This window comes from Vicia villosa, linkage group LG7, assembly GCF_029867415.1.
Source record: "Vicia villosa cultivar HV-30 ecotype Madison, WI linkage group LG7, Vvil1.0, whole genome shotgun sequence".
Lineage (NCBI taxonomy): Eukaryota > Viridiplantae > Streptophyta > Magnoliopsida > Fabales > Fabaceae > Vicia > Vicia villosa.
The window spans coordinates 70,229,419-70,301,507 of NC_081186.1; the positions used below are offsets into that span (position 1 = coordinate 70,229,419).

General features: G+C 38.2%; 2 pseudogenes; one reads left to right on the forward strand and one right to left on the reverse strand.

Annotated features, from left to right (window-relative positions):
* The first annotated feature begins 25,285 nt into the window (after nucleotides 1–25,285).
* Nucleotides 25,286–35,341, forward strand: LOC131619290 (uncharacterized; annotated as a pseudogene).
* A 1,593-nt stretch (nucleotides 35,342–36,934) lies between these two features.
* On the reverse strand, nucleotides 36,935–51,304 carry LOC131617391 (cis-prenyltransferase 4, chloroplastic-like; annotated as a pseudogene).
* Nucleotides 51,305–72,089: the final 20,785 nt, after the last annotated feature.

Below are 72,089 nucleotides of genomic sequence, written 5' to 3' on the forward strand. Positions count from 1 at the left end.
ACAAACCCCCCTAATATTACAGGGGGGCTTTGTATGTTTAACCCAATATTTATTATATGAAAAAAATTAGGTTGGTAGAATCGAACATAGGACTTTTTAATTCTTATTTCATTCGTTCCCTTTCCAAAACCTCTTGAGCGCTAAAACCAAATTTCACCGCCCCGTTCCAAAAGTTGAGCGCTAAAACAAAAATCTTCCCTCCAAGCTAAACAATTCGCATGACTCTTCTTCTTCAGAACAAAATTTTACAAGTTTTCTCCTTCAAGCTAAACAATCAGAACAATGCCTCACAAACCCTAACCCTTTCTTTCTTCAAGAATCAATTAGAACCATAACCCTTTCTTCTCATTGTACACACAATTCCCTCCCATGAGTACGATTTCTCCTTATCAATTGGAACTCCCGTGTAAGATTCATCACCGTGTATGATTTGTGTTTACTAACTGGTCACTCGAGAACAAAGGTTAACAAATAACGCGACGGTCACTTGCGAACGAGGGTTAACAAAGCTCACACTAGCACTCACTCTTGGTCCCTCTTACGTCATATTCCCTCATGACGGTCACTCTTGGTCTTTCTCAAGTTGGTCTCATCACTTCTTAGTTCAACTTGTTTATCTTTTTTATCTAGGTAATCTTTAATTTGTACCCCTTTCTATATATATGATGCTAATCTTTCACACTAATGGCTGAACTGAAATATGATTTTAATCTTCTCTAAGCGCCTAGTAGACCATGAGTTGTGAGTTTATTGTGAAACCCCTACTAAACTGTATTCATTGAAAAAACCTAAACCATTTTTTAAATGGGAAATTGTATTTAGTTTTGGGAGTTGGCAAATTGTTAGAAAAGAAGAAAATCTATTTTCCCCTGCGAGTCTATTAATGGGTTGCTTTGGATACTTGTTTGTGATTAATTGTTAAACTGTGGCTTTTGAGAGTTTATAGTTTGTTTTTATTATATCTCTTGTTTTGTTCCAGTTTTTGGTTGGTTTGATTAATGATAGAAGGTACTGTTCTTGCAAAGCCAACTAAACTTTTGACGCTTTGTTCAATTTTTGAGTTTTTTTCTCTAGTCTTATGTATTAGTTATATGTAGTGAAAAATGGTGGAGTTGACTAGTGAGTGGTTAAAACTTTAAGTGGAGAATAACATAGCCGAGATATCGTATTATTTGTGTTGTTGATTAGTATAATTACTGTTTAGATTTGGAATCTCAGTTCACTTTGAAGGTGACAAAAACACAAGAAGGGGTGTTGAATTGTGTTAACTTTTTCTTCCTTTTCTCTTAAAAAGCTCTTATCAGATTCTGATCACAAGGATAAAATCTGAGTCAGAGTCTGATGATTAGCCGCAGAATAAAGTTGATCAGAAATAAAGAAGAGAACAAGAAAACACACAAGCAATTATCTTGGTTCCTCTTATAAATCAAGAGTAGTCATGTCCCCTTGCACTTCTAAGAGATTTCCATTATGACCAAATCTGATTACAAATCTCTCAAGCATACAAGCAAGAGACTTCCGATTGCCCAAATACACAAGTAAGGAACTTCAATGTGTCATACCCCAATTTTTGACCTAAGATACCACCTCATATCATTGCATATGCATCATTTGCATCTCTAACAAATTGCATAGCTTGTGTTTGTTACTTGTGCTCAGCAGGATTTAATCAAGAAATCACTCATCAGTACAAGTAACAATCAATTAGGGTTTTGTTCTCCCTTCATCTCAAATGAATCATCTTCATCAACAATCAACATTTGGTCCTCAAAGTTTCATTTCAACAAGCTCAAAAGCTCTGAATCAACCAGATTAGGGTTTTGACTGAAGATAGCATACTCTTGACTTTTGCTCAGGATTTGACCTAATGACTTGAGACATGACCTCAAGACCCCAAGTACATCATTTTGACCTAATCTATTGACTCAAGACATCTCCTACACAAAGATTGATCAGACAAATCCTCAGATCAGGGTTTTGAACTATCAGGGACTGAAATCAGGGATCACATTTGGGAAACCCTAAAAATCCCCAGGAAGTCAATCAAAGGTTTCAATCATCCTCAAATAATCCCTATGACAACATACAATGGAAATTGTATCTCAATTCAAGATCCACAGTCATCAATTTCATCAGGTCGACAATTAGGGTTTTTGACCTAATGCACTGAACAACTGACTTTTTAATCAGGACATGGTGCCACAACTCAAACCATGGCTCAATATCCTCTAATGCTTCAATGTGATCCATTCATACCATTCATATGGTGAGGATAGCCTGTTTCATTTGAAATCTCCAGAAACGCGATTCGACTGAAAAAAGTCAACTGTACAAGAACACCATTGACTTTTGAGGAATTTTGGTCAACCATGACTTTTGAAGTTTTAAATCATCAATATATGAAGTATGAAGTCATTTGATCAAGAAAAATCAAGAAAATCAATCAAGAATCAAAAAGTCAAAAGTTTGACTTTCCATACTTAGAAAAATTTCTAAGTGTTTTTCATGGTTTTTTTCAAACTTTGGAGAGGAATAACTCAAAATTTCACCTACAAACTGAAAAAAACTTCCAACATGAAAGTTGTAGATTTTGATCCAATAAACAACTTTGACACATATAAATTTTTTCCATAAGATCAACCATTTAAGAGATATGGAGCTTCAAAGTTGGCATCTTTTGAAAATTTCACTTGAAATCTCATTTTCTTCAAAGTTCATGGATCTTTTTCACCCATTTCCTTAAAGATGTTGAAGAAACTTTCAACTAGGGTTTTGAAGTGTGTAATATGAGCTTTCCAAAATGTCCAAGAGCATGAAAAAATTTGAAGTGTAGCTATGGTTTTGAATTTTGCCATTAGTGAGCTTTTCACTTGAAATTTCAAGTCATTTTGCCAAAGTTATGAGCCAAATTGCCAAATGGACCAAGTAATGATGCATAGAAGCAATGATTGAATGATATTTTCTGATTTGAGATCAGAATGGAAAGAGATAAGAAGCTTGGCCAAAATAACCATGGTTTAGTTACTTTAACCATTTGCATTAAATGTAAAGATTCCACTTTATCTCCAAATGCCAAATCACCAATTCTTGAGCAAGTTGCAAAGCTCTGCATTCAGAACTCATGGCCTATAAATAGAGGTCATTTCCACTCTTCAATTCACACCAAAACCTCACAATTATAGGTTTTCTCTCTTCTTTCTTGAATTACAAGTCATGTGTTTCAAAGTGAGGTAGAAAACTCAACCTCCAAACCTTGCAAGTTCTGAACAAAGTGATGCTTCCCACAACTTCTAAATGTCATATATGATGTGTCTGAATCACTCATACACCCCAAAACACCTGAAAACTCAAAATCATCATCTCACCTCCAAATATGCATAACATGAGACTTATCATGCCAATTTTTGTTCAGGCTCAATTCTGTCCAAACTACCACTTCTAACATCATCCATATATCACATATGAACTATCCAATCCATCACATATAGCCAATAACCTCAGAATCATCAAATTCGATTCACTCTTGAAGCTTATGCAGATCGGGTACCATGGCCATGCCCAGATGAATTCAGATGGTTCCAAGCATCCAGACACCTTCCATAAGGTCCATTGAAGCTATCCAGATCATCAAACAACTTCTGTAACACCTCCAAGCAAGAATTCGATTCTCAGTTGTGCCGTTTTTAAGGTAAGTGCTCATGAACTTCAAACTCATACTTGCACGCATCATAAATGAAATGTGAGCATACCATCTTGTTTCTGCACCTATGAGGATCATTAACCCTCAATCAATTGCATCATAACTTGCACATACACGATTTCACATTGAATTTCAGTTCTAGGGTTCTTCATGTTCATGCGAAAATTGACCCCCTTAGAGTAAAAATAAATGAATTATGAGGGCACCATCATGTTCCTCGTGAAAAACCGAGTGAGATAGACCCTTTACTTGATCAAAACAACACAGTTTTGGAGATTTTCAAAATTCAGTTAGGGTTGTGTTCTTGGCGCCAGATTTGGTTTGGGAAATTCAAACATTGGTTTTAAAATATAATAAACTGAAGGCGTATGTATTACAAGCCAGAAGCGTGGCTCAGTTGGTAAGTGTTTTGGCTGGTGAGAGAGAGGGCGCGAGTTCAAGTCCTTGTGGAGACAAAACCATTTTTTTAAACACTATTTTTCTTTCATTTTTTTAACAAACTTCATTAATTAATTTAACTAATCAAATCAACTTATTTTTTTCTTCATTTTTTGAACACTTCTTATTTAATATACATATTTTATGAATACCAAAAAAAATCACCAAAAAATATTTATTTGATACATTTTTAAATAGGTTTAAAATGACATGTTTTTAAATGTTTTTAATACTTTAAAATATTATTTTTCATTTGATTTTCAAACTTAATCATTTGTAATTATTTTGTGATCAAACCCTAATCACTTAGGTCTTAATTAAGCATTAAAATTTGATTTTAACTTAATTAAGTTGACTTTTGTCAAATTCAAATCATGTTAAAGCGAACGATCGCGATTCTTTTCAAAAACGATAAACCATTTCTTTTTGATTCTCAAAGGAAACTATTGGTTAAATCTTTTTAATTGATCAATTGATTTTCAAAACGATGTGGGGCCTCTCGAATATTAGAGAGTATAAGTCCCTTTCGTCTTTCTTTGTACAGAAAACTTTTTTTTCCAAAACTTCAAAACAGTTTTTTAACAACAAATCACACATCTTTTTCAAACCATCCACCCTGTTTTATGAAAATAAAACAGGGGCCTCTCGAATATTAGAGAGTATAAGACCCACTCTTTTTTCTTTTATACAGTTTTTCTTTATACAGAAAACTCTTTCAAAACAAACTTTCAAACGGTTTTTTAAACCTCGCGTCTGTAAATAAAACGATCAACCATGTTTTGTAAATATACCACGGGCCTCCACGTAGGTATAAGTCCCAAGCCCCTTTTGTACATACCCATTCCAGTACATGAAATTAGGTATTTCATTGTACGCCTTTTGTACATATCTCAATCAATCTGTTTTTTTACTTTGAATAACAAACCAAAAATGAAGGTTTCTTTAAATCTTCCCAAAAATATCATGGGCCTCCATGTAGGTATAAGTCCCAAGCCCTTTTGTGAATACCTGTTTACATAGCTTTGAATAAATTCAAATGGGCCTCTCCCCGAGTATGAGTCCCGAGCCCCCGTGTATGCAAATGGATCATGCTTACAGGTATATTTCCTTCATAAACTCCATTATATACACACACTTTGTCATATATAACTGTTCATATAACTGTTCATATTTGTTCATGTACTTGTGCATATTTGTTTGTACTTGTTCATATGTGTGATTGTGATGTATATACTTGTTCAACTTAGTACAACACTAGGTTCCCCATAGCCTCCTATTGGGCTTCGTGCAAAGAATCTCTCTAGTTTAGGTTAGGACATAGAGTATGGTTTCCCGGTGAAATCGCTCTAAGAGCTCAAACCAACTATACCATGCCTCCCCTTGGGCTTTGTACAAACGAGTGACCCTCCCATAGCCTCCTCTTGGGCTTACAATGCAAGGACCCTGGATTGTCCCTCCCATAGCCTCCTCTTGGGCTTACAATGCAAGGACCCTCGGATAGCCTCCTCTTGGGCTTCGTACAAGGACCCACGGGCTTCTTATAAGCATCCCCAATATCCAAAACAAATACCCTAGGAGATTAGACATTTTTCATCTCTATGCTAGGAGTATCTCTTCTATATCATCACAAACAATCAATCAATCAAAATCAATCTTTTTTTGCCACAAGGCTGGCTAATCAATCAAACCGTTTTTCCACCATACTGGCTGATTAATTAAAGTTTTTGTCACAAGGCTGACTTCATTGAAACTTTTGCCACGAGGCTGGCTGATTAATCAAAACTTTTTGTCACAAGGCTGACTTCATTGAAAGTTTTTGCCACAAGGCTGGTTAAACAAACAAAAATCAAACAGATGTATGTGATGATATAGATTAGATACATCTAGCATTTAGACGACATTTGTCTATTTTCCTTTGCTTCCACTAGCATAAGTGGGAACTACGATTGCTCTGACTTTCTCAACATCCCTTTGAGAATACGTAGGCACAAGGTCGATCCTTGGCGAGCAAAACAAAACAAAAAAAACCATTCAAACCTTAGCACCCGTAGACCCCGAGCTACAGATGCTCTGATTCCCTCTAAGGGATATGTATGCAGAGGATCGCGATGATCTTTGCGAGCATAATCAAACACCTTAGGTCCCACCTATTTCACAAGAACCTTTCAATAACATGGAATGAAAAACAAAGCAAAGAAACCTATAGAGTACTATAGATACGTTGGGTGCTAATACCTTCCCTTCGTATAACCAACCCTCTTACCCAAGATCTCTCCCCCCACTTTTTAGGTTATTGCAGCTTTTTTCCTTTTCCTCCTTTGGAAATAATAAAAAGTTTGGTCGATACAAAAGAAAAATCATTTTTTTTATGAGCACTCGAGCCCAAAGAAGGCATCAGGTGTCTCATCCACAAAAAAGAGGAACAAAACGATTTTTCGCCCGCGACAGAAAAATGGCGACTTCACTGGGGATCATCTTTTTATTGTTTCCAAAGGAAGGGTTAATTCTATTTGCTTTATTTTTCATTTCATTTTTTGTTATATGTGTGGTTCTGGTTCTGTTACTTGTGTGGTTCTGTTGCAAGTGATACATTATGGACAAATCCTAACCCGGATTAAGTACACATAAGAAATTAGGTGGAGGGTATAGTCATGTGCAGGCGCACGTGAGAATCCTTCCGCTCAGTGGAGGTTCCTTGTTGGTAATATATGTTTAGCATGTTTCGTAGCGAAGACATTATTACTTTCATTGAACTGTAGAAGCTGAGAGACCGTAGAACCCCAACCCATCCTGGCCTTATTAGGTTGTGGTGCAGAAACTATTCAGGTGAAGACTTGGATTAGTTGTCATGCGGAGAACCACACTCAGACGAGTTTTTCTTGAGAATATTACTGGCTCATGAGTTTAATTGTGGAAGGCCGGTAATATCCGAAAGAAAAATGTAGACTCTGACGTATCAGTAGAACATGTCATGCAGGTGATTAACTAGATCTATCCCATTTTTGGTTCTCTGACCTCATGCTCGTGACTTTGGACCTTTGAACCTATGCGTTACCATGTTTGTGTTACCATGTTTGTGTTACCATGTATGCGTTACCATGTTCGCGTTACCCTGTTTGCGTTACCATGTTTGTTTCACCATGTTTGAATATGTGGCATCCACGCATCCATGCATTCATACATTCATTAAAAAACCCATCTTTTTCCATAAAAAACATGATTTTTCCAAAAAATTTAGAGAATTTTCTTTGCAAACATTATAGGATTAAGTTATGGAAAAAAGGTATACCAAAAAGTATGGTTTCAAAGCGCCTGATGTAGAAAGACTGATAGAGTTAGCATCTTCTGTACAAGATCCTTCTAATTTTAGGAAAAGTTATGGAAAGCTTTTGCCTATTCTGAACACTCATGTTGATGAAGGACTTCTCAAAACTCTGGTTCAGTTCTATGATCCCGTCTACCGGTGTTTCACCTTTCCGGACTACCAGTTGGTACCGACCTTGGAAGAATATGCCAATCTCTTGGGTATCCCCGTGTCTGACAAAATACCTTTCAATGGTTTGGAAGCCATTCCTAAGTCACATGTCATTGCAGCAAGTACCCATTTGAAAAAGTCTGAAGTAGAGAGTAATTGGACTACCAAAGGAAACCTCCCGGGTTTAACTTCACACTTCCTAATAAAGAAAGCCTTTGATTTCATCGAAACTGGTAGCATGATAGCCTTTGAAGCTGTACTAGCCTTGCTCATCTATGGGTTGGTTCTGTTTCCCAATGTCGACAACTTTGTTGATATCAATGCCATAAAGATTTTTCTGATTGGAAATCCTGTTCCGACTTTTCTTGGTGACATGTATTTCTCTGTTCATCATAGGAATCGCCAAGGCGGTGGAATCATTGTATGTTGTGCACCTTTGTTGTTCAAATGGATTGTTTCACACTTACCTGAGTCTCCTATTTTCACAGAAAACCGAGAAGGTTTGCGTTGGCCTCGAAGACTTATGTCTCTTACTAATAATGATATTCGTTGGTATACCTTGGCTCGCTGTGGTACAGAAACCATCGATAGTTGTGGAGAGTTCGCCAACGTACCCCTCATTGGTACACAAGGAGGAATTAACTATAATCCGGTCCTAGCCCGACGACAACTCGGGTATGCAAATTCAGTTAAACCTGTTGGTCCCTCAGTGGAAGGATACTTCTACCGAGAAGGGGATAATCCTAAAAAGTTGAAAGCAAGAATGATGAGAGCTTGGTACGACGTCCGATGGAAAGAAAAAGGTGAGGAAAGAAATTGCATTGCTATGGACGCCTACACCTGCTGGGTAAAGAAAAGAGCCAAGGAGTTCCAAATGCCTTATGCTTATGAAAAACCCATGTTTCCTGCAGTGTCTCAACGACCCAACATTCCAGCTATGGAGGAATACCAAGACACTTTAGCCAAGATGAGGACAGAAAAAGATGCTTGGGAAGAAAAGTTTCGTAGCACTGAAGTGGAAAATAGAAAGTTGAAGAAAAGAGTGAAAGATCATGAAGAAACACTCTACTGTCAAGATGGATGGCTCATGAGCAAAGATGAGAAGATTCGCCAGAAAGACGCTGCAATCAAGAGGTACATCAAAGAAAGCAAGAAAAATCTGGAAGGCTCGACAAGCAACGCTCCGACTCCTGATGATTGGAAGAATGTTGTTAACAAGCTGAGAGCTGAAAAGGCCGAATTGAAAAGCTCACTATGGGAAAGAAATCATGAAGCTCAAGCTGCACAATGCATTTGGTTCTTCGTCTGATGAAGATGCTTAGGATTTGTTTAGCTTTTTTATTTATCATTTGCTTTTGTAAGGAGCTATGCTCCAATGTTGTAACATTTCCCATTATTGCAATAAAAAATGAATGAATAAAAGATTTGTTTGTGTTCAAATGTTTGCAAGGAAATAATCTTTAAAATATTTGGAAAAATCATAAATTTCTTTTTGCATACATCATTCTGCATATCGAGTCTGTTGTATAGAGTCTCATCTTTTGGATCTTTCTCCAATAGATCGTCAAGCTGTCGCGTCTCAAAGTTTCTCGACCACGCTCGCAATCCGATCACAGATACAATACTCGTTCAAGCAGAAGAAGAGTAATGGAACACTCTGAACAAGAGAATGTTGAGCTCCGTGGTACAGTGACCACCCTTCAGGAAAAGTTGGAAAGTCTCACTACTCTGGTTGACTCCTTAATGGCTGCACAGAATCAGCCTCCGCCACCCAACAGTCAAGCAACAGTGACATCTGAGGTCACTACTCCAGTTTCTACAGCTGCATTCGGTATTCCATCTTTCTCCATGCCAGAAGGTTGGGGCCCGCCTTTCAGCTTTGGTACAGGTTTCCGCCATAATGTCTCTGGGGTTCAAACAACTACAACAGAAGCACCTGCTGCACAGGGTTCGGCGTTTATTCCACAATCAGGGGTAACTTTTTCCCAAATCACTATGGCACTTTCTCAACCCACTATGACAGTTCCGACCCCTACGGTTCACACTGTTCCTTATGATGGAAATGAGATTTATCATGATCAAGGTGATAGCACGAATCAGCGTAATCTTGTGGAAGATCTCCAAGAGCAGTTTAACAAGATGCAGCTGGAAGTTAAGGCTATTCGTGGAAAAGACTTGTTTGGAAAGAATGCTCAGGAACTATGTTTGGTTCCCAGTGTACAAATACCTGCTAAATTCAAGGTCCCTGACTTTGAGAAGTACAAAGGTAGTTCTTGTCCACAAAGCCATCTTGTGATGTATGCCAGGAAGATGTCTACTTATGCAGATAATCATCAGTTGCTTATCCATTACTTTCAAGACAGTTTAACTGGTGCCGCACTGAAGTGGTACACAGGCTTGGATAGCACTAATATTCGGACTTTCAATGACCTAGGTGAGGCCTTTGTCCGACAATACAAGTATAACTCGGATATGGCTCCGGACAGAGATCAGCTCCGATCCATGGCTCAGAAAGACCATGAAGCTTTCAAAGAGTATGCCCAACGATGGAGAGAAACTGCTGCTCAGATTAATCCACCGTTAAAAGAGAAAGAGATGACAAAGATCTTCTTGAATACTCTCAGTCCGTTTTATTATGAACGCATGATTGCTAGTGCTCCAAGTGATTTCACCGAAATGGTAAACATGGGTATGCGTTTAGAAGAAGGAGTCCGAACTGGACGTCTAACTAAAGAAGGTGGATCTTCAAGCGGAACCAAAAAGTTCGGAAGTGGTTTCCCAAAGAAGAAGGAACAAAGTGTTGACATGGTATCCCAAGGGAGGCCAAGAGGAAATGTCAATCGTCAACGACAGGTTGCTGCTATTGCGCCAGTTGTTAATACATCACCTAATCCGGGATTTACTCCTCAGTTTCAGCAACAACAGCCTCGACAACAGGCTCAGCAGCTTAACAATAATCAGAATCGTGTACAAAGAGCTCCACAGTTTGATCCGATTCCAATGACCTACACAGAATTGTACCCTGCTTTAATTGAAAGAGGTCTTGTTCAAACTAAAGCACCACCACCAGTACCTGAGAGACTCCCATGGTGGTACAAAGCTGAGGTCTCATGCCCTTATCATCAAGGAGCACCTGGCCATGATCTTGAGCATTGCATAGCTTTGAAATACGAAGTTCAGAGGTTGGTTAGGTCAAATCTCCTCTCTTTCAGAAATTTGAATCCAAATGTGCAAGCAAATCCGCTGCCCAATCATGGAGGGCATGTTGTAAGCATGGTATATGGATGTCCTGGCCAATACCGAGTCTATAATATCAACTTCTCAAGAGCAGATTTGGTACAAATGCACGCTACTCTTTGTCGGGGGCCGAGTTTTCGCCAGCATCAATACGGTTCCTGTAGAATATGTTGTGTGGATCCTCACGGGTGTTCGATTGTGAGAAGAGATCTCCAAGTTTTGCTAGATAATGGTACTATTGAGATCTACAGAAATAGGGATGAAAATGAAGTTAACATGATAGGATGTTATCCGCATGAGCTTTTAGTCTCAGATATCAACTCGGAAATGCCTACAATTAACGTCATCGTTCCTCATTTCAACATGCCTGAGCGCATGGAAGTTACTTACAATGAGCCGAAGGTTCCTATTGCTCCTTTAATCATTTGTCTACCTGGACCTGTTCCTTATGACTCTGACAAGGCAGTTCCATACAACTACAATGCAACAATGATAAAGAATGGACAAGAAGTTCCTTTACCTACTCTTTCATCTGTTGTGAACATCGCTGATGTGAGTCGAGTAACAAGAAGTGGACGTGTGTATACTCCACTACCTCCAAAGCAGCCTGTTGCTCCTGTAACTGGGCAAAATCCTGTTAATACACCAGTGGGGAATCTTGTGGAAACTCCTGTCAGTAATCCAAACACTGATGTTGGTCAATCCAGTGGAACCAATGTCAATCCTGATTTTGATGAAATTTTGAAGCTTATCAAAAGAAGTGAATATAAGATTGTGGATCAGCTTATGCAGACTCCTTCAAAAATCTCAATACTTTCATTACTTTTAAATTCAGAAGCCCACAGGGAAGCCCTGATGAAGGTCTTGGATCAAGCTTTTGTAGATCATGATGTGACTGTTGATCACTTTGATGGGATAATAGCCAACATAACAGCTTGTAACAATTTAAGCTTCTGTGATGAAGAACTCCCCGAGGAGGGTAAAAATCACAATCTTGCTTTGCACATTTCTATGAACTGTCAGTCAGACTCTTTGTCCAATGTGTTGGTAGACACCGGATCTTCCTTGAATGTGATGCCAAAAACGACTCTTGCTCGCTTGTCTTACCAAGGAATGCCTATGAAATTCAGTGGTGTGGTAGTCAAAGCATTTGATGGATCGCGAAAATCTGTTATCGGCGAAGTCAACCTTCCCATGACAATTGGTCCACATACATTTCAAATCACCTTCCAGGTCATGGACATACAAGCTGCTTATAGCTGTCTGTTAGGACGACCATGGATCCATGAAGCAGGGGCAGTAACTTCTACGCTCCATCAAAAGCTAAAATTTGTAACAAATGGAAAATTGGTAACAATAAGTGGAGAACAAGCCTTAATGGTGAGTCATTTATCCAATTTCTCTTTCATTAGTGCTGATGATGTGGAAGGAACACAGTTCCAAGGTCTCTCTTTAGAAGACGAATCTTCCATGAAGAAAGCATCGATCTCTTCTTACAAAGAGGCGGTAAAAGTAGTGAAAGATGGAACTACCACTGGCTGGGGGCAAGTTGTGATCCCGACCAAGAATGAAACCAGAGCGGGACTCGGATGTTCACCGATGTTCTCAAACTGCACCAAGAAGGATGAAACCCTTCGTCCGATCAAAGAAACATTCATTAGTGGAGGGTTCCTTAACCCAATTCCTCAAGAGGTTAATGTCCTTATCGAAGAATGCATCGAAGAAGGTCTACCTGATCCTGAAGAAGAATGGAAATGTTATCTCAATGACTCGGGATACATATCTCAGGAAGAACCATATCCTCCTTCAGAGAAAACAAGTGCTAAAGAAATTGAGCCTGTTCCTGCAGAAATTTGGGACACCTTGGGACAACCAAGTGGAAAATTTGATTATATGGTGAAATATACTGCACCTGAAAGTTACAAGATTGCGATTGAAGATATCCAACCAACTGGATGGGGAGATTCCTTTGAACATAATAGTCAACCAGAAGAGGCTTACCAATACTGTCAATTTTCTCAGCAGCCTGAAATTACTGAAGATTTCAACTTCAATGCATCTGCCAAGGTTCATAATCCTGAAGATGGTTATTATCACATAAATGCCATTTTTGAAGATGAAGGGGAAGATGGTCCCGCAACTGACTCGGAAAGTGTCGCTGACAATGAGTCTCTTCATCCTGAAGACTGGGAAATACATCCTGAAAATTCTGAGGATTGTGACTCGTCTTATGCTCTTCAAGAGGTGGAAGAAGACCGTTTCAACTCTACAAAGAACAAAGGTGACAAACCAGGACCTTCAAATCCTGCTCGACCAGCGGTCAATGTCAATATTGAAGATAATTCTCTGGAGAATTTTCCTGAATACATAATACACAGAGGAGTTCGTTGCTACTGGAAAGCTGTCGACGTTCCGAATGTTGTTCGCCGCTCAAAGTAATCACCTCGCTGTTATTTTGACCTCCTGCCTTGCCCAAAGCAGAGAGATGTTTTATAGGGCTTTGCTTTTAAATGTTCCGCCCAAATAACTTTGTGTATAGGGCTTTGTTTTAAAAGTTTCCCTCTTTGTCCTGCCCAAGACAAATGAGTTTGTGTTTAGGGCTTTGTTTCAAAAATGAATCATAAATAAAGTGTCATTTTGAATTCCCTACATTATATGTTTTATTTTTGCTTTTTCTGGAAATGGTAATCCTAAAAAACCAAAAATAAAAAAAAATAATAATAAAAAAAAAACTTTTTCAAAAAATCTGCATACACTCCTGCATTCATAAATTTTCTGAAATAGATATAAATCACATGTGCAGATTAACTATTGATAAACCCATTGAATGCAATAACCCTATGCCCTCTCCCAACTTTGAGTTTCCTGTGTTCGAAGCCGAAGAAGAGGAAGAAGAGGAGATCCCAGACGAGATCTCTCGATTACTTAAGCACGAGGAAAGAGCCATTCTGCCTCACAAAGAGCCTTTAGAAAAGATCAACTTGGGTTCTGAAGAAGACAAAAAAGAAGTGACCATTGGATCGCTGCTTGATGCTGATATCAAGAGTAAGTTGACAGACCTTCTCAAAGAATATGTTGACGTGTTTGCCTGGTCCTACCAAGACATGCCTGGGTTGGATACCAATATTGTTCAGCATTACTTGCCATTGAAGCCAGAATGTCCGCCAGTTAAGCAGAAATTGCGAAGGACTCACCCTGATATGGCTAACAAGATCAAAGTGGAAGTTCAGAAACAGCTCGACGCAGGTTTTCTTGTCACCTCTGAGTATCCTCAATGGTTGGCCAACATAGTGCCAGTTCCGAAGAAAGATGGCAAAGTCAGAATGTGTGTTGACTACCGTGACTTGAACAAAGCCAGTCCCAAAGATGACTTTCCATTACCGCATATCGACATGCTGGTTGATAACACCGCTAAGTTCAACGTCTTTTCCTTCATGGACGGGTTCTCCGATTATAATCAGATCAAGATGGCTCCTGAAGACATGGAGAAGACATCTTTCATCACCCCATGGGGTACCTTTTGCTACAAAGTGATGCCGTTTGGATTGAAGAATGCAGGCGCAACTTACCAAAGGGCAATGACTACTCTCTTTCATGACATGATGCATAAAGAAATTGAAGTTTATGTGGACGACATGATAGCCAAGTCCAGCACAGAAGAAGAACATATTGAATACCTTTTGAAGTTGTTTCAACGACTAAAGAAATATCAGCTTCGCTTGAATCCTAACAAATGTACTTTTGGGGTTAGATCTGGCAAACTCTTGGGTTTCATTGTCAGCCAAAGAGGTATCGAAGTAGATCCCGACAAAGTCAGAGCTATTCAAGAGATGCCTGCACCAAAAACTGAAAAGCAAGTAAGAGGATTTCTCGGACGATTGAACTATATCTCCAGATTTATCTCTCAAATGACTGCTACTTGTGGGCCAATTTTCAAGCTTCTCTGCAAAGATCAAGGGGTTGTATGGACTGAAGATTGCCAGAAAGCGTTCGACAGTATCAAAGAGTACCTGTTAGAACCACCAATATTGATTCCTCGAGTTGAAGGAAGACCATTAATCATGTACCTTACTGTGTTAGAAGAATCCATGGGTTGTATGCTTGGACAGCAAGATGAAACCGGTAAGAAGGAGCATGCCATCTATTACCTGAGTAAGAAATTCACAGACTGTGAGTCTCGTTACTCCATGCTCGAAAAAACGTGTTGTGCTTTGGCCTGGGCTTCAAAACGTCTCCGCCAGTACATGATCAACAATACTACTTGGTTAATCTCCAAAATGGATCCGATCAAGTATGTCTTTGAAAAGCCTGCCTTAACAGGAAGGATTGCCCGGTGGCAAGTGCTGTTATCTGAGTATGACATTGAATACCGTGCTCAAAAAGCGGTCAAAGGAAGCATTCTCGCCGATCACCTGGCACATCAACCAATTAATGAATATCAATCTATCAAGTTTGACTTTCCTGATGAAGATGTCTTGTACTTGAAGATGAAAGATTGTGACGAACCATTACCTGAAGAAGGTCCTGATCCTGGATCAAGATGGGGCCTAATTTTCGATGGAGCAGTAAACGCTTTTGGCAATGGAATTGGGGCAATCATCATCACTCCCAAGGGTACTCATATCCCGTTCTCCGCCAGATTGCTATTTGATTGTACCAACAACATCGCAGAATATAAAGCTTGTATCATGGGTCTCGAAGAAGCCATTGACTTAAGGATCAAGATCCTAGAGATATATGGAGATTCAGCCCTTGTGATCAACCAAATCAAAGACAAATGGGAAACTTACCACCTTGGTTTAATTCCTTACAGAGATTATGCAAGACGTCTGTTGACTTTCTTCAACCAGGTTGAATTGCATCATATACCTCGAGATCAGAATCGAATGGCAGACGCCTTGGCTACTCTATCTTCCATGTTCAAAGTCAATCATTGGAACGATATGCCTACAGTCAGAATCACGCGCCTTGAAAGGCCCGCCTATGTGTTTGCAACTGAAGCAGTCATCGATGATAAATCGTGGTTTCACGACATCAAACGCTTCCTTCAAACTCAAGAATACCCACTTGGGGCATCAAACAAAGATAAGAAAACTCTAAGGAGACTTTCTGGCAGTTTCTTCTTGAATGGAGATGTGCTATACAAAAGAAACTTCGACATGGTTTTGCTCAGATGCGTGGATAGACACGAAGCAGACATGTTAATGCATGAAGTGCATGAAGGGTCCTTTGGAACTCATTCAAATGGGCATTCGATGTCCAAAAAGATCTTAAGAGCGGGTTACTATTGGTTGACAATGGAATCTGATTGTTATAAACACGTGAAGAGATGTCACAAGTGCCAGATCTACGCAGATAAGATCCATGTGCCACCGACTCTACTCAACGTTCTCTCATCTCCATGGCCTTTCTCCATGTGGGGTATCGACATGATTGGAATGATCGAACCGAAAGCTTCAAACGGTCATCGTTTCATCTTGGTAGCCATTGATTACTTCACCAAATGGGTCGAAGCAGCATCTTACGCCAATGTTACAAGACAAGTGGTTGTGAGGTTTATCAAGAATAACATCATTTGCCGATATGGTGTTCCCAGCAAGATCATTACTGATAATGGTTCAAACTTGAACAACAAGATGATGAAAGAACTGTGTGAGGAATTCAAGATTGAGCATCATAACTCTTCTCCTTACAGACCAAAAATGAACGGCGCCGTCGAAGCTGCCAACAAGAACATTAAGAAGATCATCCAGAAAATGGTCGTCACTTACAAAGACTGGCATGAAATGCTGCCATTTGCTTTACATGGGTACCGTACTTCAGTGCGTACTTCAACAGGGGCAACTCCCTTTTCTCTAGTATACGGCATGGAAGCTGTACTCCCCGTAGAAGTTGAAATCCCATCAATGAGAGTCCTCATGGAAACTAAGTTATCAGAGGCTGAATGGTGTCAAAACAGATACGATCAGTTAAACTTAATCGAAGAAAAACGTATGACTGCTCTATGTCATGGACAGTTATACCAAGCAAGGATGAAACGAGCTTTCAATAAAAAGGTTCGACCTCGTGAATTTCAAGAAGGCGACCTCGTGCTTAAAAAGATCTTGTCTTTTCAACCAGATTCTAGGGGCAAATGGTCTCCTAATTACGAAGGCCCGTATGTTGTCAAAAGAACATTTTCTGGCGGCGCCATGACTCTTGCAACCATGGATGGTGATGAACTCCCACGTCCTGTGAATGCTGATGCAGTCAAGAAATACTCTGTCTAAAAAATACAAAAGAACAGCTCGGTAAGTCGAAAACTCGCAAAGGGCGACTTAGGCAAAAATGAGCGTCTCGGTGGACTGAAAACCCGAAAGGGCGGTCCAGGCAAAAATTAGAGACAATAAACAGAAAAAATTCATCCTGGTAGATTGAAAACCTGAAAGGGCAATCTAGGCAAAAATTAGGGATTTATGACAAAGTAACTGCATCAGTCCGTACTTCGTCACCTGAGGAGTCTTTTTCATCAAAGGATCTTCGATCAAATCATCGCCAATCTGAAGCAACAAGCACAGTTGGAACTCAAAGTTGTTAGGGGGAATAGTGGTTATTGCTTTCAATGTAGCCTTTTCCGCATAATTACCATTTCCAACTTTTGTAAATACTCCATGGAATCACGCCTTTAGCTGATTTCCATCCTATTAAATAAATTTGAGCCTTGTGCCCATTTGTTTGCAATCTCTAATTTCTTTTAGCTTGCAAAATGACGCTTTAATTGTGTTATTCACTTTTGAAAAAAAGAAAAAAAATAAGTTTTAAATGAATTTACTTCACTTTTCTTTTTCAAAATAAAAGCGAAATTTTCCTTTGAGTTGTGAACAACAGAAGGAACATCAACAACTATCTCCATAGGATGAATCAAAGATTATGACAAGAAGCTCTTCTATCCCCAGTGAAGAAGCTCTTCTATCCCCATTGAAGAAGTTCTTTTATCCCCAGTGATGAAGATTTTCCATCTCCAGTGAAAAGGTTCTTCCATCTCAATGAGAAAAGATACTTATCTTCCCCAAAGAAGTTTAAAACATGCAACACCATTCATCACCTGTGTTATCTACACCGTGTTGAAGAACATTTGCCAAGTATCTGGTTGTATTGCGACGTCGGTCCTTCTCCAGTATATACTCCTCTGTCTGTCAGTATCGTCAGCATGCATGCTACATTCATGACATTCATCATTCATACATATTTGCATCATTTATGCATTCTTGCATTTTTCAATGTTTGCCTCAAAATCACTTGTTTAGGATATATCTATCCCAAAAAAAAAAAAAAAAAAAAAGAAAAGAAAAAGGAAGAGAAAGAAAAAAGAAGAAAGAAAAGAAAAAAGAAACAAGTAGGGGCGTGTCATCTCTCCAGTAGGTTGTCACCCATAAGCAGAAATAACATCCTTTCTTTCTCCAGTTCCCCACTGAGATCATTCCTCGTGGAAGAAGGTTGCTTTAGTTTCTCCTCTCAAAACAAAGGAGAAAATACCCATTCGAGTTCATTCCTCATGGGTACAAAGTCTTGTTTGACTGTCTCTTTCCAATTCATTCTTGGTTAGAACTTTGTCTTTACCAAAAATTCAAATTCCGATTCCTCAAATAGAGTCGTGGAAAAACAGACCATAAACAATAGCCTCATCATCTGAGCAGTTTATGTCTCTTTCAAAAGATTTTCCTCTCAAGGAAATCAATCATGAAGACCATTTGACAATCAGGGCCTTATTACTGTTCACAAGGCTGAATAACAAGTAATTTCCCTAGCAAAGTCTCCAGGATCATTTTATCACTCGGCTGATAATTGATCATGCCTTCAAAACCACTATCACGAGGCTGGTAGTCGGTAACCTTTTGTTCTGGTTATATTATTAACATGTCTATCACAATGCTGATAGTCGATAATATTAACCGAACCTTTGAAACTCTTTTTACCTTGTCAAGTCTGTCACCATGCTGAAAGTCGGTAATGCAGTTTCACACCTTTCACCTTCGCATTATAAACAAGTCTATCCCTCTGTTGATAGTCGATAATGTCGATAGGTAAGTTTTTTCTTACAAAGCTATCATTCCCAGGTGAAGCATACACTTGCTTTCCCGATAAAACGGATTTTCTTCCTAAAACAGATTGAGACATCCTTCCCGATCTCTTTTCCCCAGTGGAGTCAGTTCTTGATATTCCCTCGGTAAAGATATCCTTGCATCATTCGCAATTTTGGTATCTTAGGTCCAAAATTCGCGTCTTCTGATATTTAAGTCTCTTCCACCCTATCAAAACGAAGATTTTCAATCTTCATGTCTCAGGTTGAAGAAACTTAAATAGGGGCATCTGTCATACCCCAATTTTTGACCTAAGATACCACCTCATATCATTGCATATGCATCATTTGCATCTCTAACAAATTGCATAGCTTGTGTTTGTTACTTGTGCTCAGCAGGATTTAATCAAGAAATCACTCATCAGTACAAGTAACAATCAATTAGGGTTTTGTTCTCCCTTCATCTCAAATGAATCATCTTCATCAACAATCAACATTTGGTCCTCAAAGTTTCATTTCAACAAGCTCAAAAGCTCTGAATCAACCAGATTAGGGTTTTGACTGAAGATAGCATACTCTTGACTTTTGCTCAGGATTTGACCTAATGACTTGAGACATGACCTCAAGACCCCAAGTACATCATTTTGACCTAATCTATTGACTCAAGACATCTCCTACACAAAGATTGATCAGACAAATCCTCAGATCAGGGTTTTGAACTATCAGGGACTGAAATCAGGGATCACATTTGGGAAACCCTAAAAATCCCCAGGAAGTCAATCAAAGGTTTCAATCATCCTCAAATAATCCCTATGACAACATACAATGGAAATTGTATCTCAATTCAAGATCCACAGTCATCAATTTCATCAGGTCGACAATTAGGGTTTTTGACCTAATGCACTGAACAACTGACTTTTTAATCAGGACATGGTGCCACAACTCAAACCATGGCTCAATATCCTCTAATGCTTCAATGTGATCCATTCATACCATTCATATGGTGAGGATAGCCTGTTTCATTTGAAATCTCCAGAAACGCGATTCGACTGAAAAAAGTCAACTGTACAAGAACACCATTGACTTTTGAGGAATTTTGGTCAACCATGACTTTTGAAGTTTTAAATCATCAATATATGAAGTATGAAGTCATTTGATCAAGAAAAATCAAGAAAATCAATCAAGAATCAAAAAGTCAAAAGTTTGACTTTCCATACTTAGAAAAATTTCTGTGTTTTTCATGGTTTTTTTCAAACTTTGGAGAGGAATAACTCAAAATTTCACCTACAAACTGAAAAAAACTTCCAACATGAAAGTTGTAGATTTTGATCCAATAAACAACTTTGACACATATAAATTTTTTCCATAAGATCAACCATTTAAGAGATATGGAGCTTCAAAGTTGGCATCTTTTGAAAATTTCACTTGAAATCTCATTTTCTTCAAAGTTCATGGATCTTTTTCACCCATTTCCTTAAAGATGTTGAAGAAACTTTCAACTAGGGTTTTGAAGTGTGTAATATGAGCTTTCCAAAATGTCCAAGAGCATGAAAAAATTTGAAGTGTAGCTATGGTTTTGAATTTTGCCATTAGTGAGCTTTTCACTTGAAATTTCAAGTCATTTTGCCAAAGTTATGAGCCAAATTGCCAAATGGACCAAGTAATGATGCATAGAAGCAATGATTGAATGATATTTTCTGATTTGAGATCAGAATGGAAAGAGATAAGAAGCTTGGCCAAAATAACCATGGTTTAGTTACTTTAACCATTTGCATTAAATGTAAAGATTCCACTTTATCTCCAAATGCCAAATCACCAATTCTTGAGCAAGTTGCAAAGCTCTGCATTCAGAACTCATGGCCTATAAATAGAGGTCATTTCCACTCTTCAATTCACACCAAAACCTCACAATTATAGGTTTTCTCTCTTCTTTCTTGAATTACAAGTCATGTGTTTCAAAGTGAGGTAGAAAACTCAACCTCCAAACCTTGCAAGTTCTGAACAAAGTGATGCTTCCCACAACTTCTAAATGTCATATATGATGTGTCTGAATCACTCATACACCCCAAAACACCTGAAAACTCAAAATCATCATCTCACCTCCAAATATGCATAACATGAGACTTATCATGCCAATTTTTGTTCAGGCTCAATTCTGTCCAAACTACCACTTCTAACATCATCCATATATCACATATGAACTATCCAATCCATCACATATAGCCAATAACCTCAGAATCATCAAATTCGATTCACTCTTGAAGCTTATGCAGATCGGGTACCATGGCCATGCCCAGATGAATTCAGATGGTTCCAAGCATCCAGACACCTTCCATAAGGTCCATTGAAGCTATCCAGATCATCAAACAACTTCTGTAACACCTCCAAGCAAGAATTCGATTCTCAGTTGTGCCGTTTTTAAGGTAAGTGCTCATGAACTTCAAACTCATACTTGCACGCATCATAAATGAAATGTGAGCATACCATCTTGTTTCTGCACCTATGAGGATCATTAACCCTCAATCAATTGCATCATAACTTGCACATACACGATTTCACATTGAATTTCAGTTCTAGGGTTCTTCATGTTCATGCGAAAATTGACCCCCTTAGAGTAAAAATAAATGAATTATGAGGGCACCATCATGTTCCTCGTGAAAAACCGAGTGAGATAGACCCTTTACTTGATCAAAACAACACAGTTTTGGAGATTTTCAAAATTCAGTTAGGGTTGTGTTCTTGGCGCCAGATTTGGTTTGGGAAATTCAAACATTGGTTTTAAAATATAATAAACTGAAGGCGTATGTATTACAAGCCACAAGCGTGGCTCAGTTGGTAAGTGTTTTGGCTGGTGAGAGAGAGGGCGCGAGTTCAAGTCCTTGTGGAGACAAAACCATTTTTTTAAACACTATTTTTCTTTCATTTTTTTAACAAACTTCATTAATTAATTTAACTAATCAAATCAACTTATTTTTTTCTTCATTTTTTGAACACTTCTTATTTAATATACATATTTTATGAATACAAAAAAAATCACCAAAAAATATTTATTTGATACATTTTTAAATAGGTTTAAAATGACATGTTTTTAAATGTTTTTAATACTTTAAAATATTATTTTTCATTTGATTTTCAAACTTAATCATTTGTAATTATTTTGTGATCAAACCCTAATCACTTAGGTCTTAATTAAGCATTAAAATTTGATTTTAACTTAATTAAGTTGACTTTTGTCAAATTCAAATCATGTTAAAGCGAACGATCGCGATTCTTTTCAAAAACGATAAACCATTTCTTTTTGATTCTCAAAGGAAACTATTGGTTAAATCTTTTTAATTGATAAATTGATTTTCAAAACGATGTGGGGCCTCTCGAATATTAGAGAGTATAAGTCCCTTTCGTCTTTCTTTGTACAGAAAACTTTTTTTTCCAAAACTTCAAAACAGTTTTTTAACAACAAATCACACATCTTTTTCAAACCATCCACCTTGTTTTATGAAAATAAAACAGGGGCCTCTCGAATATTAGAGAGTATAAGACCCACTCTTTTTTCTTTTATACAGTTTTTCTTTATACAGAAAACTCTTTCAAAACAAACTTTCAAACGGTTTTTTAAACCTCGCGTCTGTAAATAAAACGATCAACCATGTTTTGTAAATATACCACGGGCCTCCACGTAGGTATAAGTCCCAAGCCCCTTTTGTACATACCCATTCCAGTACATGAAATTAGGTATTTCATTGTACGCCTTTTGTACATATCTCAATCAATCTGTTTTTTTACTTTGAATAACAAACCAAAAATGAAGGTTTCTTTAAATCTTCCCAAAAATATCATGGGCCTCCATGTAGGTATAAGTCCCAAGCCCTTTTGTGAATACCTGTTTACATAGCTTTGAATAAATTCAAATGGGCCTCTCCCCGAGTATGAGTCCCGAGCCCCCGTGTATGCAAATGGATCATGCTTACAGGTATATTTCCTTCATAAACTCCATTATATACACACACTTTGTCATATATAACTGTTCATATAACTGTTCATATTTGTTCATGTACTTGTGCATATTTGTTTGTACTTGTTCATATGTGTGATTGTGATGTATATACTTGTTCAACTTAGTACAACACTAGGTTCCCCATAGCCTCCTATTGGGCTTCGTGCAAAGAATCTCTCTAGTTTAGGTTAGGACATAGAGTATGGTTTCCCGGTGAAATCGCTCTAAGAGCTCAAACCAACTATACCATGCCTCCCCTTGGGCTTTGTACAAACGAGTGACCCTCCCATAGCCTCCTCTTGGGCTTACAATGCAAGGACCCTGGATTGTCCCTCCCATAGCCTCCTCTTGGGCTTACAATGCAAGGACCCTCGGATAGCCTCCTCTTGGGCTTCGTACAAGGACCCACGGGCTTCTTATAAGCATCCCCAATATCCAAAACAAATACCCTAGGAGATTAGACATTTTTCATCTCTATGCTAGGAGTATCTCTTCTATATCATCACAAACAATCAATCAATCAAAATCAATCTTTTTTTGCCACAAGGCTGGCTAATCAATCAAACCGTTTTTCCACCATACTGGCTGATTAATTAAAGTTTTTGTCACAAGGCTGACTTCATTGAAACTTTTGCCACGAGGCTGGCTGATTAATCAAAACTTTTTGTCACAAGGCTGACTTCATTGAAAGTTTTTGCCACAAGGCTGGTTAAACAAACAAAAATCAAACAGATGTATGTGATGATATAGATTAGATACATCTAGCATTTAGACGACATTTGTCTATTTTCCTTTGCTTCCACTAGCATAAGTGGGAACTACGATTGCTCTGACTTTCTCAACATCCCTTTGAGAATACGTAGGCACAAGGTCGATCCTTGGCGAGCAAAACAAAACAAAAAAAACCATTCAAACCTTAGCACCCGTAGACCCCGAGCTACAGATGCTCTGATTCCCTCTAAGGGATATGTATGCAGAGGATCGCGATGATCTTTGCGAGCATAATCAAACACCTTAGGTCCCACCTATTTCACAAGAACCTTTCAATAACATGGAATGAAAAACAAAGCAAAGAAACCTATAGAGTACTATAGATACGTTGGGTGCTAATACCTTCCCTTCGTATAACCAACCCTCTTACCCAAGATCTCTCCCCCCACTTTTTAGGTTATTGCAGCTTTTTTCCTTTTCCTCCTTTGGAAATAATAAAAAGTTTGGTCGATACAAAAGAAAAATCATTTTTTTTATGAGCACTCGAGCCCAAAGAAGGCATCAGGTGTCTCATCCACAAAAAAGAGGAACAAAACGATTTTTCGCCCGCGACACAATGCTCAAGCACAAAAGTAATAGACTTCCAATGCTCAAGCATACAAGCAAGAGACTTTCAAATGCTCAAGCATACAAGCAAGAGACTTCCAAATGCTCATGCATACAAGCAAGAGAATTATGACTTAATAACAAAAGTTAAGAGAATGTGATAAAATACACTTGATATACAATAAGAGGTATAGACAGAATACAACATAGTCAAACTCTAAGACTTAGGGATTTCTAGAATATACAAGAGTTAAGAAATCCTAAGTTAAACTTGTGATCTTTGTTTTGACAGAGTAACTTCTCTTTATTTATCAAGGTGACGTGTTATGTTTTCTCCAAGTCACCAGCTCCATTTATAGAAAATCAACAAAGAGACGTTGGAGAGATCTTCTTGCACAAGTGAGTCTTTGAGAGAAGTAATATCAGATCAGTTGCAAAGCTTCCTAATATGGTTAATATCGTTGTAATGTCATTTGAAACTCCTTTGCTACAAAAATAATTATTAGTTGCAATTCTTCAGGCTTCTACAAATTTATGTTAAGTCTTCACGTGATCCGAGAAAGACAAATTGACCTTAGAGTCTGATAGCAACTTGTCATAAACTCCTTGGTTCTTGAGCTTTGACTGTCTTTAGCTTTTGATCCTTCAGAGTCTGAGTCTTAAATTTTGATCCTTCAGACTCCGAGTCTTTAGAGGTTGACTTAAAAATTGTATAGGATATTCAGGTTTTAATCTTCAGATGATGACCTTCTCTAGACTTTGATCTTCAGAAGTTGACTTCTTTAGAAGCTGAATCTTCAGAGTCTGGTATGTTATACAATTTCAAATTTGATGAAATAAAGTGAGATATAAAATCATAGCTGGAACTTCACCTTACCAACTTTAAAATTTTAGGAGTGTTGGTCTGTAACAATATTGGAGGCAAACAGGTTATGTTGTTGAATCATTTAGACTATTTTTTCACATTTTTAGTTTTATGGAAGGGTTGTTCTATTTATTTCCAGGTTTTTAATGTATTCTTCTATTTATAAAAAGTTTTCTTAATTTGGGTAATGCATGTGAGAAATGAAAGGTGGTTATGTTGAAGTACATAGTAATATATACGTTATAGAGAGGAGAGAGATTAAGCTGTAAAAGTAAAAAAAATTATTAATTCTCTCTCTCTCTCTCTCTCACACACACACACACAAACACACAGTATATTACAGTAACCAATGCCACTAATCCATTTCATTCCCCCTCTCAAACATCACTAACATTTCACTCTCGCTCTCATTGTTAATCTCTCACTTTTTCCTTCAATTTTTCTATTTGACTTGGATACATCTATTTATGGGTGATTGAAAATCTAAGGTAAAGTGAGTATTTTAATTTTCCTTTATTTTTTGTTCTTTTTAAGTTGAACCCTAAAACCCCGATTTGTTAAAATAATTCAATTTTCTCAATTTATCATAAATGGTTTCCGATAATTTTAAGAGACAAAGTTACTTCTTCAGCTAATCTAGAGCATCGGAAACTCAACTAATTTTTAGAGACAAAGTTACTTCTTCAGCTAATTTTTATAGAAAAGCTTATTTAAAAATAGGTCGTCATCAACCTCCTCACAATTTTGTTTACCCATTGGTCTATTCAAGATAAACAAAGACGTCGATTTTGCAAAAATTGGTTTGATTTGTATGATTGGATTGATTATAGTGAATCTAAGGATCTAGCATTTTGTTTGCAATATTTTTTGTTTAAAAATGTCTCTAAATATGGGGGGGGATCAATTTGTGGGAGACGGTTTTGGTGATTGGAAGAATGCTCAAAGATTGGCTAATCATGCTACTTCTTCTAATATTTATGTTGATTGTGTGCATATGAGTTATGCTCTCATGAACCCAAACTAAAATATTAAGGTCGCGTTTGTTAATCAAACTAAGCAAATGAATGTTGAATATCGTGTTCGTGTAAACACATCCCTTATAGCTACTAAGTTTATCTTGAGGTGTGGCATGCCATTTTGAGGGAATGTGTAAATACAAGGTCACATTCACAAAGAAGTTTTTGATCCATGGCAAACTCCACAAGCAAACAAACAACAAGGCTTAAGCAAAAGAACTCAAGGAAATGCTAGGTTGGCTAGTCAAGACAAATCAGGTCGACCTGCAATATATCTAGGTCGACTCAAAACTAAGAAAACAAGAAAGTTTCAGAAATACCACAAGTAGGTCGACCTAACCACACTCCCAGGTCGACCTAAACTGAAGAGTTTTTGTCATATCACTGTTAGGTCGACCCACTCACATCCACAGGTCGACCTAATCGGAAGAATTCTTCAAAAAACTGAATTAACTGATTCTAGGTCGACCTAACCTAGCAATAGGTCGACTCAACTGGCAACAAATTCATTCTGACTCATTCTTACCTCTGTTAGGTCGACCTAAGCTCCAAGGTTCAATTATTGCAAACAACACCAACGACTGAAAGATACACAAAGGCTTCTCATCTTCGTTCTTCGTCATCTCCAACACAATTACACATAATCATTCTTGCGTTGAGGGTTAGTGATCGAGTTCGATAACGTCCATGGAACGGAATTGAAGATTCCTAGTGGGTGAAGATTTGTGGGGTTTTTGGTGAATAAAATCCGAGGGTTTTGTCCTCCAAGATAGGTGTTTCTTGGGGGTTTTTATCAAGAGGTTTCATCGAGGATCCATCTGAGTGTGAAGATTGAAGAACAAGGGTTCAAGGCAATTCAAGACACTGCAGAAAAGGGATCAAGTGAAGCTCTTGGATCACCTTGATCTGACTCAAGATTAAGGGGGAAGAAGATTCAAAGGATCGACAAATTCGGTTTATTGTTTATCGCTTTGTTTTCTTCTTTGTATATACTACTTTCAACATTAATGGAAGATTTCCCAATTTCAATTTGGAATTGGGGGCAGACGTAGTCGTAGCGAGGACGATCGACGAACTGCCTGAACAAATATCGTGTTCTTGTCGCTTTTATCTTTTCATTTACGTTCTGTTCATATTTGGTCATAATTGCAAAATTAATTAACGATTCAAGTGTTAAAATTGTGAATTAAGGTTCTGCATAAACATCACAATTCACCACATCTTGAATCATCATCAATTTGAACATTATCACCAAGTGTTTGTCTTTTTGCTTATTCCATTATTACTGCATTGCAAACCAAAGTTTGTCAATTTAGAAGTTAATTGATTTTCAGCTGTGAAACGTATTGATTCGATAACATATCACTTCATCGTTAATCTCAATTATCTTGTGGTTTTGTCACATATACGACCCTTGCAATAACGGTCCGGAATAGACGCAAGTCGATTCAGAACCGCTTTCGCTTTAGTTCGAAATAATTCCGAAAAACTCTGTGAGATTTATTCACCCCCCCTCTAGATCCTCAGGCCAGCGTCTAACAAGTGGCATCAAGAGCTCTGGTTTATTTCGTGCTACGTGAAACGCTTATTGGAAAGATGGCTTCCGGACCTAAAGGGGCTCACAATAGAGCTCCAGTTTTCAACGGTGAAAACTATGGCTATTGGAAGGATTGTATGTGTGTTCACATCAATGCAATTGATAGGAACATCTGGACAGCTATTGTCAATGGTCCCTTTCAGATCACCATGACAAATGCAGCTGGTGCAGTTGTTCCAAAACCAGAAAATACTTGGGATGCTGAAGATGAAAAGAGATATGCATACGATTGGAAAGCGAGAAACATTCGAATCTTTGCTCTAGGAGTTGATGAATACTATCGCGTTTCCCATTGTAGATCCGCTAAAGCTATGTGGGACACATTGCAAGTTGCCCACGAGGGAACGGATGATGTCAAACTAGCTAGGATCAATACGTTAACTCAAGAGTTCGAACTCTTCCACATGGAAGATGGTGAATCCATCGAAAACATGCAGAAGAGATTCGTTCACCTGAAAAATCGGTTAAATTCTCTTGATAGACCTGTTTCCAATGCAGTTGCTACTAACAAAATCTTAAGATGCTTGAACAGGGAATGGCAACCCAAGGTTACAGCAATAAAGGAAGCAAATGATCTAAACACCTTAGACATTACCACTCTCTTTGGTAAACTAGAGGAACATGAACAACACCTTAAATGCCTTGACATGCATGAGAAAAGGACAAAGAAAGAAAAGAACATGGAGAAAGAGGTAGAGAAGAAGTCAATAACTCTAAAAGCTTCAAGCTCCAAGACCTCAAGACAAGAGCTAGAGGATAGTGATACAAGTGATGACGAAGACTCCGATGATGAGGAAATGGGACTGTTTGTGCGAAGATACAACAAATATCTAAAGAAAAATGGAGCAAAACATTCTGACAAAGGCTTGATCAACTATAGAAAGCAATCAAACAAGTTCAAACAAGATGACGACAACAAAGGAAAAATCAAAGGCCCTTGCTTTAATTGTGGGAAAGCCGGTCACTACAAATCGGATTGTCCATACCTTAAGAAGGAAAAAGAGAAGAACCAAAGCAAAGGTCATAACAAATCTAAGAGAGCCTACATAGCATGGGAAAGTGATTCATCTAGTGAAAGCTCATCAAGCGATGAAGAAAAATCAGCAAACCTATGTTTTATGGCTCATCAACACAAGAAAAAGAAAGCTGTAAGTCATCTTAAACCTGAACTCATAGATAAGGTATCTCATTCTCAACTAAAACTTGCTTTTGAAGAATTACATAGAGATGCAATTAAAGCTTTCAAACTTTTGGCCTCAAATAAGAAAATCTTTTCATATCTTGAATCAAAAGTTGAGAAAACCGAAAAGGATATGGAAGCTTTAAAACAATCTATGCTAGACATTCAAAAGGATAAAGTTGAAATAGATCCTACATCATGGTTTGGTTGTGAGACATGTCACATTTGGAAAAAAGAAGTAAGAGATCTAAAAGTCATGTTAGACAAGGCTCTACAACCAAAAGTGACTTTTGCGGTTGATCCAAATAAGTTCAAAAGATCGTATACTCCTTTATATAGTAAATACACTTTTGTACCAAAAGTATCAACTAGCAAAACAGCATATTCTCATCATATTACCTGTCATTATTGTTGCAAAAAGGGCCATACCATTGAAAAATGCAAATTTAGGAGGATTTTAGTTCCTAAAGGAGTATTTCAATGGTTGCCTAAGTGCAACAACTTCTGTACTCACCACCTAGGACCCAATGAAGATTGGGGACCTTCTATTCTAAATTAATTTTGCAGGAAAAGTGTCTTGACATCGCCGAAAGGTGGTGGTTCCTTGATAGCTGATGCTCAAGACACATAAAGGGAGACATATCACTTTTTGGTATGTCATCTATGAAGAACTATTCTTGGCAAAGGAAATGTAGGTGACCTGGTCACCACTAATGTATAAGATACATCACAAATACAAGTTAACCCGAAAAACACAAAGGACGCATTACTTGATGTGCAATTGGCAAGTTGCATTGCAAGGAAATTTAAACCTATTCTAAGCAGAATAATGTTTGGGACCCTGTCCCGCATCCGGGAGAACATCAAGTAATCGATACTAGATGAGTTTTTCGCAAAATCAAGCAATCAAGTTGTGAAACATTCTATCAGAACAATTCATCATCAAATCTAGGAGTATGGCACACTGACAAGAGGATTCCACACAATGATGACAAAATACCTACATATTGAGAAAGCGGTAACATGTTTATTGTTCACTTCCAAAAATTTTATTGATACTATAATATGCTATCAATTAACATGCTTATAGTGACTTCATATATGTTTATCCATATATCTCAATTACATATATGTGTCTATCATCTCCATTCATAACATATCATGTTTTGGGCATACAAGCAAGTAACTAAGCATAAATGCATCATATAGTAACATCCCTAAGGCATTTCAAACATTTGAAGCAACTTAGGTCGACCTAACCTGCATCTGAGTCGACCTACAGAAGAAAACTTTCAGCAGAAACCAAAAATGCCCAGTTACGTCGACCTACCCTCTTTTTAGGTCGACCTAATCTGCAATTTTTTAAAGGCTTCTCTGTTAGGTCGACCCAGCCTTCATTTAGGTCGACCTACTGCTTCAAAAGTTCCCAAATTTGGGTCTGTTGGTCGACCCGACCCATCCCCATCATTCATAATCTTTCCTCTTTTCATTCCCACTTATTCTCATATCATTGTGTACGGCCAACCCTAATTCCTCAAGTTCAAAGAGTGTCAAAAATCATCCCTCTCACACAAATCATCAACAACCATGCCTCCAAAATCAAGAAAGGGAAAGGAAATCGCATCTGGATCATCCTCTCAACCGGTAAGTGCTGTAGCCCTTGTTCATCCTGATTGCAAAGAAAATTTTGAAAAATGGCAAATGAAGAGGAAGGTAGTCAAGCAATATATCTATAATCAACATGTTGCTAAGCACATGCACATTCCTGATGTTGTCAGTCTTGTTCAGCATCAAAATGTTCACCCCCTTTTGGAGTGTGCCACACCGTATTGTGAAAACACTGTTAGGGCTTTCTATGCAGGGTTCACAAGAGAGGAAGGTTGTAATTTTAGGTTTAAGATGGGGTCGAGATCCCATATTGTTGACAAACGAGCCTAGATAAGTATCTTTGGTCTTACACTCTTAGGAGATGAAGTTCGTATAGAAGACGGTGACTTTCCGGCCAATTATGATCATGTCGCCTACATGAAATCTATTCTCAAAGACCCTGCCGTCTTTGACAAGCAAAATGAATCCATCACAGCCGGTCACCTAAAAAGAGATCCTAGGCTCCTCAACTGGATTATCTCAAGAGTCATTCGACCACGAGCAGGCGGATTCTCAAGAATTGAACGAAATGAGGTTGTGTTAATGTACCTGATTCAAAACAGGACACGTGTGCACTGGCCACACTTTCTAACTGCCAAGTTTGAAGAGGTAAAGCAGAAGACTACTGCTCTATGCTATGGCTCAATCATTCAAACAATCGTGAACCATTTCGGCATGAAACTCGATGGATTGTCCTACATTCACATGAAACAGAATCAAGACTTCTCCCAAACAACCTTGACCCTCATGGGATACCATTGGGATCCAAATAAGAAAACCTACTATCTCATTCAAAAGGGAACCAGAAAGATCATCTACAACTATGATGATCCTACGGAATTTGGTCACGTTGCAGGGAATGAAGAAGAAGGAAATGATCAAGAAATAGCAAATGATGAGGATCACACCATGGAAGATGTAGCTCATGACACGGACTCAAATTGGCAATATGTACCTCCTCAAGAGGAAGAAATTCCTTGGGGATACACTGCTCCACCTCTGCCGGATCAGTCCAACATCATCTCCATGCTTGAAAATATGCAACTCCTACAGCAACAACACTTCGACACACAGCAGCTTCAGTTCCAGAACATGCAACAACTTCAACAAGATTGATATGACGAACAACACCGTCAATATCAATCACTATACAGCCTGGTTCAAGACCACAAAAGCGATTTTGAGACTTTTGCCTCCAACTTGACTCTAAGACAAAATCAGTTTGAGGAAACGGCATTGCATCGTCATGCCAACATAAGTCAAAGCTTCAATACTCTAAACCACTCCGTGCTTGATCTGTTGGAACAAGTTGAAGAAGACCGTCCTCAAACATTTCAAAGAGGAAGAGGAAGACAGGGAAGGCGTTAGGATGCATATCTTTTCACTCCATCATATCATTACATCTCATTCCATCATTGTCATGAATATTTACTAAAGATTTCTAAGTACTTAGTTTAGTTTTCTTTTAAATTTGTCTGAATATTATGTGTGCTTGGTTGTAACATTAAAAGTTTTTTTTGGATATTATGTCACCTCTACTTGCTTCTGTTAACGATTATGTGTGCTACGTTCCTGCCTTATCTATTTTATACTGTCTCTTGTTTCTATTACTCGTGCATTTCTTTTTTTTGATGTTGTCAAAGGGGGAGATAGATGCTGAGAGTACGGGGAATAGATGCTGAGAGTACGGGGGAGCTTAGTTATGGATGCTAAGAGTATGGGGGAGCAATCACTACTTGTTTTGCTAGAGATGTCATTGAGTGTTTGCCATCATCAAAAAGGGGGAGAATGTAAATACAAGGTCACATTCACAAAGAAGTTTTTGATCCATGGCAAACTCCACAAGCAAACAAATAACAAGGCTTAAGCAAAAGAACTCAAGGAAATGCTAGGTTGGCTAGTCAAGACAAATCAGGTCGACCTGCAATATATCTAGGTCGACTCAAAACTAAGAAAACAAGAAAGTTTCAGAAATACCACAAGTAGGTCGACCTAACCACACTCCCAGGTCGACCTAAACTGAAGAGTTTTTGTCATATCACTGTTAGGTCGACCCACTCACATCCACAGGTCGACCTAATCTGAAGAATTCTTCAAAAAACTGAATTAACTGATTCTAGGTCGACCTAACCTAGCAATAGGTCGACTCAACTGGCAACAAATTCATTCTGACTCATTCTTACCTCTGTTAGGTCGACCTAAGCTCCAAGGTTCAATTATTGCAAACAACACCAACGACTGAAAGATACACAAAGGCTTCTCATCTTCGTTCTTCATCATCTCCAACACAATTACACATAATCATTCTTGCGTTGAGGGTTAGTGATCGAGTTCGATAACGTCCATGGAACGGAATTGAAGATTCCTAGTGGGTGAAGATTTGTGGGGTTTTTGGTGAATAAAATCCGAGGGTTTTGTCCTCCAAGATAGGTGTTTCTTGGGGGTTTTTATCAAGAGGTTTCATCGAGGATCCATCTGAGTGTGAAGATTGAAGAACAAGGGTTCAAGGCAATTCAAGACACTGCAGAAAAGGGATCAAGTGAAGCTCTTGGATCACCTTGATCTGACTCAAGATTAAGGGGGAAGAAGATTCAAAGGATCGACAAATTCGGTTTATTGTTTATCGCTTTGTTTTCTTCTTTGTATATACTACTTTCAACATTAATGGAAGATTTCCCAATTTCAATTTGGAATTGGGGGCAGACGTAGTCGTAGCGAGGACGATCGACGAACTGCCTGAACAAATATCGTGTTCTTGTCGCTTTTATCTTTTCATTTACGTTCTGTTCATATTTGGTCATAATTGCAAAATTGATTAACGATTCAAGTGTTAAAATTGTGAATTAAGGTTCTGCATAAACATCACAATTCACCACATCTTGAATCATCATCAATTTGAACATTATCACCAAGTGTTTGTCTTTTTGCTTATTCCATTATTACTGCATTGCAAACCAAAGTTTGTCAATTTAGAAGTTAATTGATTTTCAGCTGTGAAACGTATTGATTCGATAACATATCACTTCATCGTTAATCTCAATTATCTTGTGGTTTTGTCACATATACGACCCTTGCAATAACGGTCCGGAATAGACGCAAGTCGATTCAGAACCGCTTTTGCTTTAGTTCGAAATAATTCCGAAAAACTCTGTGAGATCTATTCACCCCCCTCTAGATCCTCAGGCCAGCGTCTAACAGAATGGTGAGTCCCTTTACTCTTTATTTAAGGGACCATTTTTTGATTTGGTGGACACTCTAAAGGAAAGTAACCCATAGATATCTAGTGTAATAGATTGTGCTTCAAGAAAGAACCTTATGACTTCCCCTAAGATTCAAAAGGATCTTGCCGCTGCTTGTGCATGTGAAATAACTCAAAAAATTATATGTGATATTGCTGATGATGTGTTTTATGTTTTGATTGATGTATCTAGTGATATTACTGGTAAAGAACAAATGGTCATTGTTATTCGCTATGTTAATAGTGAAGATTTGGTAAATGAAAGGTTTCTTGGCATTGTAAGTGTTAAAGAAACAAGTGATAAGTCACTTAAGGAGGCACTTGAGAAGTTATTGTCTATTAATGTCTTTAGTTTATCTAGAATTATGGAGCAAGGGTATGACAGAGCTAGCAATATGAGAGGTAAGTTTGGTGGTTTCAGAACTTTAATCCAAAATGAGAATCCATATGCTTATTGTGTGCATTACTTCGCCCATCAACTTCAATTGCACTTGTTGCATATGCTAAGACTTATGAAGATGTTAGTGGTTTTTCTGGTGAGGTAAATATGCTTGTTAATTTCATACGATCTTCTATCAAGAGACATGAATTGCTATGAGACAAACAAGTGAATTAAATCAAGAATCATCTATTGCTAGAGCACGTGAAACTCGTTGGTGTTCCCACTTTAGAACTCTCACTAGTTTGATGACTTTGTATGATGCCATCATTGAAGTATTTGATGAAGTTGGGAATGATACGTCATTTGAAAAATATGGTGAAACTATGCTTTTGTTAGATGTGCGTCAATCCTTTGATTTTAACTTCATGTTATATATGATGACTGAGATTTTAGGATTTACAAATGATCTGAGTATAGCGTTACAAAAGCGTGATTAAAATCTTTTAATGCTTTGTCACTTGTCAATGTTACCAAACAAGAATTACAAGAAATGAGGAATGATAGATGAGAAAAACATATATCTAAGGTTATGGAAATTTGCAATAAGCATGATATTGATGTACCTGATATGGATGCACCGTATGTGCAAGGGAAGAAACCTAGACGACATGCTATAACTTATAGTGTTTTTAATTTGCATCATTATAAGCATGGTTATTTGTTTAATGTTTTGGATTTGCAGTTGCATGAACTCAATACTAGGTTTGATGAAGAGAATACTGAACTTTTACAATGTGTTTCATGTTTGAGTCCTTCATCATCATTTGCAGCTTTTGATGTGAAAAAATTATTAAGAATAGTTGAACTTTATCCAAATGATTTTGTAGATGTGCCGAAATTGATGGTGCGAAATCAACTTCAAAATTATGTTAGAAATGTTCGTGGTGACAAAAAATTTACAAAGTTAAAAGGAATTTAAGCTCTTTATGCAAAACTTGTGGAAGCATATAAGTGCAACACATTTGATATGGTTTCCAAGTTTTTGAAGTTAGCTTTAGTCTTGTCGGTAGCAACTGCAAGTGTGGAGCATGTTTTTTCAGCTATGAAGTTTGGGAAGAGGTGTTATTGGAACAATTAACAATGATGTTATTTTAGCTCATTTTCAAGAAATGGATGGTAGACGATTTTTATTGTAATGTATTGCATTAAACAATATAACTTTTTATTTTCAATATGATTTAGTTTGTAGTTTCTTTCACATTTAGTCCCACCAATATATAATGTTTGGATCCGCCCCTGCAAAACACATATGATTAAAAAATTTAGGATGATTAACATTAGGATATGTAATTTGAAGATGTTTTGTTGATTGTGAATCAATAATTACGATATGTAATTTGAAGATATTTTATTGATTGGGAATCAATGATTCACACACACACATACATACATACATACATACACACACACACACACACACATATATATATATATATATATATATATATATATACATATATATATATATATATATATATATATATGTATATAGAGAGAGAGAGAGAGACCCATAATCTCCACCATTTATTTTAAAATCCAATTGTTCAGATTCATTCTCACATTCTCATATAAAGATGGCATTCTCATATGATATGCCCTAGGGCATATCATATGAGAATGCTTTTTATATATGAGAATGTGAGAATGAATCTGAACCGTTAGATTTTAAAATAAATGGTGGAGATTATGTGTGAATCTTTTTTTTCTCTCCTACATCATTTATTTTAATAATGAAGGAGAGATAAAAAAGATTCACACATAATCTCCACCATTTAATTTAAAATCTAACGGTTCAGATTGATTCTCACATTCTCATATAAAAAAGACATTCTCATATGATATGCCCTCTCTCTCTCTCTCTCTCTCTCTCTCTCTCTCTCTCTCTCTATCTCTCTCTCTCTCTCTATATATATATATATATATATATATATATATATATATTTATATATAAAGAATTTTGTTATGCATTTTTTTAAAATTGTAAGATCATTTTAAAATTAGTATTTCAATATTATTATATAAATTTTTTTAAATGATGATATTATCATATTTATTAAATAAAATGATATTACATCATTTCTTGCAACGATTAAAAAATGTTTTAGTATAGAAAGCGTTGTTGTAGCTTTTGTAGAAAAAAAATAAAATAAGCATATATCAGAACTGTTTAAAATCTACTATGGCTAAACTCCTTTGCTATATTCCATAAAATAGTCCCTCTCTTAAAAAACGAAAAAATGCTATTGTTTTTTATTTGAAAACTTAGTCTAACCGTTGTTGTTTGAGATTGTTCTCTAAGGAAAACTACAACAACGGTTTTGAATAAGGCGTTGTCGTTGGGTTAAAAATCGTTCCTAAAGGCTAGCGCAACACCTTGGTTTGGCACGGTCTGAATAATGGCAATGCTTTTTGTAGAATTTGCAATATTTTTTCCGCATTGCATATAGTTAAAATGTTGCAGTGCTTCCTTCTCTTACGAACATGCGTCCACTCTACACCTCCGCCTTTGCCCGCTGCTTTTAAATTGGACTGAGCATTGCATTTCTTGAATAAATCAAAAGAAGATGATCAAAACTTAATTTTCTAAAACTTGAAGACGAAAAATCTATTTAAAATTAATACATTAACAATCAAATAAAAGTTAAATTTTGTATTATAAATACATTGATCCAACAATTATATATGTTAAAAAACATACAAAGCCTTAAATAAAAGGGATCACAGTTCCAACAAGAAAGAAATTAAATATAAAAAACAACACCGCAATTAGAAAGCCCTCACACAATAATTTATAAACTGAAAATTACCATAATTGAAGATTGATTAATGTCGTCCCCCAAAACGTCTTTGTCTTTGTTGAAATGATCTTAAGGCCTCTAAAAATTCATCTTTTCCAAAATCTGGCCAAAATTGTGGAGTAAAATAAAGTTCTGTGTATGCCAATTGCCATAATAAGAAATTATTAATTCTAAGTTCTCCGCTAGTTCGGATCATTAGATCTGGACAAGGAAACTCAGTACACTTAGTTTCTAATTCTTTTTCAATTATGCGTTCATTAATGTCTTCTAAATGAATAAGGTCATCTTGCACTTTCTTGACTACACTTTTACATGCTTGGAGTATGTCATATTTCCCACCATAGTTAATTGCCACTATAAGTTGGAATCTCGAATTATCCTTTGTACTCTCCTCAAAAGTAGTTATCATTCTCTGCAAAGTTCGAGGAAGTTTTGACGAATCTCCAATCATAGATAGTTTAATTCCTTCTCTATTATAAGAAATAAATTAAGTGCTAATTACAAAATGGAAAATATAATTAAGAGATAAATATTTAGAGTGCAAAGACGTTATATTTAATATCTCAAGTAAGAGTTTAGTACCTCATGATTCCTTCAATTTCAGAATGTGCTACTCTTTCAAGGAGGCTAAAAATGAATTCAACCTCCTCCTGCACCATCACCAATCAAAACTTAGATAAACCATCATTATAACATGCCATGTTCCTAAGTACTCCCTCCGTCCCAAATTATAAGAGAAAAAAAAACCAAGTTTATTAAAAAAAGTAAAAACACAATCATTTGACTTATGATTTTCTTGAAATAAAGTGTTTTGGAAGATGTAAAAAAAGTTCTAATTGGTTGTTGGTTATAGAAATGATGAGAGAAAATGTAAGTTAAATGCAATTTGCATTTAATTTTACTTTGAAAGAAATGAAAGATGATTTTTTCTCTTATATTTTGGGATAAGAAAAATGCATTTTTTCTCTTATATTTTGGGACGGAGGGAGTACACCATATCTTTAATAACACCCTATACAAATATTAATATAGGTTTGTTTTTCGACTATTATTTTTTTATAAAATTACAATTTTAGTTTTTTTATTTAAGAAATTACTTTCTTTATTTTTAATACATATAATTTTAGTCATTCTCAAATTGTATTTGTTGTGAAAATCGCCTTCAAGAAAAAACCAATTTTATGAGAAAGAGAGATTTTCTTGAACAAACACAAGAAAAACGATTCAATTCACAAAGTGAGAGAAGAGAGAAAAAATATAGTTGATTATAACGCTTATTCATTCACTTTCTCATTAGGAGATAATGATTACAAGCAAAACATAATAAAAACCAACCCTTCTCAACAACCTGAGAGAGCAGCCTATTTGTAAACTACTAGTATATGTATGTCATGTATGATGATAACACTCATACATGACATGCAAAACTACTGGATGATAAAATACATAAACAACTTCGTCTATTACATGCTAGAACATACTTCGAGTATGACATGCACATCCCAGTCAAACCATATAGCTACTCATGTCGAGACTAGAATTTGATCCAAAATACTACAAATCTCCCTCATGGAACAATCTCCACAACATCAAGGGAACAAACTAGTTATCATTATGGAGCTTTATCAACTGCATACAGTGGAAGAACTTGTTTCTTGGAAATGACTTAGTGATCATATCAGCAGCATTGTGATTAGTCAAAACCTTCACCACTTTGACTTCTCCCCTTTTGATTCTCTCCCATACAAAATGTATCTTAACATCAATGTGCTTGGTTCTTTCATGATAGGTTGAATTTTTGCTATATGTATCACATTTTAACTATCACATTTAGCGGTGATTGCTTGACCTTAATATTTCAGTTCCTTAGTAAACTCTTCTAGCCATAAGGCTTCTTTTACAGCTTCAGTGAGGGAAGTATATTCAACTTCAGTGGTTGATAAGACTACAACCTTCTAAATCATCACTTTCCAACTGATTGATGTACTAAACATAGTGAAAACATATTCAAAAATAGTTTTTCTCGTATCCATATATTCTACATAGTCAGAGTTAACAAATCCTTCTATTTCAAATTTGTTATCATCACCTTTGGTTCCACCATATACTAGGACTCTTCTCAGAGATCCCTATATGTATATTAGGATCCATTTTAATTTTACCAGTATGCCTTTTCCAAGGTTGGCTATGTACCTGCTTACAAGGATCACTGCATATGCTATGTCTGGCCTGATACAGACCATATCATACATCAAAGAACCTACTATGTTAGCATATGGTATGCTATTCATATAGACTCTTTCAACATCAATACTAGGACTTTGAGTTATACTTAGCTTGAATTGCTGAGTTGGTGGCGTTATAACAGGTTGTAAGCACATAACAAGCCTTTCTAGAATCTTCCATAGATATGAATCTTGAGATAAACATAATTTCAAGTGCTTTCTATCTCTCTTGATGTCTATACCAAAAATCTTGGTTACAAATCCAAGGTCATTCATTTTGAATTCTTGGTTAAGTTTATTCTTCATCCTCATTACTTCTTCGACGAGGTTGCTTGCTATGAGGATGTCATCCACATAGGGCAATAGGATTACAAGTGAATTTTCAGGTGAGAACCTCAAATAATCACAATGATCGAAGTTGCTCCTTGTGAAACTTATGTGTGCCATGAACTTGTCGAATTTGTTGTTCCATTGCCTAGGAGATTATTTTTGGCCATATAGCGACCTATTCAACTTGCACACATAATCCTCCTTACCATTTACTTCATACCCTTCAAGTTGCTTCATCACAATTGTTTGGTCAATATCACTATATAGAAAATCAGTCTTGACTAGGGATGACAACAGGTCAAGTCGGGTGCGGGTTTCACACTACCCAAACCCACACCCGAAATTGGCACCCGAATCCGAACCCAAACCCAAATGTTATTCAGGTGGCAAAATAACACCCACGCTCACACCCGTTGGGTTCAGGTTTTTTCACCCAAACCCGAAGCCGCAGCAAAATACATAAAAAAAATATATTTTTCCTACAATTTTTCTATAACTTTCCACAATATTATATATATATATATATATATATATATATATATATATATATTATATATATATATATATATTTATAAATATATATAATATATATATTTAAATATATATAATATATATATATATGTTATATATAATATATATATATATATATATATATATATATATATATATATATATAAGCGGGTGTGATTTCGGGTTTTGGGTGCGGGTTTCGCGCTACTCAAACCCACACCCGAACCCAAACCCAAATCTAGTCAACTCGGATTTTCATCCGTTGACTCGGGTTCGTGTGCGGGTGGGCCCCGCGGGTGCGGGTCTGCTTGCCATCCCTAATCTTGACACCCATCAACTCAAGTTTTAGGTCGAATCTAGCCATCATAGTTAGAAGCATTCTAATGGATATGTGTTTCAAATTATGAGAGAATGCATCATTAAAATCCACTCCTTCCTTATGAATGAAGCCCCTTGCAACCATTCTTGACTTGAATATCTTGGACATATCACTTTCAACCCTTTGCTTTACTTTTAAAATCCATTTACAATTGACTAAATTGGCTTTGCAGGTTTCTCAATCAACTTCCATGTGTTTTTGTCATGAATACATTTCATCTCATCATCCATGTCTTTCAACCATTCCTTCTTACATCGACTCCTCATAACTTCCTTATAATCTCTAGGTTCTTCATCAAGAACCTCACTAGCACAGATTAAGGCAAATGTTATGAGATCTGCATAACCAAATCTTTAAGGTGGTCTAATGACTCTTCTTGTCATGTCTCTTTCTAACAGATAGTTATTATCAGTCTCCTCATCTTCATCAGCACCTTGTGCTACTTCTTCAATTTCATTTGGGTTATGCAATTCAACATCAATATGCTCTGCCTCAATAGGAAACTCTTCCCTTTCTTGCTCTTCTTTAGAGATATTTTCATTTCGACCAACATCATCAGTTTTCTTGAACGCCATCTCAGATTCATTGAAAACTACATCATGACTTGTGATACACCTCCTGTGACCTGGGTCTAGAAACCACAACCTATATGCTTTAACTCCCTCAGGATACCCAAGGAACATGCATCTCAAAGCTCTAGGTTCGACTTTGTCTTGCCTAATGTGAGCATATGCTACACAGCCAAATACTCTAAGTTTCTCGAGATCTAATAGATAACCTGACCAAACTTCTTCAAGTGTCTTTATTCCCAAAGCACTTGAAGGACACCTAATTATCATATATGATGCAATAGCAATAACTTCAGCCTAAAACACTTTCTTCAATCCAACACTAACTAACATGCATTTTACCGTTTCCAAAGATAGTATGATTGAAGCTTTCATCAATGTTATTTTACTGAGGAGTACTTGCTACAGTCTTGTGCCTAGCAATTGTTGAAATAGTATTGTGGTGTACTTTTCGTTATTATCGTATCCACAGGGATTATTGCGATATCACCGCCGTTCTATAGCCTATTTTGTCTTGAGTTAATGTTACTTTAGTTTTAGGTTTGCAAAAGATCATTCAATTCTTTTAGTAGCAAAGAGTAAATTAATGAAAGTTCTAAGTTAAAGAAAATGTATCAAGATTCGATTTCATCGACCTAAATTTGTATGTTTCCTTATAAATAGATGCTTATGAACTTACTAACGATCAATATAATTACGTATCGACACCTATATCGTCCGTGTCCGCAACGATATAGTTAGATTTACCGTATTGTTTAACTGACGATTTCTCCACCGTTTAAACAATACAAATAACGTTTAAAAACCGATACTTAGTAAACATCAAACTCTAAATCCATGTCTGCAACTTATAGTTTGAAAGATGATGAGTTAGGTCTAGATACAAACATTGATGTCTCAAACATTTATACCAAAGAAAAGCTTTAATAAACAAACTAAACCATCTATATTGATCATCACTTGTTCATACACATATATTCACAAGAAAAACATACAAAAGGCTAGGAAGATTACATCTTATCTTGATACAAAAGGGATTTAGCTATCCATGAGAATGGTAGCTTGCACAAGAAGGAAAGGATGAAGATCAACAAGCATCAAAGGCGATTAATCGACGATCAAGGCTTCCAATCTTCAACTCTATGTTTGCTACAGTGTATTATGCTCTTGTTTCTCTCTAAAATATCTCTACATCCCTTCAAAAGTGATCTGGCCCATAAACAAATAAACAAAGTTTCGCAGACCGCGCTTAGCGCGGTGCAGCCCGCTAAGCGCGCTATCAATAATTTCTTAAACCGCCCAACCGCGCTAAGCGGGCTCCAGACCTCGCTTAGCGCGGAACTCTCTGCCAGAACTTCCTTCTTTTCTTCAAAAGCGCGCTTAGCGGGCTCAACCTCGCTTAGCGCGCTACCTCTTTTCAGCAATCCTTGGCTTTGGTCTTGGAACATCTTCAAAGTGCTTTTTCCATGGTCCAAGCTTCCAATTATCTATAAAAACTACAAAATCCAACATAGATTGCAAAGATAAGAACTATTCAACAATAATATAAATATAAGAATAAATATATACCAAATGACAATAAAATACTACTATTAACCACAAAAAGACTTGAGAGTTACCAAAAATTACCTAAGATATTTACACAAATTGGTAACTAACAACTCTCCCCAACTTAAACCTTTGTTTGTCCTCAAACAAAACAAATACACCAAGAGATCACAAGCTAAGACAAAAACAATTGGGTGGTTCAAATTCCATAAGCACACAAGTAACATCTTACCTTTACTAAAATAACACCATGATGCAGATACTAATACTAAATACATATTTGATGTCTAAAATTCCTAAAACAAAATAAGTTCAAAATTGAATCACAACCTATACACTTCTCTAGTAAGAGACAAAATTGAGGTCCTAACACTCACACAACAATGTCGCCAACATCCAGAATTAATTATGCATTCATCTACACAACATTTATATAAAAAGCGTAAAAGCAAGAATCACAAAGACTTTAGGGTTGAAACTTGGTTTGGTTAACAAGGAAGTGTCATTTCTCAAGGCCATTGAAACAAAAGGGGTCAATTCCTAAGAGAGCATTCAAATCATGATTATATCCACACATCCTTATCAACCGATCACACAATTTTATTGCTCAAGAGTTCATCTTTTTAATTTAAAGGAAACTAGCTATATACAAAGCTCTTTTCTTTTTCTTTTTCTTTTACTTTTTCCCTTTTTTTTTTCTTTTCTTTTTTTTTTTCTCTCTCTCGAGCAATCACTTATTTTCTTCTCATCACCAATACAACCAAAAATTTTTATTCTCCCCAACTTGAATATTACCACCACATAATCACGAATGCTCTCTATTCTAAGGCGAAAAGGAATCATTCCTAACCACATTTCATGGTACTCTTCAAGGTTAAAAGAAAGTCATCAAGATTCAGATCAAAAATCGGCAAATATAAACAAGGAAATGATACCGATTGAATCTTGGCAAAAAGGCTCAAAGTGGTTATCAAATGTTCACACACTCACCGGGTAGGTTATATATGGTAGAGAAGTTTTACTCGAAATGCGAAACAACATGCTTTGATCACTTTCATGCTTTACACAATTAAAATAAAAAACGCAAGATTAAACATAATAAACACGAGTTAAACGCACATTGTTGGTAACCACAAAATAATATATATATATATATATATATATATATATATATATATGTACAATGGAAAGGCTCCTCACACTAGTTTTAGAACTAAAATGATTCATTATTGAACTATATTTGTTAAAGAAAAGATGACATCTCATTTGTACAATTACAAGCATCTCATTCATGGTATATTAAAGGAACGGTAGAAATGTACCTTGCACGTACTAATTTCACACTATATCATCACCGCCCCAATTGGTTGTAAAAGCTTGCTTCATCAAAGGAAGCACTTTCACAAGAACAACAACAAAAATTTAAAAACACAATTGCATATGTATATAGAAATAAAAGCAATTAAACTAAAAACTTAATAAATTAAAAACAAACACCAACAGGTGTCAAAATATCCAAAAAGGCATAGCAATGCCTAAGGTTCAAAATACCTCATCCTATAAAAGGACGGAACAAAAAACTACAAAGCTTAAGTCAAAAATAAAAAAAAAACTAGCACTAAACATACTAACTAAACATACTAAGCATCAACTAAAAAGAACTACTCATCCTCATCATCTTCCACATTCTCATCCTCGCCACCATCTCCCTCCTCCTCAGGAAATGGACTGACCTCAGGCCAATTAGCATAATCCACCAAATCTTGGCGAGAACTCCACGGATGAGCCACATGGGGCTCCATCATCTGCAACCTCAGCTGAGACATAGCGTCATGCATAAACATGAATGCTCTCTGATGTGCCATATGAAATGCCAAGTTCTCCTCTCTATCAGGATCACTACGGCGGCGAGCAGGGCGAGCAGCAGCAACAGGAACAGCAGTTAACCTGGATAAACAATAACGCTCAATAAAAGTATCATCAATAAAAGTGTCAATGGACATAAGCCCCTCAGAAGGAATCTGCACTCTAGCTTTCCTGCACAGATTCATGATCAAACCCGGGAATATCAACTTGCAGGGAGCACGATCACCATGGCGAGTTCCACTCAAAGCAACCCTCTTCAGCTCATTCGCAATAATGCGAGTAATATCTATCGGCTCATGCTCAATCATACGAGCAACCAAAGCAGCAGACTCAGCAGGTAAAGAAGAAGTGTGACTCCTAGGCCTCAAATTATGAAGGACCACAGACATGATAATCTGAGCATTAGTAGACAACGACTTCCTAGAGAATTTCTGGGGCTGTTGTGAAGGATTAAGATCATAAGACTGCCCAACCGAACACAAGACCTCCCTCAGATGCTCCCAATTGAAATTACCCCTTGCTAATTGCACATGATACCCACACAGCTCACCATCCTCAAAAGGTAATTGAGTTCCAAGAAACTCACGGATAGCCTGACGAGAAAAATCAATTTCCTTACCACGCACCCAAGTTTTGAACTCAAAGGGAACACCTTCAACCGGAAATTCTTCATTTGGAACGGCATTAGCATAGAACTCTCTTACAATCTCCAAATGAAACTTAGGTGCAGGCTCACAAAGTCTAAGCCAACCATACTCCTCAATGGTGCGATGACACCACCCATAGGTTCCCTCAGGATTGATCCTCACAATTCGCTCTGGCCACCATGTCCTAACCTCTAACTTCTTGAACCTCGCCTCCTGGACATGACTCTTAAAACGGTTTTGACTAAACGGAATAGCCCTAGGTGCTTGAGAAGAACTGCCACCTTCGGTTCCAGTCTTTCTTTTCTTAGAGCCCAGGAATTTCGGTCCCATCTGAAATAATTAGGAACACGGCACCACAAAACCAAAATGTTAACACAATACATAACAAAAATTAAACAGCCACAGCAAGAATTAAAACAAAAGATCACTCCCCCTGCATCAAACAAAAACAGGGAGAAGAGGGGATTTTTCTGAAATCCCCAGACCGCGCTAAGCGCGCCTACCGCGCTAAGCGGGCTCTGCGATTTGCAGAAAAAATCCCCTGCGAACCAGGGTTTCATCCATGCATTTCCAGCACCCAAATATGATTCTAAACAAGCACAAAGCACTGGAAACCAGATTGAATCACTAAGTTTTCAAAACAACAACCCTAACCACAAAATTTCTATTCCTAAACTAAAATTAAACCCTAATATATAAAACAAGCATAAAGAAATAGCAAAGGAAATAGAGAAATTACCTTGGTGATGATGAAGGAGAAGAAAAAGCAAGGAGTTAGATTGCTAAACAACACAAAAATGGAGAAGCAAAGAGAGGAAATTCTTTTAGGAGAGAAAAATGAGGGAAATGAGGCCACAAAACCTCAAAACCCTATTTTCTCCATTCAGAACGCGCTGGGCCGGGTCTAACAAACAAAGGCCCAAAATTCAAAAATATTTTTTTTTTTTGAAAACTGACCCGCGCTAAGCGGGCTTAGGAGCGCGCTAAGCGCGCAACTCTCTGGAACTAAAGGTTCAAAAATCTTCAAAGCGCGCTAAGCGGGCTAGAGCGTGCTAAGCGGGCTTAACAGAACACAAAAAAATTTTTCTTCTACCAGCAAGTGTAACTTTACCGGTAGACTGATTTTGGCTCGACCAGAACGCAAAAAACATAAACGGTAAAAAACACATAAAACAAGCTGAATATTTACAAATTGGGGTGCCTCCCAATAAGCGCTTTGTTTAACGTCGGTCAGCTCGACGGTCAAAGGCAATCAAGGATCACCAAACGATAAAACACAAGTTTCACGATTAAAATTGCATCCTCGATAAACCTTCAACCTCTAACCATTAACTACCCAATCTTGCTTTGATTTTTGGTCCTCTATCACAATAGCCCCATGGCTTCTAACCTCTTTGACCAAAAACGGTCCGGACCATTTAGACTTCAACTTTCCCGGAAAAAGTCTTAACCGGGAATTGAAAAGTAAAACTAATTGCCCTACCTTAAAGTCCTTCATTCTAACCTTACTATCATGATAGAATTTGGTCTTTTCCTTGTAAATCGAATTAGACTTATAGGCATGCAATCTCATCTCTTCCAACTCATTAAGTTGGATTTTTCTTCTCTCTCCACACAACTTGTGGTCAAAATTCAAAAGCTTCAAGGCCCAATATGCCTTATGTTCTAGTTCTACGGGAAGGTGACAGCTTTTACCATACACCATTTGGAATGGTGTAAGACCGATCGGTGCTTTGAAAGCGGTCCGATACGCCCACAAGGTTTCATCAAGCTTCATCGACCAATCCTTCCTAGAGCTAGACACAGTTTTCTCAAGAATTCTCTTAATTTCTCTATTGGTCCTCTCAACTTGCCGATTAGTTTGTGGATGATATGGAGTAGCCACCTTGTGCTTTACTCCATATTGCTCCAACACTTTCTCAAGCGGGGCATTACAAAAATGAGATCCACCATCACTAATTAATACTCTTGGCGAGCCAAACCGCGAAAATATATTTTTCTTCAAAAACTTTATCACGGTCTTACCATCCGCTTTGGGTGAAGCAATCGCTTCCACCCACTTAGACACGTAATCCACAGCTACCAAGATGTATTCATTTGACATAGAGGAAGGGAAGGGTCCCCGGCAACGGTGCCATTTTGTTGAAATAGTATTGTGGTGTACTTTTCGTTATTATCGTATCCACAGGGATTATTGCGATATCACCGCCGTTCTATAGCCTATTTTGTCTTGAGTTAATGTTACTTTAGTTTTAGGTTTGCAAAAGATCATTCAATTCTTTTAGTAGCAAAGAGTAAATTAATGAAAGTTCTAAGTTAAAGAAAATGTATCAAGATTCGATTTCATCGACCTAAATTTGTATGTTTCCTTATAAATAGATGCTTATGAACTTACTAACGATCAATATAATTACGTATCGACACCTATATCGTCCGTGTCCGCAACGATATAGTTAGATTTACCGTATTGTTTAACTGACGATTTCTCCACCGTTTAAACAATACAAATAACGTTTAAAAACCGATACTTAGTAAACATCAAACTCTAAATCCATGTCTGCAACTTATAGTTTGAAAGATGATGAGTTAGGTCTAGATACAAACATTGATGTCTCAAACATTTATACCAAAGAAAAGCTTTAATAAACAAACTAAACCATCTATATTGATCATCACTTGTTCATACACATATATTCACAAGAAAAACATACAAAAGGCTAGGAAGATTACATCTTATCTTGATACAAAAGGGATTTAGCTATCCATGAGAATGGTAGCTTGCACAAGAAGGAAAGGATGAAGATCAACAAGCATCAAAGGCGATTAATCGACGATCAAGGCTTCCAATCTTCAACTCTATGTTTGCTACAGTGTATTATGCTCTTGTTTCTCTCTAAAATATCTCTACATCCCTTCAAAAGTGATCTGGCCCATAAACAAATAAACAAAGTTTCGCAGACCGCGCTTAGCGCGGTGCAGCCCGCTAAGCGCGCTATCAATAATTTCTTAAACCGCCCAACCGCGCTAAGCGGGCTCCAGACCTCGCTTAGCGCGGAACTCTCTGCCAGAACTTCCTTCTTTTCTTCAAAAGCGCGCTTAGCGGGCTCAACCTCGCTTAGCGCGCTACCTCTTTTCAGCAATCCTTGGCTTTGGTCTTGGAACATCTTCAAAGTGCTTTTTCCATGGTCCAAGCTTCCAATTATCTATAAAAACTACAAAATCCAACATAGATTGCAAAGATAAGAACTATTCAACAATAATATAAATATAAGAATAAATATATACCAAATGACAATAAAATACTACTATTAACCACAAAAAGACTTGAGAGTTACCAAAAATTACCTAAGATATTTACACAAATTGGTAACTAACAGCAATACCAAACATAGCACAATAACTGTCAAAGGCTGCATTGGAGAACTCAAGGCCATTGTCGATCCTCAATCTCTTGACCTTCCTACCAGTTTTTTTTCCGACCAAAGTCTTCCAACTCTTGAAATTTTCAAAAGTTTCATCCTTAGTTTTTGGAGTGAATACCCACAATTCCCGTGAATAGTCATCAACTAGGGATAAGAAATATTTTGCGCCTGAGTGTGTGAAGGACTTCTTGCAGACCCCCAAAGATCAGCATGAATCTAATCAAGGGATCCATGTATTCTTTGTTTGCATTTATTGAACTTCACTCTGCAAGTTTTTCAAATACATAGGGTTCACAGAACTCCAATCTTTCAACATTGTCACCACCTAGCAGAATATGTTTCCCCAATTCGACTAGATCTGTTTCACTAACATAGCCCAATCTCATGTGTCATAGCTCTGTCTTCAATATAGGCTTTGCGGATGCAAAATCTGCTGATCCATTTACAACCTCAACCTTAAGGGTATACAAGCCTTGATATTTCACGCCTCTCAAGACTTCTTTCGACCCCTTTATAACTTTTAGGATACCTTACTCTCCTCTGAAAACATATACTTTCTTTTCGAATTGGCCAAGAGAAATCAAATTTCTCTTTAGATCAGGTACATACCAGACACCATTCCACAAGTTTATTGACTCATCATGATGCTTGAATCTCCTTGATTCAATACCTACAATTTTGAAAGCCTTGTTGTTTCCCAGCAGCAATGATCTCTTATCATGATCACATAATTCCTCAAACACGTCTTTGTTTGGAGTTATGTTCCAAGTACACCTGAATCCATAATCCACTCCTTGCTAGAGTTGCTGCTTGAAACTACAAGAACATCATATGATTCATAATCATCTTGTAAAATGGATGTATTCCCATTATCCTTATTCTCAAGATCAAGAATCAATTTATTAAACATATCCAGTTGCTCAGTCAAAACTGTCTTCACTCGTCTTGAATGAATACATAGCTTGCTTCAGGTATAGACGATTTACCAAGGACTTTGTCATGTAAAGACCTTCAAGTTTTAGCCACACACTTGCTGCAATTTTCTCCTTTGAGACCTATAGGAGAACCTTATCACCAAAGCTCAATATGATGGGATAATGAGCTTTCTCGATCATCATAGTCTTCTTCTTATCCGTTAGGGAACACCTACGTTTTCCAATCCTTTCAACGCTTCTAACAAATTCCGTCGAACAAGAAGGGCTCGCATCTTTAAGCGCCACAATCCGAAATTGTTTAATCTGGTGAATTTCTCGATCTCAGACTCCATTGATGGCATCTTGATCCACGCTAACGCACCAGTTTGTTGTGATAATCGCCTTTAAGAATAAAGCAATTTTGTGACAAAGAGAGAGTTTCTTGAATAAACACAAGAAAAACGGTTCAACTCACAAAGTAAGATAAGAGAGAAGAAAACAAATTTGGTTATAACGGTTATTCATTCACTTTCTCATTAAGAGTTAATGATTACAAGCAAAATAGAATAACAACCGACATTTCTCCACAATCTGAGAGAGCAACCTATTTATAGACAACTAGCACATGTATGTCATGTATGAGAGAGCAACCTATTTATAGACAACTAGCACATGTATGTCATGTATGATAATAACACTCATACATGACGTGCATAACCACTACATAATAAAATACATAAACAACTTCAACTATTACATGCTACTTCAACTGTATTATGCAAATCCCAGTTGAACCATGAAGCTACTCTGTCGAGACTAAAGTTCAATCCAAAATACTATAATATTTAAATTGATTGTGTGTTTATTTTTAAATAATATATCAATTGTGAAAATGACAAATTATTAAATAATATTTTTTTTGTGAAAAATCAAAATAATACAGGTTATTTTTCATAAAAAATAGACATCTAATCAATTTTTAATATAAAAAAATGAAAACGAAAACAGTAAACTTTTGTGGACCTTTAGAGATAAAAAATATAAATTACAAATAATTAAAAAATAGATAAAAAAAATAATTTTAATGAAAAATAAAAGAACATATCAAAACTATTTGAATTATTTTCGTGAAGGAGATAACAATCAAAACTTTTTTTTTATGATATCATGAAATGGTTTTCTTAAATAAGTTTTCATAACTTAACACTTTCAAAGCTATTCTATCAAGTTAAACTGAAAATAAAACTCATAAAACCAAGACAATGAAATTTAACTAAACAAAGACAACGAAATTTAACTAAACAAAGACAATGAAATTTAACTAAACTTTTTCTAAAATGGGATAAATAATTATATTATAAAATGAAATTATAATTTACCTTGGAGCGACGCCAATTTTCAGTTGAAAACATGAAAACAGTGAGAACCTTGATTCGCCATCTTAAACACAATTTCACCACCCTTTTTAGCGACTGCACGCAAGCTACGTACCCCTCGGACGACGGCAACCCTCTCATTTCCGCCCACCTTCTGTTCCCGTCCATAATGACCGCCACATGCTTCGGCATCTTCTCCTCCCTCAGTTCCTCCGGCATCTGCTCCTCTTCCACTTTGTCCTCAAGCTCCGCGTTTGGAATGCTTGGAACAGAAGCTATCGTGCCATGTTTGGTAATCATCCTGGTTTGAGAGGAGAATAGGTGTGATTGGAAACGTGAATAATGGTAATGAGAAGAAGAAAAAGAAGAAGCATGGTTGGTTTTTGTTGTTGTTATTTTTGGTGGGTGAGTTGTCAGAGTTTTTTTTTGTGAAATAGTTGGGAGCTTCAGCGAAAGCATTGTATGTGATTGTGGAAAATGGCTTTTGTAATTAATTTGGTGAACTTGGAAAACAAATGAACAATGAAACGTTATGCCAGAGGCTAGGTTGATTTCTTTATTTATAAACATGATGGCTTGCTTATAAATTATTCTATTCTCTAAACCTGACAGCACCTTTTCAACGGCAAAATATATTATTAAAATCATTGCAAACATGATCATGAAACATTTTGTATCTCAACTCAAACTATATGACAGTGTTTATCTTATGCTAGGCAGGATAGGTTGGAACCACTTTGTATCACTTAGGCACCTTACCTATGAGAGATTCAACCTTGAAGGACATGCAACCTTTCAAATATTTAATCGTGAGTATAAATAATTAGACCAGAACGAGATTGCAAATTTGTTGCAATTTCAGCCACCCTGGGTATTTCCTGCAAGGTACCCTTATGGGGGCAGTGGCAACATGAATTTGACAGCTTTTGGGAGTGACTGATCGGGACTGTTAAAATTAATGTGTTGTAACCACCACTATTAGTAAGCATTATGAAAGAATTGTAACCATCATAATATAATTACTGTCTTTATTTAGAGTTATGTTAGAATTGTACTATTAAGATTGAGAGAACCAAAGAGTCCTCATCTTAATTATCATCTTATTGTCCTTTATGTCAATTTTGATTCAAGCCTATATAAAGGCTTTGAAATGCTAAGAAATATATAGCAGTGAGTGGTGAATTCAATAAAATCAGCAGTTTTCTCAATGTTCTTCCACCAGTAGAAGTATAGCGCAGAAAGTAACTAAAACCAGTTTTCTTTTGCAGAATCCTGCAACACTATAATTTATAACATACCACCTCTAGAATACCACCAACAGAGTGGTATCAGAGCTGCAGATCCTTGCAGCTGCAGCAAAAACAACAAAAGTTATGGCTTTTACAAACAACCCTTCTACAACTTACAACAATGTCAAAGTTCCTCTATTTGAAGGAGAGAACTATGATTTTTGGGCTGTTAAAATGGAGACTCTATTCACATCTTTGGATGTTCTAGAGTATGTCAAAAACGGATATGAAGAACCGGCACCAACGAAGGCTGAAAAATCAAAAGAAAAAGCTGAAGAATCAAGCCAACGGCTTGAAGAGTTGAAGAAGAAGAAGAAGAAGATCAAAGATGCTGGAGTTCTCTGAATGATTCAAAAAGGAGTCTCTCTATCCATCTTCCCAAGGATTATGAGAGCTAAAACATCGAAAGAAGCCTGAAGTATCCTACAACAAGAGTTCGAAGGAGACTCAAAGGTGCGAACGGTGAAGCTTCAATCTCTTAAGAGAGATTATGAAAATGAAAGGATGAAGGAGATCGAGAGCCTGAATGATTACTTCAACAAACTCTCCGAGTTGGTGAATCAGATGAAGTCGCATGGTGATACGATAGAAGATCGCAGAATTGTTGACAAAATTCTGATTAGTCTGACAGCAAGATTTGACCCAATGGTGGGTGTGATAGAAGAAACCAAGGATCTATATACCTTGACTATTCAAGGGTTGATGGGGTCTTTGAGATCCTACGAGCAAATGATGTTACGACATTCTGAAAAATCAATTGAGAGTGCCTTTCAATCTAAACTCAACATTCAGCCCAACAATGGTAAAAATAAGCCCCAAACACAATCTAGAGGTGAGTCTTCTAGAGGTGGCAGATTTGGAAGAGGTAGAGGTCGAAACTCACGTGGCAGATCTGGAAGAGGCGCAAATGGCGGAAGATGGAATGAAGCATCAAACAAATGGTGCAAAATTTGTAACAGCGGCACTCATGACGAGAAGGACTGTTGGAACAAAGGCAAACCGTAATGTCACAATTGCAAGAGATTCGGGCACCTCCAAAAGGATTGTCGTCTTGCAAATCAGCAACATGCTTTGTACGTAGAAGGAGAATCTGATGAAGGAAATTTATTTTTTGCTTGTCAAAAAGCATTGCATGAAGAAGGTAAAAATGTTTGGTATTTGGACAGCAACTGTAGAAACCATATGACCGGACATAAGGAAGCATTTATAAACATTGATTCTTCATTCGGCTCAAAAGTCAAATTGGGCAATGGAGAACATGTCAAAGTGAAAGGGAAAGGAAGCATTGGAGTCACCACGAAGCAAGGAAGCAAAGTTATACATGACACGCTTTATGTGCCGGAATTAAACGAAAATTTTCTTAGCATTGGACAACTTCTGGAGCACGGCTATTCTGTAAACTTTGAGAATAGAGAGTGCAGAATTTTTGACTCAGAAAGAAGAAGTGTTGCCATTGTGAAGATGACTAGCAACAGGAGCTTTCCACTATCTTTCAACTATGAGAAAAATGTAAGCATGATGGCCAGAGAAGAGAATGACTCGTGTTTATGGCACAGGAGACTTGGACATTTGAATTACAAAAGTCTCAAGTTACTCTATCAAAAGAAGATGGTGTATGGGCTTCCAAGAATCGAAGAAAAATATGGTGTGTGTGAAGGATGTGTCGTAGGCAAACACCACCGGCAACCATTTCCAAACCAAAGGAAGGTGCATGGAGAGCCAAACAAGTGTTGGAACTTGTACACACAAATGTGTGTGGTCCTATGAATACTTTGTCTCATGGCAAAAACAGGTACTTTATCTTGTTTATTAACGACTTTACCCGCATGACTTGGGTATATTTCATGAGACAAAAATCTGAAGCGTTTGTAGTCTTTAAGAAATTTAAAGCATTAGTTGAAAAACAAAGTGGCAGATTTATAAAGATGCTGAGAAGTGATCGAGGAAAGGAGTACACCTCAAATGAATTTCACAAATTTTGGGAAGAAGAAGGTCTTGAAAGACAGCTCACTATTGGATATACACCTCAACAAAATGGTGTATCTGAAAGAAAGAACCAAACTGTGATGGAGATGGAGAAATCTATGCTACTTGAGAAAGGCTTTCCTAAAACCTTTTGGCCCGAGGCATTTAACACTGCTGTGTATTTGATGAACAGGTGTCCAACAAAGGCCGTGTTGAAAAAGACTCCATTTGAAGCCTGGAGTGGAAGAACACCGTCGGTGAACCATCTTAATTGTTTTGGATGTGTGTGCTATGCTCAAATTCCTAAACAAAAGAGGACAAAGCTGGAAGAAACAAGTGAAATATGTGTCTTTATTGGCTATAGTTCCATGTCAAAGGGCTATAGACTTCATTAGCCGGGATGTTGTATTTGATGAGAACGCTTCTTGGAATTGGGAATACCAAATGAAGGAGAAACCAGTCCCTGCAATCATATTACAACAACAAAATTCAGCAGTTGAGAATGAGCAACCAGCCCCATGTACACCAAGTTCCTCATCCTATCCAAGTTCACCAAGTTCAAGTTCATCATCTCCCAGCTCAACTCCAATAAAATTGAGGGATTTGAGTGATATATATGCAAGATGTAACTATTGTGTTGTGGAACCAGAAAATTTTGATGAAGCAATCAAAGAAGATGTTTGGAGGAATGCGATGCAAGAAGAGATAAATGCCATTGAGAAAAACAAAACATGGCAGCTAGTTGAAAAGCCAAATGACAAAGAAGCTATTGGAGTAAAGTGGGTGTACAAATTGAAGCATAATCCAGATGGGTCAATTCAAAGAGCCAAGGCTAGATTGGTAGTAAAAGGCTATGCGCAACAACCTGGAATTGACTATAGTGAAACTTTTGCCCCAGTTGCAAGATTGGATACTGTACGAACAGTTATTGCATTAGCAGCTTAGAAAGGGTGGAACTTGTACCAACTTGATGTGAAGTCAGCTTTCCTGAATGGAGAATTAAAAGAAGAAGTATATGTGCAGCAAACTCAAGGCTTTGTGACTAAAGGCCAAGAAGAAAAAGTTTACAAGTTGAAGAAAGCTCTATATGGGTTGAAACAAGCCCCTAGAGCATGGTATAGTGAAATTGACAGCTACTTCATTCAACAAGGATTTCAAAGAAGTCAGAGTGAGCATACCTTGTATGTGAAGCATCAAGGTAAAGATGATATTCTTCTTGTTGCCCTTTATGTTGATGATTTGGTGTATACGGGTAACAACAAGAAAATGGTTGAAAATTTTAAAATAGAAATGATGAAAAAATATGAGATGAGTGATCTTGGCTTGCTGCATCATTTTCTTGGTATTGAGGTTTACCAAGATGAATATGGAGTTTTTATTTGTCAAAGGAGATATGCTAAAAATATTTTGAAAAAGTTTGAGATGAATGGCTGCAAACCTGTTGATATTCCTTTAGTGGTGAATGAAAAATTAAAAAAAGAAGATGGTGGAAGATTAGTAGATGCAAGCATGTATAGAAGTTTGGTTGGAAGCTTGTTTTATCTAACAGCTACACGACCCGACTTAATGTTCGCTGCTAGTTTACTCTCAATGTTCATGAGTAAACCAAGTCATTTACATCTTGGAGCACCAAAACAAGTTCTAAGGTATGTCATGGGAACCATGGAGCATGGAATCAGCTTTGAAAAGAATTCTAAACTTGAAGCTAAAGGCTACTGTGACAGTGATTGGGCTGGAAGTGTTGATGACATGAAAAGCACTTCTGGTTATGTGTTCAGCCTGGGATCAGGAGTAATTTCTTGGTGTTCAAAGAAACAAGAGACTGTAGCGCAATCTTCAGCTGAAGCAGAATATTTGGCAGCTGGTTTGGCTACACAACAATCATTGTGGTTGAGAAGAATACTTGAAGATATAGGAGAAAAGCAAGAAGAAAGTCTGGTGCTTCACTGTGACAATAAATCAGAAATAGCCATGGTGAAGAATCCTGTTTTCCACAGTCAATCAAGACATATTAATATAAAGCACCACGTCATCCGAAATGTGATCGAAGATGGCGATGTGCAGTTAGTGTTCTGCAATTCACAAGAGCAGCTTGCAGACATTTTTACTAAAGCACTACCAAGGGGAAGATTTCAGCAACTTAGAGAAGCAATGAGAGTTAAAGAGCAACACATTAAGGGGGAGTGTTAAAATTAATGTGTTGTAACCACCACAATTAGTAAGCATTATGAAAGAATTGTAACCATCATAATATAATTACTGTCTTTATTTAGAGTTATGTTAGAATGATATCATTAATATTGAGAGAACCAAAGAGTCCTCATCTTAATTATCATCTTATTGTCTTCTATGTTAGTTTTGATTCAAGCCTATATAAAGGCTTTGAAATGCTAAGAAATATATAGCAGTGAGTGGTGAATTTAATAAAATTAGCAGTTTTTCAATGTTCTTCCACCAGTAGAAGTATAGTGCAGAAAGTGACTAAAACCAGTTTTCCTCTGCAGAATCCTGTAACACTATAATTTATAACATACCACCTCTAGAATACCACCAACAGGGACTGTTACTTACACTACTGAAGGGAACAAAGCTTCCCACATTCATAATCCGACGATTCGTTACTTCCAAAAACTCTTGGCTAACACTATTTTCAAATCATTGTAGTAGAGTTGACTATGAGCTCAACGTGTTGTGACATGAGGTTGCCGACTTCAATGCTGAGGAGCAGCTGTGCAGCGATAGAGAGGCGGGGCATGATCAAATATTATATGCCAAGCGGGAAAGAAAGGCTCAGCGCGACCGGATGATGTTTTAGACGTTGCAACAGCTACAAAGTATGCATCGTGACATTAACCATAGGAATGCACAGGAAGCCCAGCGTGAGCACTATCATGATGAGTTGCTTGAGGAAATGATGTCATCTTTACAGGGGCTCAGCATGGCACCTCGCCCCAGTAGGTGTAGGAGGTGCTGACTTCTCCCTCTCTTGGTTCTACCCTCATTTCTTGCCCTTATTTCCTTACATTAGGGACAATATAGGATTTAAGTGCAAGGTGTAACACCTTTCTAAATTCCACGTATAATTTACGAGTATATTAATTAAAACAAGTCACACAATGGTGTCACACTTCATAAAAACAACATAAATATCCTGCTTCGTAACACGGGTTACACAATCTAAGATTCATCTTCTCAAACCATACATATTCATGATGCTTATACGACATCAATGCTCATTTAAAAACGTCGCAGCGGAATTATCATAATTTAATCTTTATTATAAAATAAAACACACTTTGAGTCTTAAAACATTTAACTCGAAACAAAATAAACATAGTTCCACAAATTGTTTCCGAAATAAACAGCATTGTAGTTTAGGAAATGCAAACGTCAACCTCAACCCGATGTTACATGATCAGAGCAGAAACCACTAAATAAAACGATAATAAAGGAAATGTCTTCGCAACTAGCTTCCACTTACTTCAATGGAAGCTACTCCTGAGTATATGTATGTTACCCACGTAGAGGCAACATTTAAACAGAAGGGGTGAGTAATCATAATCAATTATAAAATATATAAGACAGAATAGATTTGAAAAATTGTAAATTACAAATCAACAACATCAAATACATCATATTCTCACACCCCAATCATAACAGTAATTCATGCATAACTTCCATCATAAAGCTCACATATAAATCACATAACAAATACAAATATCACCAAACTACATAGCATCAACAAAACTATGCAATTCCACATAGAATGTTATGCAACAACAATGACTCAATGCATGTGGTACCAATTCATGACCACACAGGTTCATTTTGCTCCCTGTTCCACCATCATAGGATACAGGATCCGCCACCATAGGATCTGATTCACTCTTGAACAGGAGCACATCATAAAATCGTTACCGCCACCATGGGTAACACTTCACTAACCTCCCATCATAGGAAATTAACTACTAGCACTCGAACCACCACCATAGAAATGAGACCACATCATAATTAGAACTGAAGTTCCGACAACATGGATGCATGGACTCTCAGCAGCAACAACAACACATACATGTTCGACCTCGGCTAGTCAAATATGTCATCAACAACATTATCATCATTGTCATACCCCAAATTTGTCCTACCCTTTAACTTCTAACTGGCTTAGGCTTTGCATTCATGTACCTACATCGCTTAGGTCATAATTCATATTCATGCATTCATATCATTGGTGCTATTCAAAGGCTAGCAAGAAAAAGCTCTATCACAAAGAAGTTTGATCAATGAACAAGAAGATTGAGGTGTAACCATGTCGTTCCATGTTCAAAGAAGCCCTCCTGGATTAGGGTTTCTCTCTGTCTCAAGTCAAGGCATTGGTTGAAGGATACTGGCTTGCAAACCATCCGGTTCTTTAAATCAGAGTTTCTTTGACCAAAGTCAACCGGTTGACTTTCTGGTCAACATTTAATCAGGAATGGCTTCTATGTGTGAAAAAACTTCTCATGCTGGCCTTGTGGAGGTGTTTGTTTGACTGGAATTGATTGGAAGAGATTTAATCGGGAATTTCGTCAATAGTCGGAAAAGTCGGAACAGTTGACTTTTGGGTCAAAATCGGGAAAATTATTCAAATATTGACTTTTGGTGGAAAATTAATCAAGACAAGTCGGAGAATGGATAAAATCGGGAGTTCAGCAAAAAGTTGGGAAAAATAGTAAAAAGGCAAAATTCCAACACTTAGAAAAATTTTGGGTACTTTAAATCTTGTTGGGCAGTCCACTTCAGCACTGGATTACACGTGGCAGATGGCATTTTTTGAAGAAAATTCCAACATCAAAGTTGTTCCTCTCATGGAGGAGAACAACTTTGTAGTTGGACACTTTTTCATTTGAAGCTTGTATGAAGAGTTAAAGTGGTGTGAAGTTGCTGGAAACTCATTTGAACCAAGTCATATTCCAGGTCACAAGTCAGGTCATGACCTGGATTTTCACAAACACATGGCATGCCAAATCTCCAGCCATCTTTTGAGCTCTACAGAAGTGATATGAATGCAAGCTTGGTATCATTCTCTTCTTTGCCATATCCTCTATCCATCCAAACAAGAATGGGTACAATTGGACAAATAATGAGTGAGATACAAGCCTTCAAAGTGGTGCCCCAACCCTGACCAAATTCTGCAGGCAGCCATAACACAGAATTCTGGGCACGCAACGCATTTCAGCAAACACGTGGTGGGCCAAATGTCAAGGTCTCTTTCTTCCTCCACAAGTCTCTATCTTAAACAAGCCCAGTTCTAAACTATTCTTTGTCATGTCCTCTATCCAATGAGACCAGTATCACTGATTTTGGATATGTATTGATCGAGATAGAGAGGCTCAAAGTACCACCCTCGCAGAGTCACAATCTGACCATACGCATGGGACAGCATGCTGCTGGGCATGTGCAGTGGTAATTGCATGAGTTCATGGCTGTTTTTCCCATACTTCTAAGCCTTATCTTGAGATATTTCCAACACCAATCTTGTTCTATCCCATCCCCTCTTTGATATGACACCATTCTTGCATCATTTAACAACCCATGGTTTGAGATATAAGTGTCTAAAGTGAGCACCACAGCATGAAGAAAAAAAACAAAGCAACACACAATTGCACCATACACATATTAAAGTCCCACATTGGAAAAATGAAAAGAGTTATGTTGCAAGTCCCACATTGGAAAAATGGAAAAAGAGGTGTTGCAAACTATTCCAAGTCCCACATTCAAGGATTGTGAATCACAAACCAATGGTTGGCAATATAAATAGAAGCTCATGCAGCAATCATTACTCACTTCCACTCTTCACTATATCACTATACTCTCTCTCTCTCTCTCTCTCCCTCTCTCTCTCCCTCTCTCTCTCTCTCTCTCTCTCTCTCTCTCTCTCTCCCTCTCTCTATCTCTTTCCCTCTCTCTCTTCTCTCTCACCTTCCTCTCTCTCTCCACCATAACTTCCAAAAACTTCAATCGCCACCACCACAAAACTTCCATAACCACCATAGTATCTTCATTCATGGATTCAACTCCACAACAAACTCAAAGTTCCGCGCTCACCATCACCAACCATTGACTTTCTGAGCAAGATTTGAGTCCTCCCTCAACGTATGTGAATCCCTGAGTTTGGCACACCTGAAGCATCATCAACATCACCACACTTCCCATCCACAAAGATTCGAGCAAGCACAACAATTCTCATGGATTCCTGTAGTTGATTACACTACCATCGAGTTCTCAGGATCGAAGCAATCTTCAAGTCAGTAGCATACAAGCTTGGAGCTCTCTCTTTTCTCCGTTCAAAGACCGTCAAGAGGTAAGTCCGCGGATCTCCCTTGACATCATAGCAATAACATGTAGGACATGTGCATCTGAGAGTGTATAATCTTGCTTCTTGTCTATGCTTCAATTAGATTAATCTGGGCTTGAATCCGTGTGCTGGTAATGTGTATGACAATCTGTTTAGATCATGTATTTCGGATCTGTGAGTGTATAGGAGGTGGGCGAATCGTTTACATGTGTTCTGATGAATTTCGTCCACGTTAGGGTTTGTAAAAAGTGAACCGATGCGCATCTTAGAAGGCGAGTTAGGGAAAACTAACACTAGAATCAGATTCAGCATGAAAATTGGAGTGGAAAGGCTTAAGCTTTTTTCATTTCTGGGAAATCTCATCCCCCTCCGCCGCCATCGTAGCCGGAGAAGACGACCGGAGGTTGCGCTCCGGCGTCTCTGTGTGTGCATGGGGTTCACCCCTCTGTCTTACGTGGCATGTCCCTATTGAGTACATTTCCCAGCTTGTGGTTTATTTTTGACTCGTTGCAATCATTGGACCGGTATGTGGCGAGTGTGGATTGGTTCGTGCCTTGTTTTGTCCTTTTGTGACTTAAAGTCTGAGTGTGCCCAATTGATGCCATGTTACGTTAGGTTCATGTATAACATTAATAATAACAATAGAAAAAATGCTGAGTGATGTGGGCTTCATTTTTTACTATCATGTTTGGGCTTATGTCTACTTTACTAACCGTACCACCCCAATGCTGACGCTAGCGCACTGTTTGGATAAATGGGCTCATCATTTGTTAATCTCCACACCCCCATCGCTGAGCCCAGTTTGCCCTTAACTCATACGAATTATGCTAATGCACCTCCTGTTGTGTGGTTTAGAGTTTCACCCTAATTTGGTTTTGTTTTCATTTTTAACTCATAGTAACAATTTTAAATCAAATAAAAAGAAAATATAAAATCAATAATTAGATTTTAGACTCACTTCACAATAGTTGTTTCTTTGATAATTCAAAAATAGCTTTTCACATGAATAAAAATGTAATTGCTTGTGAATATTTTCATGAATAGTTTAGATTTTAATTCCTTTTCTTTTGTGAATATTTTCCATATATTGTGAAATGCTTAATTGTTTTTTTACTCCCCATTTTCTATTAAGAATTAGAATTAGACAATAACATAGATGTAGAAATTAGGACTAGTTCCCTTTTGCACTTCTTTTCCTTTTACAACATAAAACACTAATAAAGATACTTGAATAAAATCCCCATAAAAAATACAAAGAAAACACTTAAAACACTAATAATCAAAGTGAAAATTCTTAAAAAGGGGATGGAACCTTGAACGTCCCTTGCTTAAGGGAATGTTCGAGTGCTTGGATCTCCCTTGCTTTAGGGTTCCATTCGGGCGTAAGTTCCCAACTTCTAAAAAACACAAACCATAGAGTAACTCGAGTTTCCCTTGCTTTAGGGATTTCCTCGAAACACTCAAACCCTCTCTCTTCTCTCTCCTTTCTTAAGGGCATTGTCATCTCCGCTCTATTGCATCCTAGGTCGATCCCTTATGCAAGAGCGCGAGCGTTAACGCCGCCCAACTAAAAAACACAAAAACAAACAGAAACTATGGAGCCGAACTACGGCGCTCTGATTCCTGAAAAGGATACGTAGGCATCAAGTCGCGGGGCTTGAACGAGCACATTAGTAAATATTCCTTCTTTTCCCCGTATTTCTTTTGCATACATTCGCATTTAGACATAGACATAGTTATACACCCATTAGATAGAAACAAACATAGGTGGATACCATCGAGTACGATGGGCGCGAGGGGTGCTAATACCTTCCCCTTGCGTAACCGACTCCCGTACCTAGATTCTCTGGTCGCAGGACCCTGTTCCTTCCTTTGTTAGGTTCTCTGATATTCCTTTCCCTTATGGGATAAATATATTGGTGGCGACTCTGTTCATTTTTCGCGAGCGTGCGACAGCTGGCGACTCTGCTGGGGACGTTGCTAGACCTATTGCGGGTCCATTCTTGGCGAGTCGATCCTAGCCTGCGTTTGTTTGTTTATTTACTGGGTGTTTACTTGTTTTATGTCTATACCTTGTATATATGTTTGCATGCTTATTCTTTTCCTGCATATCATGTTTATTTCTGTTTGCACATCATGCATATGGATTATATTTTGTGTTCCCTGGGGTCTTCTGTTTTGTTTTGCAGGTGGGGGGTTTGTATGAGGTAAAAGGCCCACTACCCAGGCCAAGTGACACATAGGATTAGCGTGGATGCTCATGTTGACTCCCGTAGCTCTTGCTACGATCGAGTTGATGTGGGGTACCACAACTGGGCGAGGTTCTTTCATGGAACACTGTGTCTGGCACGCTTGTTGCCTCAAACACTTTGTACCCCATGGGAACTATAGACCCTAGTGACCATTAGGGACCACCTGTCCGTGTCTAGAATTCATACCCGTGAGTTTGGGGAGGGACAGGATACTAGCCTTCATCATACCCGGATTTCCATTTTGCAATCTGAAGCCGAAATTTTGAACCTGTTACAATCAGTATTACCCAGATATTCGGAACTGCGAGAGACATTCAGTCTCTCACCACATCACGCACATGACACATCATGCTATTGCATCCACCTCACTTCATTTGTGGAGAATCCTAAAATCTATTTCCAAAAAGAGAAAAGAAAAGAAAAAGAATATACACATACCTTTTTGCAAAAAAAAAGAAGAAGAAAAAGAAAAGAAAAAGAAATAATGAAAAGATTTTAGGATTCCCCCAATGAAATGCATTCCACCATATCATTTAACATGCATGTTCATTTATTTTCAGGAAATTTTTGGCTTTGTCTCCGACTAACACATGGCTCCACCACTGAAGACTGGCGGGCGCAATTTCTCTTATTCTTTTGTGAATCCGAATCTGAATTCTGTTGAGTGTCTGGCAAAGAAGATCACGCCGGATGAGTCAACCAATTTCTGAGAAAAATATGGGTACATTCTGAGCCTCCTCAAGATGCCGTTCACCAAGTATGAGCAAGAGGGGGTTCATACTTTGCTTCAGTTCTATCATCATTCCCTCCGTTGTTTCGCATTCACTGATTATCTTCTGGCCCCTACCTTGGAAGAGTATTCGTCATTCCTTGGCATTCCTGTTGGGAAAGAGGTACCTTACTATAGCACCATGAAGGCCCCCGATTCCATTGAAATTGCTAAGGCTCTTTATTTGAGCAAGTCGGTCGTGGAAGCAAATCTCACCAAGAAGGGAGGAAGTTTTGGTTTTCGTATGGAGTTCCTGGTTAAGAGAGGTTGTGATGCTGCTGAAGCCAAAGAGTGGGACACTTTTAGAGCTATCTTGGCTCTAAGTATCTATGGTATTGTGATGTTCGCAAATGTGCCTGACTTTGTTGATATGCATGCCATCCACATATTCATTCTGCAGAACCCCGTTCCTACACTCCTGGGGGATGTTTATCATTCCGTTCATCACCGGAATGGGCAGAAAGGAGGTTTGGTTAGATTCTGTGCTCCGTTGCTATACCGTTGGTTCAGATCACATTTGCCGGAACGTGGAGCTTTTATTGATAGTAGGTACACATCTAAATGGGCTGAGAGGATTATGGGGCTTAGAGCTAAGGACATTGTCTGGTACAACCGATCTTTGGATGACATGGAAGTTGTTATGAGTTGCGGGAAGTTCAAAAATGTGCCTCTCATGGGCATCAGAGGTGGGATCAACTATAATCCTGTCCTGGCTAGAAGAACATATGGATATGCTTTCATTAGTCCTCCTGAACGAGCAGAGATTGCTGAGAATATTTTCTATCATTCAGCCACCGATAGTGGACAAATGGCAGAAGCTGCGCAAGCCTGGAAGAGTATTTGCTGGAGGGATAAGAAGAATTTCGGTCAAAGAGACTGTGCGACTTATAAAGACTATACTGAGTGGGTTGAAGCTGTGGCTAACACCCAAGGGATGCCTTTCCCTCCAAAGGATCCTTTGTATCCTCCTGCTGGTGTACAACCCGACATTGTCTCTATGCCTCGTTATAATCGAACTGTTGAGCAGAATCGGAAGTTGACTGAACAAATGGAAACAATGCAAGTTAAGATGAATACTGATAGGCAAGAGAAGCTTTCTGCTCTTCACAAGTTGAAAATAAAAGAAATAGAGCTTGAAGAGTTGTATGCTAGAGGAAGTACTTCCCAGAAAAGGCCAAGGGTGACTATAGACCCTAAATTTACTGAAACTCAAGAGAAGAAGCTGAAGGAACATTACGAGACTCAATTGGCAGATTTGACTAAGAGACTCCAGATTCAGACTGAAAATGCCAATTCGGAAAAGACTCGTCGAAAGAAAGCAGACAAACTCTTGTTGGATCGCCAGAATACCATAGAGAAGTGTTATGAAGAGATCCGAAAGCTGAAGGGCCAGATAAGAGAAAAAGACCAGAGTAATGCCCAAGTTCAAGAGGAAGCTAGGTATTGGGAGGTGAAGAATCGCCACATGGAAACCATGCATTTCAGAAAGGACCTGCTGATTCAAGAGATCATCAAGAGGCCCACTCGTGTTGAGACCAAGAAGCTCTTTGAAGAAATGAAGACTTGGAGTGATAAGAACATTGGGGAGAGCCCCCTCCGTCATGTGGATATGGAGGACCCTGCTTAAGTGTTGATTTTGTTGTAGAATCACCACCAGACCTGTTGGATGGGATTCCTGATTTTATTTCTGTATTTGTTGGCTCATGGGAGCAGAATATTTTGTACTTCAAAACTTGGTTGTGGAATTAATCGATTATGTTTCCTTATCCTGTTTGCTTATCTCGGTTGTGCTTGTCTTGGTTATGCTTCACTGTGTTCTCCATTATCTTGTGTTGTCGGTTTGAGACAAAGCTAAAAAGTCTTGAAAATAATAAAACATGCACACATGCACCCATGCACTCATATCATACTGCATTTTCAGATTTTTTTTATCAGATTCTAATTGGGGTCCCTTCCAACGACAGATTTCTTTTCCGACGACGAAGCTGACTTCCTTACATCCTTACCGCACTAGAAACAACGAGAAGAGAATCATGGATCAATTTGAACAGAATGAAGCTGCCCTCCGTAGGGATATGGATGTTATGGGGGAAAGAATGACCCAACTTATGGAGACTCTCCATGTCGTTGTCCAAGGACAAGAAGAGCTCAGAAAGAGCGTTGCTGGATTGATCAAGGATACTCCTACTAACTCTGCTGATGGGGGAGTAAAAACTAAGGAGATTCCTGTTGAGGGGATAGCAAAGGTAGTGGATGACCACCATGAGGTTATTGATCTTGAACATGATCTTACTGCTGAGTTGACCGAGAGACTGCTAAGATGTACCAAGCTCTCGAAGAACGCCTTAAGGCCGTTGAGGTTGCTAAAACTTCGAGTTTCGACACCGCTGCTTTGAGCTTGGTACCGGGAATTGTTATTCCGCCGAAGTTCAAGGTGCCAGATTTTGATAAGTACAAGGGAGTTACTTGCCCAGAAACTCACATTCGTTCTTACTGTCGTAAGATGGCCGCTCACGCCGAGAACGAACCTCTGCTTATGCATTTCTTCCAGGACAGTCTCACAGGAGCCCCGTTGGAGTGGTATATGAAACTTGAGAGGGCCAATGTCAGTACTTGGGGAGGACTTGTTGATGCCTTCTTGAAACAATACCACTACAATACTGCTATGGCTCCTAGCCGTGCCCAACTGCAAAATATGTCACAAAAGTCTGAAGAATCTTTCAAAGAATATGCCCAGAGGTGGCGTGAACTTGCTGCTCGAGTTCAACCTCCTCTTCTTGACCGAGAATTGATTGATCTGTTTATGGGTACTCTGAAAGGGTCGTACCTTCAGCACATGGTTAGTAATACTTCTCCGTCCTTCTCAGATGTGGTCATCATTGGTGAACGGGTTGAGAACTGTGTAAAAGCGGGTACCATTCAGGGTGTTACTAGTCTTAGCAACTCAAGTGGTAATGGTAAGAAGCCGTATTCTGGGTTTGTGAAGAAGAAAGAAGGTGAAACCACTACTGCTTCAGTTGACCAAGGTCGAACTCCAGTATACTCTGCTGTTCCACCTCCTTACTACTCGATGCCATATGCTGTTCCCAATCCGTATGCCCCTCAGGCATACGCTGCTGCATTTCCACAACCATGGATGACACCCCAACAGCCTTTCGTACCACAACAACAAGTTGCTGCTCCTCAGAATCGTCAACAGAATCCTAGGCCTCAAGGTCAAAGAGCTCCATAAAGGCAGAGGTACCCTGATAGGCGTATAGATCCGATTCCGATGCCATATGCCCAGCTCCTTCCCCAATTACTTGCTGGTCAGTTGGTGCAACTCCGTGAAATGGGCCCTCCGCCTAGTCCTCTTCCTCCAGGATATGATGCTAATGCTCGTTGTGAATTCCATTCAGGCGCTCCAGGCCATACGATTGAAAAGTGTAAAGCGTTAAAATACAAAGTCCAGGATCTTCTCGATGACAAGCTTATCTCGTTCACTCCTACTGGTCCTAATGTGCAGAATAATCCTATGCCTCCCCATGCAGGTACGACCAATGTTGTTGAATTGTGTGACGAACAAATCCTGGTAACTGATGTGAATGAAGTCAAAATGCCGCTTGCAATTGTCAGAGAACATCTTGTGCAACAAAGGGTTCTGTGTGAACTACATGACTTCTGTTTGCAGTGTTCTTCTAATCCAGAGGAATGTGCTAGGTTGAGGGAGGAGATCCAAAAGCTGATGGATGAAGGTGTCATTAGAGTGGAAAAGATTGTTCCTGATAACGAAGTGGCTATTCTAGAGATCCCTTATTCTCCTGCTGATACGACAAAAGCCCAAAGTACTCCTTTGATCATCCATACTCCGAGTACTCCCTTGGTCATTCAGGCCCCAAGTACTCCCTTGGCCATTCAGGCTTCGAGAACTCCGTTGGTTATTCAGGTTCCAGATGCCCCTCTGACCCCTTCAAACTCATCTCTCGTTCCCTCTCCTGTGAGTAATTCCAAGGCTGTTCCTTGGAATTATAATGCTGTGTATATTCGAGGAAAGAAATATGATTGTCCTCCAGTGGGTAATTCGAGCATCACCAATATTACTGGCACTAGTGGCATTACCCGTAGTGGTCGGATCTTCGCTGCCCCTCCTCCACTTCCTAAAGAAACCAACAAGGATGCTAGTGCGCAAACAAAGGGGAAGCAAGCTGCTGTTGATCCTCCTGAGACCCGTAATGCACAAGACGCCGAGCAACTTCTGAGAATCATTAAGAAAAGTGATTACAAAGTGATTGACCAACTTGATCAGACCCAAGCCAAGATCTCCATCTTGTCTCTCTTGGTGCATTCTGAAGCTCATCGTGATGCTCTGATGAAAGTTCTGGCTTCCGCTCACGTAACTCAAGACATTACCGTGCCTCAGTTTGAAGGGGTTGTGACCAACATTGCTGCTGGTAATTGTTTGGGTTTTTCGGATGATGAACTTCCACCTGAGGGTAGGGCACACAACAAAGCGTTGCATATCTCCGTCAAGTGTCTGGATGCTGTGTTGTCTCGAGTTCTGATTGATACAGGTTCTTCTCTTAATGTGATGCCCAAGACCACTTTGTTTAAGCTGAGTATGGATGGGATTATGATGAGACCATGCACTATGAGTGTCAGAGCGTTTGATGGTTCTAGAAGGTCCGTAGAAGGGGAAATTGATCTGCCCGTCTTGATTGGTCCTCACATGTTCTATATTGCCTTCTATGTTATGGATATACGTCCTTCATACACTTGCCTCTTGGGTCGTCCTTGGATCCATGCTGCTGGGGCTGTGACATCTACCCTCCATCAGTGTTTGAAATTTGTTGTGAATGACAAGATTGTTGTGATCACTGGTGAAGAAGATTTGATAGTCAATAATCTGGCATCATACCGTTATGTTGAAGTGGAGGGAGAGATACAAGAGACACCTTTCCAGGCCTTAGAGATTGTGTCGGTTGATAAACTCCCCGTGGTTGAGAATAAGAAGGAACTCGGAGCACCCCTCTCATCTTTAAATGATGCTAAGGCCTTCTTAGAAGCTGGTACTCCCCATAGTGCCTGGGGCAAGCTGATTGATGTCCATGAGAAGCGAGACAAGTATGGCCTTGGGTATCAACCGTCTTCCTCTACTCAGCTCAGCATAATTCCTGGAAAGAAGGTGATTCCCCCCATTTCTCAAGTGTTCGTCAGTGCAAGCACCAGTTCTGGAAGTCAGGTTCTCGCCGTGGATGATGATGATGAAGAAGATCTCTCCAGATTCGTTTGCCATGCTGCGCCTGGACAGGAGCTCAACAATTGGACTATCTTGGACATCTCTAGAGTCACTTTTATGGAGATGTAATTTTCTTGTTTCGATAAGTCATATGCTTCGCCCTAAGCATTTTGACCACTTGTACAAAGAAGGGCCCCCATGTTGTTTCAATTTGTTTAATATTGAATGAAAATCATATCTTCGCATGCAATTACTGTTCCGTTTCTTTCATTTTTGTTTTTACTTTAAGAACTTTTTTTCAAAAATGGCAAAGCTTTTTTTCTTTTTTCTTCTTTATGTGTTGCATTCTAAAGGCATAAATCATCCATCGTGCAGATCCGGCTCGAATTCCATCAAAAATGATAATGTTACAGTTCCACGTCTTAATATCCTTGAGAATCCAATTGACCAAGCTGATGAGGATAGTGGGGAAGATTGTGAAGTCCCTGAGGAATTGGCAAGACTTTTGAGACAAGAGGAGAAATCTATTCAGCCACATCAGGAAGCCATAGAAATCATCAACCTCGGTTCAGAAGAAGCAAAGAGAGAAGTCAAGATAGGGGCCGCTTTGCAAAATGATGTAAAGAGAAGGTTGATTGAGTTGCTTCGAGAGTATGTTGACATCTTCGCCTGGTCATACGAAGACATGCCTGGTTTAGACACGGACATAGTTATGCACAGGTTACCGCTCAAACCAGAATGTCCGCCTGTAAAGCAGAAACCACGAAGAACTCGACCTGATATGGCTTTGAAAATCAAGGAAGAAGTTGAAAAACAGTTGAAGGCTGGCTTCTTATCTGTGTGTGAATATCCTCCTTGGATTGCAAACATCGTCCCTGTTCCTAAGAAGGACGGAAAGGTACGCATGTGTGTTGACTACCGAGATTTGAATAGGGCAAGTCCGAAGGATGATTTCCCTCTGCCTCATATTGATGTGCTAGTCGACAACACTGCTCAGCATTCGGTGTTCTCCTTCATGGATGGTTTTTCCGGCTATAATCAAATAAAGACGGCTCCTGAAGACATGACCAAGACCACTTTTACCACTCTGTGGGGTACGTATTGTTATAAGGTGATGCCTTTTGGCCTTAAGAATGCTGGTGCAACGTATCAACGAGCAATGGTGACTCTCTTCCATGACATGATCCATAAAGAGATTGAGGTGTACGTCGATGATATGATTGCAAAATCCCAAACTGAGGAGGAACACTTGGTATATCTTGAGAAACTGTTTGCTCGTTTGCGTAAATTCAAGTTGAGGCTTAATCCAAACAAGTGCACTTTTGGAGTGCGATCTGGAAAGTTACTTGGATTCATTGTGAGCCAACGAGGGATTGAGGTCGACCCTGATAAAGTAAGAGCAATACAGAACATGCCAGCACCGAAGAATGAAAAAGAAGTTCGAGGGTTCCTTGGGAGATTGAATTACATAGCCAGGTTCATTTCTCATCTCACTGACACTTGTGAACCCATCTTCAAACTGCTGCGCAAAAATCAAGATATCCGTTGGGATGATCATTGTCAGGAAGCCTTCGAAAAGATCAAGCAGTATCTCCAAGAGCCACCAATTCTCATGCCTCCAGTTCCTGGGAGGCCGCTTCTTATGTACTTAACTGTGCTTGAAGGATCTATGGGGTGTGTGCTGGGCCAACATGACGAGTCTGGTCGAAAAGAGTGCGCCATTTATTACCTGAGCAAAAAGTTTACCGATTGTGAATCCCGCTACTCACTACTCGAGAAAACTTGCTGTGCTTTGGTATGGGCTGCTCGCCGATTGAGGCAGTATATGTTGACTCACACCACTCTATTGATCTCCAAAATGGATCCGATAAAGTACATCTTTGAAAAACCGGCCCTTACAGGAAGACTAGCCCGTTGGCAAATGCTTTTATCAGAATACGACATCCAGTATGTCACACAGAAGGCCATCAAAGGAAGTGTCCTTGCAGATCATCTTGCTCATCAACCATTAGAAGAGTATCAGTCAATGAAGTTTGACTTTCCTGATGAAGATATCATGAAACTAGATGATAATGAAGGACCCGAACCAGGAGAGCGTTGGACTCTCACGTTCGATGGTGCATCAAATGCTATGGGCCATGGTATTGGGGCAGTTTTGACTTCTCCTCGTCAAACTCACATCCCTTTCACAGCTAGAATATGCTTTGATTGCACGAACAATGTCGCAGAATACGAAGCTTGCATAATGGGTCTCGAAGCAGCCATTGATATGAGAATCAAGATCCTTGAGGTTTATGGGGATTCTGCCTTGGTTATACATCAAGTGAGAGGTGATTGGGAGACACGACACCCCAATTTAGTTCCTTATAAGGACTATATCTTGGAGTTGCTGCCCGCTTTCGAGGAAATCACTTTCAATCACATCCCCCGAGAGGAAAATCAATTGGTAGATGCTTTGGCCACTTTGGCGGCTATGTTCAGAGTTAGCTCCCCTAAAGAAATGCCGGACATAACGATCCTCCGTTACAAAGAACCTGCACATGCATTCCCTGCCCACTGTCTCACTACTGAAGATGTGTGTGGACCTCCGTTTTTATTCGGGCCATACCTCTATTCGGGAGAGATACGTGAACTGACTCTTTTTATCGCTTAATGCTTTCGCATTTTTGAAAATTCACAGAGTCGCCACCGACCTTTTATTTTATCCAATTAAGGAAAGGTTTATAAAAGAAACAGAAAAAAGACCTTTAAGAAATTCTGGGTAAGGGGGTAGGTTATACAAGGGAAGGTGTTAGCACCCTTTGTATCCATGGTTATCCATGGGCTCTTAAGTTTGCTTAGCTCACTTGTTTTTCGATTACTTTTCAATTGCTTTAGAATGCTCATATGTGGTTTCAAATACCTTTGTAAATTGAATTTTGTAATGATCCTTGTGTGGATGTATACAAAATGTTTGTTTATCTTTCGAAAGATGTTTTGAAAAGAACGTTAACTTTGTAATGATCCGTGTTTGGATGTATACAAAGTATTGTCTTTTTGGAAAGTTTTGTTTTGAAAAACAACAGTGTATGAGAATTTTGTTTGTTTTGATTTGAGCAAGCAAACTAGGAGGTCTACCCTGAGTTGTAAGGTCTTTATCCTTATTTCCTTTAAAAATCTATCCTTTCACCGGATACAAACAAAAGGTTCAATTTTGTACTCGAAACAGTGGAATTTTGACTTTGATTTTGAAAAGAATGTGAAGGGATTACCTTAAGAGGTGCAAGTGTGATTGTGATTGGATTCAGATATTTTATCTTTGAAGTTAGTGATCTAACGGTTCAATTTTATCTTTGACATACACGCAGTTTATATTTGCTGGAAATTAAAATGCGGAAATGTAAAGTGCGGAAAGTAAATCTACGCTATTACATCGATTGTGCAGGAAATGTAAACTAGCCTATTTACATGATTTTGACATCCTATACATTTAT